The sequence below is a fragment of the Lampetra fluviatilis genome, chromosome 8 (genome assembly GCF_964198595.1).
Source record: "Lampetra fluviatilis chromosome 8, kcLamFluv1.1, whole genome shotgun sequence".
In the NCBI taxonomy this organism is placed as follows: Eukaryota; Metazoa; Chordata; class Hyperoartia; order Petromyzontiformes; family Petromyzontidae; genus Lampetra; species Lampetra fluviatilis.
In genome coordinates, this window is record NC_136282.1 from 12,622,788 (window position 1) to 12,694,876 (window position 72,089).

Sequence of the window (72,089 nt, forward strand, 5' to 3'; positions counted from 1 at the left end):
GGCGCATTATGCCGGGGTGAATGTTCGTGTGAAGCAGCTTCCAGCCTCGTCGCTTCGATAATCCTGCGACGTCGATTGCGGCCTCGGGGCCTCGCGAGGAGGGCGGAGAGAGGAGCAGATCGGATGTTTATTCATTTTGTAAATTGTAAAATAATTGCTGACTGCGTGGTGGTGGTGGTGATGATGATCGTCATCATCATTAGCGTGCATTCATTTCTTTTCTCGCTCTGGTCCGTTACTTTTTTTTTCCAAGATTTCCTTTTCCTTTCGGGGAGGGCGTTGTGGGCGCAGTTTCATTAAACAAATTGAAGCACAATATGTTTAATGGAGGCCTGAAAAGTTAATCTGGGTGAAATGAATTCCTTGCCAAATTAAACACTTTTTTTTAAATCCTTTATATTAAGCTCGCGTGCTTGCTTGCTTGCTTGCGTGCTTGCTTGCTTGCTTAGGACCGTGCAAATCTTTCGGTCGTTTTTTAACCCACTTCCCGTGATCCAATCGAGCTGACATTTTCCACAGACTCGTTGTGCCAGACAATTATTGTTCGTGAAAAAAAATTCCCAAAATTTTACACTTTTTAGGCAAAAAAAAATGATTTTACATATATTCAAATAGAACGCATTCATGGCTTTGGCTGAACGTCAGAGTATAAGAGCCCAGAGCGTAACACCTCCACAGGCTGTAGCGGAGTAGCGCAGTTGGTAGTGCCCTCGCTTCCCATGCCAAAGGTCGTGGGATCGATCCCCGCGTCCTCCACAGGCGAATATATTTTTAAATCCTTTATATTAAGTTCGCTGCCACGCATATAAAGGATTTATAGTGAAAAACTTTGTTTTTACGGGTTATACTTATCTGGATTTATGTTTTACATTTTAAATGTAAAAAAATTAACCCGTAAAAACTAAGTTTTTCACTCTAAATCCTTTATATGCGTGGCGGCTAGAGTCCTCTCGTCCTCTGGCTTGAGATGGCTGCCACCTATGGGTCAGATGATTGTCTGCCAGCATTAAGCAATTGGTAATTAAATATTTTAAAAAATTTCCCTAAACAGTGTACACGAAAATTAATTGTCACGCACAACGAGTCTGTGTGGAAAATGTCAGCTCGATTGGATCACGGGAAGTGGGTTAAAAAACGACCGAAAGATTTGCACGGTCGTAAGCAAGCAAGCAAGCAAACACGCAAGCACGCAAGCAAGCAAGCGAACTAAATATAAAGGATTTAAAAATGGCATCACGTGGTTCACTTCCTGTATTGTTATTATGCTTGAATTTAATCGATCGTCGTCATGACGAGCCCTGGTCGATCCACTGCCGGATGAACACCTTCCCCCAAGGCTTCGCCATCTCACGCGAGCCTGCGATCCAGCAATCCGTGTCCGTGGTCATCGCAACACACGCAACATGTGAGCGATGATTCACCAACCCTCGCTGCTGCCCCCAACACTGCTGGGTTAGAGGTGGTGTTGCCACTTACCCCGGGAGGGGGGGGGGGGCGCCTCTCTCCCCGTCTCTCTCACTCCACTCCTGTGAAGGTTTTTTGGTTGGCGAAGTTAGTATTGTGGTCTGGGATGTGTTGAGACCGATTTGACTCATTTATTTATTTTGATGTTTTTTCACTTACCCCGGGGGGAAAGTCTCTCCCTGTTTCTCTCTCTCTCCACTCCTGTGAATGTGTTCTGGCTGGATTGGTTGGGAAGTTGGTATCGTGGTCTGGGATGTGTTGAGAACGAATGGACTCATTTTTTTTTTTCATAATTTTTCTTATTTTTTGGGGCTTTATTGTTGTGGGTGCCATTTCTTCATTTGTTTATGCATTTTTCGATTTTGCTTCGTAGTAGAAGAGTTTTCATTTGCTTGGTAGCAGTAGAGTTTTCATTTGCTTGGTAGTAGCTTTATATGGCATTCGGTCCTTATATAAATAATTTATATTTTTGGTTCTTTCGGTAAAGTCACGTAAAAAAAACAAGAATATTAATTCCTGCAGTCACAAAAGTTTAAAGTCAAAATACGTCATTAATGTACAGCGTTATGGGACGCTATTAGCATTAATGCCCTATATAAAATCTACGTATTTTTTTTTTATAATTCACGTCTCACTGTTTATCCGCACGTCTGTCCCTCGTTGTATCCCTTCGTGTTGTCTGTGGCTCGTTCTGTCCGTGCGCGCGCGTCTCTCCACTCTCTCCCGCTCGCCTTTCGGAGCGATCTGCCCAGACCCCCCTAACACCAGGGGGCTGCTTGAAGAGCCGGGGTTCAATTGCCACGAGGCACAATTCTCCCCGCCACCCCCCCCCCCCCCCCCCCTTTAACGTTGTATCGCGGAATGGAGGTGACGCATCTGGGTTGATGGTGTCACGGCCCCGATGTTCCGGGGCAGGCTTAAAGAATCCGAATCATAACACGAGCAGCTCCCCCCCCCCCCCCCCCCCCCACTGACTCTACCGACCCCCCCGGGCGACCCCGCCAAGACCCCCTCCACCGACTGTCACCGACCCCCCCCCTCCCCACTAACTCCACCGACCCCCCCTCCCCAACACAAATTCGATCAACCCCCCCCACCGACCCCCCCACCGACCCCCCCCCACTCCCCCCGGGGGCGATTCGTGCGAATTTCACACGGATTCGTTTAATGCGGCCCTGCTGGAAGTTTGCTTGTTCACGTCTCCGCTGGACGTCCTTGAAGTTATGGATCACACCACGTTCACCCCCCCCTTACTCACCCCCCCCCCCCCTTACTCACCCCCCCCCCTCTCACCCACATCCCCCACCTCAATTCTTCTTCTTTCGTACGGCTGCTGCTGCTGATGTAGATGCAGAAACAAACGACGACACTTTCCCGTGCGGGCGGTCAGGCCCAGATAACCGCGCCAGGCGCTGCGGAGTTGTACCGCGACTGCGATGTCTCCTCCTTTGTGTTCGTGGATCAGGGGGCATCGCGTCCGTTAATCGTTGCTGCCGCCTGCTGTGGGTGACCGCCGTCGCAACACTACGACTGGAGAGTTATTTTTCTTGGTTCTTTCGGTGAAGTCACGTAGAAGGGAAGTAATAAAATAATAAAAATAAACATTTTCTTATCTTCTTAGGTTTTTTTTCGGTTTTATTTTATTTTATTTTTATTTTATTTTATTTTCATTCATTTTGATGTTTTACCTACGTGACTTTACCGAAAAAAAACCTAAGAAGATAAGAAAATGTTTATTTTAATTATTTTATTACTTCCCTTCTACGTGACTTTACCGAAAGAACCAAGAAGACGAATCCCTGCAGTCACGAAAGCTTTAAATCGAAATGGAGAGTTGTTATTTTTGTAACATTTGTGCATCAGGCATCCGCCATCTGCTGCCGTGGTTTGTTCAGTGGACGCGCTGTAGGGTGGGTGGACCACGAGTCTCCCTCGCTCACGCGCGTCCTCTCATCACCACGTGCTCCTCCGTCGGCCGCTCGGTGTCATTCCAAGCACGCGCCTCTCCGCGTTTCTTTGCCCCCTCTTCGGCGCGTGTTTCATTTGCTCTCTCAATGTCTGATCCGCGTTTCTGAGCCATTGTATCCGGGTTATCCTTCCGGATAAGCAAGATAAGAGATGCGGTTTAAAAAAAAAAAGGTTAATCCATTACTGGTGGAGGCAGTGAGGGTTTGTGGGTCACGCACAGATGTTGCGAAACTCCCTTCACGTGGGTCTCGAGGAGGTGGTGTGCTCTGGCTCGATGGGAGAAAGCGGTGCAGCAAGTGGACTAATCGCCATCTTCTTCTAGGTTCTTTCGGTAAAGTCACGTAGAAGGGAAGTAATAAATTAATAAAAATAAAACATAACAAAATAATTCTCACGACGTTTCGGCCACAACGCAAGTCGTGATAATAATTTTATTATGTTTTATTATTATTTTTTATTATTATTTTATTACTTCCCTTCTACGTGACTTTACCGAAAGAACCAAGAAGATGAATCTCTGCAGTCACGAAAGCTTTAATTCGAAATTTAATCGCCATCTGTTTCCATCTGTCTGGGGGTAAAGTGTTGCTCCCTCGTGCAAGGCGTGGGTTTTCTCCGCGTACTCCAGTTCACGCCCACACGTAAACACTGATTAATTGAATCTAGATTTGAAGTTTTTTGCGACTGCAGGGTCAAGTCACGTGACTTTACCGAAATAACCAAAGAGTACTGATCAATTGGCTGAAAGCATCTTACCAGATATAGGACCGCAGACCTTGGGCAATTGTTAGGAGCACTGGCACCCACTTGCAAAATAAAGACGTCATCATTCATTGGCTAAAAACATCTTAAAATTATCATTTAAAAACTCGATGCTGGAGAATTCCTGCAAAGAACAGATAAATACGTTAATTTCTTACATTTAAATAATTATGTAGGTAAGGGGTAAAGGCGTAGCCCTGCAATTGCTCGCTCACGCCCCCGCTGGTGGCAGGGGCCACCACTCCAGCGAGCTCTGGAGAGCCGCTCTAGACGATATTTTTGGCCTACTCCTCCACGCTGACCAGACGTTATCGGAAGAGGTGGGAGAGACCCACACATTACCCCACCAAACGCGACCTCTCCAGTCGTCGGACCGCACACGATACTCTACCCATTCATACCGTTGGGCGGGACAGCTAAATACATTCGAAAGCAATCCTATAAATATTAAACTTGTGTCATCAAACAATCTTTTTTGTTTCAAATGTAGATCGTTAGACACACACATATACGCACGAATTATATTATTAAAGAGCCTGGGAAAAATAAACATCAGTCATGGGGGACACTTTTAAATATCCTAAATAGCAGAAAATTAGTTTTTTTAAATTGTGAATCGCGGGGTCCTTTTTGTGGGACCTAAATCAACGCTTGATGAGGATGAGCAACCGCCTTCTTTTATTTTTTATTTTTTACCAGGTGAGGCCCACCCGAGCTACGTAACTCTTTTTCAGAAGCGACCTACCCATCACGGGTGATAGCTCAATGAAGTTCGCTCACCAACGCGTGGCAATGCATAGCAGCCAAATCCTCTAAACGCGTGATGTCGATTCTAAACGTGGAGGGGGGGGGGGTTGAAACCGGAGGACCCGGAGAAACATCCACGCGTCCATGGCGAGAGAGAGACACGCCACCTCCAAATATACAGCAGCAGCAGGCGTCAGGGTCGGGATTAAACCCACGACCTCCTGCACAACAAGCGAGGTAGTCAACATCTCGCCACTGCGGCGCCTTCTTACAGTGGTGAATGGCATCGTGGGAGAACACGTAAATTGGCTCCTAATTTGATCTCAGCCAAGTGACGAGTGACGCGACGCGGGTGGGGATTTTGATTAAAATCTCTTTCGGGTTTTCCTTTTTATTGCGAAAATAAAGCGAACGCTGACGGCAGCCGCGGTCTCAGTGAGCACTTGTGGGGAGAGGGGTTAGCGCAGTCAGATGTGCAACCAAAATAAAGCATTTGACGCGCATCATCATCAGCAGCAGTAGTTTCATCATCAGCAACATCATCATTATCATCAGGTTCATTACACTGGTCAACACACTTTTTCTGGCATAAGGTATTCCAACGGTTGTAAGGTAATTTTGGGGTGCCGATTCCAAATCTGGCATCAGTTTTTGTCTATCAAATCGGGTTTTTGAGATATCAAATATTGCATTTTCAATAAAAACTGCAGAAGAAAAATATTAAATAAATGTGGATATCTACATAAAATGATATTATAAACACACTATCCTAAAAATACAGCACCATATTTTAACATTAAAGCAGTCACTGACTCGCAACAACTTGCAATCATAAGTGACAGAGTTAATTTCGGGTAAAATCAATGAAAATGGGGTATGCCGATAGCATAAAAAACGAGATGTGATAGAGCAAATCTGAGATCAGATTTGGAATCAGCACCCTGAAATAAGTCTAAAACAGCTGCAAAAGTCCAGGCCAGAATTTTTTTTTTGTTGACCAGTGTTATCAGCCATGGTTGAATGTACTGCTGAATTGAAATGGAGGCTTCTCTCAAATCGTCGCCGTCGCCACACCACCGCCAGCACATGAACAGGATGTACCGCCACCACCACCATCATCATCATCAATCAGTGTCATCAGCAGTGTCGTCGCCAGTCAGCCCATCAGCGTGAAGCTATCGTACTCCACGCCGCCACCCTTCATTAGCGGGTTCGTCAATTACCAGCAGCATCAGTCATCATTATCTCGCCATCAGTAGGTGTCAATCATCAATCACCGTTATCTTCACGTGGGTCGTAATTAGTCTGAAGCGATGCACGAAGAGCGCGCGCGCGCAAACGCAAAGACAAAGATCCCCCCCCCCAACGTATAGCCTTAACAGGCTGTTAGGGCAAGTGTTGTTAGAAAGCACCTATGAAGGCCGGCACAGTACGCGAGGGGGTGCTGTGGTCAAATCCACGCCCTGCTGCCTTTGTCTCCCGAGTGTTGATCTTAACACCAGGTACTCCTTTTTTAGGCTGAGTCGACCTAGGGGAGGGCCAGTACCGATTCAGATATTCGTCACGGATGTTGGTGGCCTTGAGCGGAAACCGAACTCCGGCAGCCGGCTCTCGTAGCACCTGAAAGCACAAAGACAAAGATCCCCAGTATAGCCTTTAACAGACTGTTGGGGCAAGTGCTGTTGGCGAGCACCTATGAAGGCCGGCACGGTACGTGAGGGGGTGGGTGGCCAGCACCACGCCCGACCGCCTTTGTCTCCCCAGTAGTGACGTTTACACACCGCACCAGGTACCCATTTGAGACTGAGTCGACCTAGGGGAGGCCCAAGACCCAGATCGGATAATCGTCACCGGTGTTGGCCGTGAGCGGGAATCAAACCCGGCTCAGCGGGTTCGTAACGCAGCGCTAAACGCTACACAAGGGAGAGCACACACACACACACACAACGCACAACGCACACAACGCGCACACACATTCCCCGAGCAACGCCAAGTCAGCCGCTATGCCCTGCCACCGTAAGTACTCTCTCGTGGCAACACAAAAACACGCACGCGCCCACGCGGCGCTGGGTAATTGAAGGCCTTAGGAGCGTCTCCGCTTCCACTAAGCCTCGGCATTAGCTCCGAGACCCGCCTTATAGACTCTGCTAGAAGCCCGTGAGATGTGTTTGCCTTTGTCACGCCAATGCCCTCCTATATTTGCATTTTTCCCCCTTTGCGTTAAAAAGCCCCCCCCCCCCCACCACCGCCGCCGCCCCTCCTTAGCTAACTATGATGTAATAATAGACATCGCACGCGCATGTGTGTGTGTATAGTGTATATGAGATATATTCAGATGACCCGTGTGTTTGGCAGCGGGTTAAGGACCGCGTGGCTGTGTGTGCTTGGGTCTCGTTCTCTGCCTCGTCTCGATGCTATCCCGATCGTGCTGTCGGAGTCATTATCCGCAATATTTTGCAGTCTTTTCTTGGATTTTCTGTTTGCACTCAGTCACATATTCACTTTAAGATGTTTTCTCGTTCATGTTTTTGTTTTTTGTTTGTTGCGGTTGCACCCAATGCAAGAGCCGAATGGCTCACAGGGCTATACCAAATCAATGAACTTGAACTTGAAATCACGAGACGCGGCCACCCCTCGGATCTCATCTCTCGCAGATCAGCGAGAGGGCAGCGGAAGCGGATATCATAGAGCTACTATACGAGATCCCTTCAATTGGCCTTGTTTATATCTAAGCTTTGTGTATATATATAAAGCTCGCATTAGATAAAGTGCTGAACTTGCTTACACCTTCCTGCTACAGAAACACACGCACGCACAAATGTTTTGGCACGGCAGTCAAAACTAAAATCGGTATTTCTCAGAAGTGGAATTTTGCCAAATGAGGTGGAAACCTCGTAATTTAACGTGATGGATTTGTGCGCGCGTGCGTGTGAGTGAGTGCAGTCATCGGTGATCGGGATGAGGCAATTAACTCGCTACACTTGTAGGGACGGTTTAATCGCGGCTGGGTGGCTGAAACTTCGATTTCAACTCAGCTTCTCAACCATCTGGGTGCGCGTATAATGACGTGGCACTCTTTTGCTATCCGTTTGCGTTGTTCCGCCGGTGATTATATTTTCCTATTTCACCTTAATGCTGAACTTGACTCTAAGCGGCCACGAATTTCGATTTAAAGCTTTCGTGACTGCAGGGATTCATCTTCTTGGTTCTTTCGGTAAAGTCTTTCCGACAGCCCTGTTCTTCACCTGAGGACGGCTGCTTGCGTTGTGGCCGAAACGTCGTGAGAATTACAGTATATTTTATTATGTTTTATTTTTATTATTTTATTATTTCCCTTACACGTGACTTTACCGAAACAACCAAGAAGACGGCCACGAATTCTTTTGGCAGTCGGTGGTCTGCGTTCAGAATCTTGACGGGGTGGTGGTGGGGGGGGGGGACGTGAGGGGGAGGGGTGGCGATGGGGGATTCGAGAGGCGAGCCAATAGCCAAAGCGATCTAAGCAGCGTTCAGCCCTTGATTATTGACGCTCACCATACACCAGTGCAGCCAAAATGCATTATTGTTGTACTCTACTATGCTCCACCGTCTAGCCCCCCCCCCCTCCATTTCCACCTCCTCCTCCTGCTGCCCCCCCCCCCCCGTTCCATCCGAATTCCCTCCAACTGCAGAGCTGGCACTGCTGATGGGAACCCATGAAGTCGAAACCAGCCCCAAAGTGTTGTTGTTGTTGTTCTGTTTATAAACGAAATGCCGCACTAACACACGTGTCCAAATAGGGCGACGGACACGTGGTTTTTATTTATTTATTTTCTTATTTTGTAGAGGCTGAGTTGTGGCCGTTGTGTGACCCCACGTGACATGATTCGCCCACGTGGCCCAGCGCCACGTCCGTGATCTTCCCGGTTTGAAAATATAAACGTCGACGCTGCCCCGTTGTTTACTCGTGTGTCAAAGGTCGACGTTTCGAGCAATGGCCCTATCCTCAGAGCAGACCAGGGAACAGCAGGTGGGTTCACCGTCTAAAAAGATCAGCCGAGGATATGTGCTTTTTTATCTCTTCTGTTGAAATGTCGTGATGCGGTGCGTGCAAAGGTGGACATTTTGTCAATCCACTGCTGCATGACGATCTCCCCGAGCTGAAGTCGGTCGTAGGGCTTGTTTGACCATACTTCACCACGTTGGTCAAATGCGGGTTAGCGAGGAGGGGGGGGTCATTCGCGTTAGGGGGATTTATAGCGCAGTGCGCTAACCGCTGCACCGCCGCTCTCACTCACTGTAAGGCAGAATGAATGACAAATGTGGTTCATATATATTTTTTTCTTCTTTAATTTGTGCTTTGTGTCCAACTGCCAACGCAGTTCCTTCTTTATATCCCCCCCCGCCACCCACGTGACAATGAAGTTGCAAGTCAGCTTTAAGATGACAGACGTCGCGTCGGCTAACGAAACGCAAAGAAGAAGCGAGTCGGCTGCAGACGACTACTTGCCTCGCGACTCGCGAAAACAAACTCCGAATCGACGAGGAGCGCCGTGCGCGCCCGTGTCAATCCTCGAATCGCCCCCCCCCCCTCCCAGCACGGGACGCACAAATTGAAAGCGCCGCGCTCCGCACGATCGCACGATCGCGCGATCCGACGACTTTCCGTGAAAAGCGCCCGTCGAGGTTGGTGGTACGGGGGTGTGTGGGGGGATTACGTCTGTCTCGCGATGCCCCTCGCTACGTCTCCTCCATCCCTTGTCGTCTTTAGCGACGGAGCAAGCCGCCTCTTCATCCCCATCCCCCCACCCACCCCCCCGCACGCTTCGCCTGAGCGGCGTTCTTTTGCGGAACGCGTCCACTGCTCTTGCCCCAATAATTGCGGGCGAGGCCGTGGTGGGAGTGTGTGTGGGGGGGGGGTCACGGTGGGGGGGGGGGGGTCACGGTGGGGGGGGCGAACATCTTTACTAATCCACCGCCCACCCCCCAAAAAATAAATACCCCACCCCCTGCCCACTCACCCCGCCCCCACACCCCCACACCGACTCGTGTCTTCCATCCGCCTCGCAGTGCACGCGGTGCACTGCCCGGAGTTTGTTGCGAGCGCGGCAATAAATAAATAAATATTCACAACCCCCCCCCAAACCCCTCCCCCCAACCCCTCCCCCCTGCCCCCCTCTCTCTGTGTGCGCCTCTTCAATGGCACACCCCAGTAGAAGGCAATCAGGGGAAGCCATTCGAGCCGCCGTCTAACCTCTACCCCCCCCCACTGGCTCGGCTTCAGAGGCATCGATGAGTGGCCCCTCTTAGCACCCCCCCCCCCCGGTGTTTGTGCGATGCAGCATCCCACGCAGAGTTGTTGTTGACGATGTTGTTTTGTTGGTCTGCCTCTTGAGTTGCAATCGGGACAACTTGAGGTTGCCTTGTGTGTGTGGGGGGAGGGGTGGGTGCGAATTTGATTGGCTGAGTGTATGTGGGGCTGTGTGTGTGTTTGTGGGTCTGAGTGTGTGCCTGTGTGTGGGTCTGAGTGTGTGTGTGTGGGGCTGAGCGTGTGTGTGTGTGGGTCTGAGTGTGTGTGGGGCTGAGTGTGTGTGTGTGTGGCTGAGTGTGTGTGTGAGTGTCTGATTATGTGTGGGTCTGAGTGTGTGTGTGTGTGTGGGGGTCTGAGTGTGTGTGTGTGTATGTGTCTGAGTGTGTGTGTATGGGCCTGAGTGTGTGTGTGTATGTGTCTGAGTATGTGTGGGTCTGAGTGTGTGTGTTTGTGGGTCTGAGTGTGTGTGTGTATGTGTCTGAGTGTCTGAGTGTGTGTGTATGGGGCTGAGTGTGTGAGGGTCTGAGTGTGTGTGTGTGTGTGTCTGAGTATGTGTGGGTTTAAGTGTGTGTGTGGGTCTTTGTCTTTGTGTGTTGTCGTGACCTCGTTGGCAGCAGCGAGCCTTCCACACTTCACGTGATGGCCTCAAGGTGCACCTATGCTGGCACGAGCGCCGTGGTGACATCACCGCCACTGAGTAACGAATGTCGGTTGTCGAGTTGGTGCTGGTGTGTGTTTGTTGATGTGTATCTGTGCGTGTGTTGTGTATGCATGCGTATGTGTGTGCGTGTATGGATCTGCGTGTGTGTGAATGTGTGTCAGTACGTGTGTGTCTGTGCGTGTCAGTGTGCGTGCCAGTAGACATGTTGGATGGCCGTCTGGAGTAGATATTGCGGGATAAAGCGCACGCGTTGATCCCTCTACTGATATCTGTACATTCGACACGCCGTCCACATGCACAGTTTCATCATCATCACCACCAAAGACAAAGATCCCCCATATAGCCTTGACAGACTGTTGGGGCAAGTGCTGTTAGCGCGTGCCAGCATCTATGCAGGCGGACACGACACACTAGGAGATGGGTGGCCAGCACCACGCCCGACCGCCTTTGTCTCCCCAGTGGCGATGTTTCCACACCGCACCAGGTACTCGCTCGAGGCAGAGTCGACGTACGGGGTGGAGGAGGAGGCGGCCCAGGACCAGTTCAAATAATCGTCACCGGTGTTGGCCGTGAGCGGGAATCGAACTCGGGTCGCCGGGTTTCGTAGGGCAGCGTAGCGCTGACCCGCTCCACCACCATCACCGTCATCACCATCATTGTCGTTGTGGATGTCGTTATTGTTGTTATTGTTGTTGTTGTCAGTAGCGTGGTTGCGATGGGTCCTGGTGCAAAGATTCAAACGGGCCCTCCCCCCCCCCAGTCCAAGCCCCCCACCCCCCGGCGCAATCGCACCGCCTGCACACTCGATAGCTACGCCGCTCGGCTGTTCCTGCTGCTGCTGTTCCGCTGCTGCTGCTGCTGCTGCTGCTCGTCGTGTTTCATTCGCTTCAACTCTTCACCGACTCGGGAAATCACCCACCGAGACTCTCTCTGTGGTTTGCGAGGGTCCCGCGACGGAGACGTTCTGGGGGTCTGGGGGGAAGGGCAAGTCCCTTTAACTGAGTAGTTTTGTTTTTGTGTTTAACGTTGGCGACTGTTTGTTGCGTCGATTTTGCACGGAGGGGGGAGAAGTTGCAGAGTGTCGGGAGGAGGAGGAGGAAGCCCATGCTCACGAGGGGTACAAACAGCCGATGTTAGCCAACGATTACGACGATGTCCAACAACCACGTAGCAGCTGGCGACGCAGTCAGCCGGGGGGGGGGGGGGCGTTGCAGTGATCTCAGTCAGGAGATCGCAGTTGGTGGGTCGAGTCAGCCCATCATCACCATCATCGTCATCATCATCCACCGAGGGTCGATAAAGTGCGGAACCAGTTTGTAGACAGTCGCAGTGAGTGGGTCGAGTCAGCCCATCATCACCTTCATCGTCATCATCGTCCACCGAGGGTCGATAAAGTAAGTAGCCTTGTTTGTAGACAGTCGCAGTGAGTGGGTCGAGTCAGCCCATCATCATCCACCGAGGGTCGATAAAGTGAGTAACCAGTTTGTAGACAGTCGCAGTGGGTGGTCGAGTCAACCCATCATCACCATCCACCGAGGGTCGATAAATTGAGGAACCAGTTTGTAGACAGTCGACAGTGGTGTGGCTCGCCGATGGCCTGGCCCTCGGCATTGGAGCGTGGAATTTCCACCACCGAGTCAGACCCGCCAACGAGTGCGAGCGTCCAACGCTCACCCCAGCGTAGCGACCCTGGGGCCATCACCTCCTTCCTTCTGCCAGTTCCATCTCTATTGTGCAGTCGATACCAGTGGCGAATTAAATTTCGTAAATTAATGATTTTTTTTGTTTGTTTCATGGAACCGCCGTGGCTTCTCCAAGGCGTTGAACACGCGATCAGTAACTCACATCTCTTCTCATTCGGAGGCCCCCTCCTAGTGGCAGCTGCCCCTGTGCGGCACGAATGTGACTCAGCACCTCGCCTGCAAAGCGGGCATTTAGTCTGTGCCAGTAGGGGCATCATCATCACCATCACCACCATAACTATCATCATCATCGCCAGCACCATCATCATCAGCATCATCACCATCGTCATCACCACAATCGTCATCATCGCCATCACTATCATCGTCATCGATAAAGTGAGTAACTATCATCATCACTACCACTTTCAACATCAACACCATCATCATGACCCCACCGTCATCACCATTACCACCACCATCATCACCACCACCACCATCATCATCACCACCACCACCATCATCATCACCACCACCATTATCATCATCATCATCATCACCACCACCATTATCATCATCATCATCACAACCATCATCATCACAACCATCATCATCATCACAACCATCATCATTATCACCACCATCATCATCACCATCACCACTATTATCATCATCACCACCACCACCACCACCATCATTATCAACACCATCATCACCACCACCACCATCATCACAACCACCACCACCATCATTACCATCACCACCACCATCATCATCACCACCACCATTATCATCATCATCATCACCACCACCATTATCATCATCATCATCACAACCATCATCATCATCACAACCATCATCATCATCACAACCATCATCATTATCACCACCATCATCATCACCATCACCACTATTATCATCATCACCACCACCACCACCACCATCATTATCAACACCATCATCACCACCACCACCATCATCACAACCACCACCACCATCATTACCATCACCACCACCATCATCACCACCACCACCACCAATATCTGACTCCTCCGCTTTAACAGCACACGCGGACCATGTCTCTCTCTCGGCTCTCCTCTCTCTCCGGCCCACTCACAGGAAGGGCACGAACGCCCTCTCCTCCACCAGGCTGATGGACAGGTTCCTCAGCTCGTCGGCCGACTCCACGGCCCTGTACCCCAGCTGCGCCAGGGTGTCGTTGCACGCCTCCTGCACGTAGCGGGCGATGTCGTAGCTGAGGCTGAGCCTCCATCCCTCGGCGGCGGCGGCCGAGTCGCGACTCGTCGAGTATTTGTAGCGGCCCAGCTGATTGTCGCCGCGTGTGTTGCTCATCACCCAGCCCGTCACCGCCTTGCCCATGGGGATGCCGGCGAAGCGGTAAATGTCCGCCGCCTTGCCCAGCGGGTCGCGCGCCAGGTCCTCGTATCGGACGAGGAGGTAGCGACCGCGCAGCCAACGCGGCCTCGACATCCCCGTGCGCGCCGAGCGCACGAAGTCGTCGCACGTGGCCGTGATCTGCCCCGCGTCCAGTCGGTAGGGCATGCGGCCCGTGGCGTTCCAGATCTTCCACGCCTTGAAGGTCTCGGTGAAGGTGAGCATGCGCGACGCGAGCACGGCGCGGGGGTCGCGCACGAGGTGGACAATCTTGAGGTCGAGGCGCGGGTCGTCGGCCATGAGGCGCAGGTCGCGCACCTCGGGGATGCGCACCGTCTTGATGGCCACGTGCGGCCGCGCGTGGCAGGCGCGCGTCGCCAGCGTCACGTTGAGCGGCCCGCAGGCGCGCAGACAACGCTGCTCCTCCGGCTCCGAGGACGACGACGACGACGACGACGATGAAGATGACGCGGAGGAGGGCGGCGAGAAGAAGGATGATGATGACGACGACGACGATATTAATGATGATGATGGTAATGATGACACTGCCGCCGATGATGACGACGACGTCGTCGGGGTGTCGCCGCACACGGGCGGGCTGCAGAGCGCGTTGCTCGCTCCCCGCCGGAAGAGGCGCGCCGTCTCGTGGTCCCGCGGCGCGGGCCTGATGTAGTTCTCCAGGAAGTAGAGGTCGCAGTCGAAGAGGTTGCGCAGCAGGTCGCGGTAGGCGCCGAGCAGCGAGCGCCTGTCCACCGCGTGGCGGAAGCGCAGGCCCGTGTCTACGAAGGTGGCCTGCACGTGGTAGAGGGGCTCGAACAGGTAGAACACCTCCGGGTTCTGGTTGAACAGCTGGCCCATGAACGAGGAGCCGCTGCGCGTCGTGGCGAAGATGAGGATGTGCTTGCGCTTCGGAGCCGCCGTCGCGGCCGTCTCCACGACCTTCGCCACCTTCGCCAACTCGGAGGGCCTCGCTCGGGAATCCCCTCCCGTTCCTCCGGCCCCGGCGATGGCACCGCCGGCACCGGCACCGGTGGTCCCTTTAGCTGCCGCGGCCGCCGATGCCGCTGCCTGCGCCGCGCACCCGGAGAGGCGCGGCATCCTGCCGAAGGTGAAGAAGCAGCGGGGAGGCGCGTCGGACACGTCGCACATGTAGAAGCCGTAGGTGCGGATGGTTCTGATGGCCGTGTACTGGATGCCGAGAGAAGCGCACACCACGAAGACGACCACCTTCCACGAGCACGCCATGGCCGGGCTCTGCGCCTGTCCATAGGGGCGAGGCGCCTGCACGCACGCGGACACACACACACGCACACACGCGGACACACACACACACGCGGACACACACACACCGCAGGTACTCATTTCAGGCTGAGTCGACCTAGGGGAGGCCCAGGAAAGGTTCAGATCATCGTCACCGGTGTTGGCCGTGAGCGGGAATCGAACCCGGGTCGCCAGGTTCGTAGCGCAGCGTAGCGCTAACCGCTACACTACCACATGCACACATGCACACAAAGACAAAGATCCCCGCAGAGCCTTAACAGACTTTAGGGGCAAGTGCTTTTAGCGAGCACCTATGAAGGCCCGAACGGTACACGACGAGGGGGTGGGTGACCAGCACCACGCCCGACCGCCTTTGTCTCCCCAGTGGCGATGTTTACACACCGCACCAGGTACTCATTTGAGGCTGAGTTGACCTATCCCCGTACAGATGCAAACGAGTGGCGATACGTCCACTTGCTGTCCTGCCTTCTCTTGGCGAGCCAGGGTATGGCGTCTCCTCCTCGACGCCTACGGGAAGGGAGTTTCACAGCATTCGCGTGGTGACCCAGCAACCCTCGCTGCTGCCTCCACAGCGGTCACGTGGTTAGCCACCAGCGCCCGCTTCGTGAAAAGCAAATTGTACGAGCCATTGGAATAGCCCAGCCTCGATATAGATGAATATATTAATATTCAGGGTGCTTCGAAACAATGTTAACACTCACATGGGCCTCTCGTTTTTCATGTGTAATAACAGCTATAGTGGGTTCACGTGGGGGATTGGCTTGCCGGTCCTGCTTGTAGCCAATAAGGGTCGAGATAGGGAGCGTGGGGCCGGCGTGATCACGGCATGTCATCAGGGGTGATTGGCCCAGCCATTGGGGCCCCAGCTAATGGGGATCCGGATAAGAGGCGTGGTCCCGGGAGTGACAGGGAACCATCGAGAACGGTCGAGATTGCCCATGGAGGATTGGCTGGGGGGACCACGTGACGAAGGGATTAAGAGGGAGGAGAGAGGGATGATCGAGAGGAGACGGGGAACTGAACGGGGTGAGAGCCACGCGCGAACGGGGCTCCGGGTGCCGCGTGCGCGGTGGGAGTTGTGGGAGTCTGCCGCTCTCCGTTGTCTGCCAGCAACGGAGCGTGTGGGAACAAGTGTACCGTGAAGTGAAAATAAAGAAGACCGATTCCGAATCCGTTTCCGGAGAATTATTACACATGGATAAAGGACGGATAATGCACCGTAACGTGATAACAAATTAAATGTTAATAGCTTCAAAAAGTCTGTATCCCACTTGTTCACAATCATTGTCAACGGAATCTTGGAATCTTCTCCAGGTGGTCTCCAGAGCCCGGGGGCACGTTTCTTGTGTTGATTGTTGCGAATTCTCAGAAGTGTTAACATTTCTTTGAAGCACCCTGTATATATCTACCCACAGTGACGAGATGTTAACAACCTCGCCTGGTATGCAGGAGGTCGTGCCTTTGAGTCTGACACTGACGGCTACTGCTGTAGTATATGTGGAGTTTGCGTGTCTCTCTCTCTCTTTCTCTGCGGTCGCGTGGATTTTCTTCTCCCTCCACATTTAGAATCAACATCACGCATTTCAAGTATTTGCGCGCTGTGCATTTCCACGTGGTAAGCCACTTCGTTGAGCTTATCATTAGTGGCCAGGTCGCTTCTGACAAAGAGCTGCATGGCTCAGTGGGGCCTTACCTGCTGAAATTAAAATGTTTTAATTACGAATACATCGACGCAGAACGTCTATCGCACCGCACGCAGCCAACCGCGCTACGCGGAGGTGCCGGGGAAGGACAACAAAATAAAACAACAACAACAACAACAACGAGCAGTTCTGAATAAATTACTTTTCAATCTAGATTTAAAAGTGCACAGCTCCAGTGCCTTCCTTAATATCGGGATTGAACACCCACGCGCACTGGCGCTGTGCAGAAGAAGCGCCTATAAATGTCGCCCGTTGTTGTGCCGTAATAGCACTCGACACGGACCCAGAGTGTGATGAGTTGGCAACCTTTACCGGGCCGCACAGATCGCTCCGGCGTGTGGCGCTGCTGTCAGAACGGGTTGACATTATAGCTTGGCCAAGATACTTCAATTCCACCGTTGAACCTCGGCGTTGGCTCTACCCCCCCTCCCCACTGCCTCCCATCCCCCTCCTCCCTCCCTCCCTCCCTCCACCCACCTAGACTCCCCCCCCCACCACGCTCCCCACCTCGTCCTCCGTAACCCAAAGGGCACGCCAGCTCGATTGTGTCAGAGATTGTGTCAGAGCGGTCCGTGCCGCGTCTCCTCCTCATAAGAACGCAGAGGAATTGAAATCGATGAGTCGGTGACTCTGCGCGTTAGACGACAACTCTCCCGGGTCTCAGGCGCGTGAGATGTATGGAGGGGCGAGGGGGGAGGGGCGGGGGGGGCATGTGAACGCGGTGTTGGAGAATTTGATTCTGGGGGGGGGGGTGTCTGGGAGGTTGTGTTTGTGCGTGTACGTGTGTGTAGTGGAGAGCGGCGGTGCTGCGGTTAGCGCGCTGCGCTACGAACTCGGCGACCTGAGTTCGATTCCCGCACATGATTCCCGCGCACGGCCAACGCCAGTGACGATTATCTGAACTAGGTCGACTCGGCCTCAAATGAGTACCTGGTGCGGTGGTGTGTAGTAAACATCGCCACTGGGGAGACAAAGGTGGTCGGGCGTGGTGCTGGCCACCTACCCCCTCGTGTGCCGTGCCGGCCTTTATAGGTGATCGCTAACAGCGCTTGCCCCAACAGTCCGTTAAGGCTATACGGTGGACCTTTGTATTTGTGACGGGGGTGGGGGCATGTATCCCCCTTTCCTCATTCTCATCATCATCATAATCAAGCCTTCGGGCATCTTTGTTACACAGGCGGCAACTACAACGGTGCAGCGGCAGGCCCACGGAGGTGAAGCAGCCTCGGGGTCGTCCCCCGCGGAGATGGAGCGACGAAATCGGCTCGCGGGCAGCTGCCCAAGCGGACTGTGACAACGCAGAGATCGTGCGAGATGAGGGAAGCGGCCTGGTGGCTGAGCGGTTCAGAGCACCGAAGCCGGCTTTGTCGAGGACCGACGTAAGAATTCGGGTCTCGGCCGCGACTATTGTGATTGACGCGGATTGTCAAAGAGTGGCGACGAGTTGATGCCCTCGTCATTGTCACCGATAACCGCGCGCACGCACACACACACACACGTACCAAAAACAAACAAAAAAATTCGCATTAAATTAGGGGGTTCGTTTTGACTGCCATGCGACGAACGTGGTTTTTTTTCGTATGCCAGGAAAGTGTTATAAAACGTAGCACTCTGTCTATAATGTGTGGATTTCAAATAAGAAAGGGCAAGTGAAGAGACTGCAGAGGTAGCTCTCTAATATACACTTCCACTGACCGTCGTCTAACACGGTGGGGGGGGGGGGTGCGGGATGGGGGGCGATGCTTTGCCCACTAAACACGTGTCAGCCTGTCACAACGTCGAGATTAGGCTGGCTTTAGAGACTTTTACAGACATCGCGTAACATCTCCTTATTGATGATAATGGGGCGTTTATCGTAATCGCACTTTTTTTTGTGAAGCGGGCAGAGATAGAGAGGAGAGAGAGAGGAAACGTGAGAAAGAGAGAGAGAGAGAAAATCAGCAGATTCTGTGCGAATTGTGAACCTATTACTTGCACGAGATGGATTTTACGAATTTCATTGCTGTTTCTGGTCACCGCTTGCGAAGATGTGGCCTCTAATTACACGAGCCATAATCTCATGCGGAAGGGGGCTGTTATCCCTAAATGTTGGCGTATTGCATTTTCTTTTTTTCCAATTACAAAGCAGCGGCAGCAGCAGCAGAGTTGATGACTGCCGCAGTGAACAATTCTTTTTTTAACGGCCAGTAAATCATTTGCTGTGCGGGAGCGGTGGCGCAGCGGTTAGCGCACTGCGCTATTATCGAAACTGCGGCGGGATGAGTTCCTTAATTTGAATCCGACTAACATCGCTTGAGATTAATTTCTGAACAAATCATTGGGTCCACAAATATATATAGTTTCCCTAAATATAGCTGCCTAAATATATATAAAAACGTGCACTTGGGACACCATGGCCGCGAATTGGAGGAGTTACATCCGATTCGTGGGGGATAGGGGGTGATGTGGGGTTATGGGGTAGGGGGTGTGGATGATGGGAAGATGATATGGCAGGGTGGGTGGGGTTAGCGGGTAGAGGGGGTGTACGGATATGGGGGTTAGGGGGTAGGAGGATGTACGGATGGGAGGGGGATAGGAGGTAGGGGAGGTGGGGTTAGGGGGTAGGGGGGTGTGGATGGTGGGAAGATGATAGGGCAGGATGGGTGGGGTTAGTGGGTAGAGGGGGTGTACAGATGTGGGGGATAAGGGGTAGGAAGATGTACGGATGGGAGGGGGATAGAAGGCATGGGGAGGTGGGGTTAGGGGGTAGGGGATGTGGATGGGGGGGTCAGGGTAGTCTACGACGCGCTCGCAGTCTGTTCACGCGATGGATGTCATCGTAATAAGATTAATAGACGCCTTTGGTCCCTCGAGCGAGGGCTCAATGCATTTAAGAGTCAATTAATTAAGGCGGCCTGGACCCCCAGGGTGGGGGTGGGGTGCGGGGAGTCGGGGTGGGGGTTTAAATGTGTGAGTGGGGTGGGGGTGGCATGTATGCATGTTGAACTTCATATTCTTGGTTCTTTCGGTAAAGTCACGTAGAAGGGAAATAATAAAGTAATCAAAATAAAACATAATAAGAACAGCGAAGGGAGGACATAAACTGTTTCCGGGAAGACCCGGAGCTTCGTATGGAGCAAAAGGCCAGGTAGCTTCCACAAAGCGTTACGCAGCCGATGATGATCGTTGTGCGTGTGTGTGCGCTTATGACACACACACACACACACCAATCCAAATACACACACAGTTAGGTGTGTTAACAGAGTTGGGGAGATTTAAACATTTTCTCCGTTGTAAATGAAGTGGACTTCCTTCGCACCGTACGTAGCCAACCATTGTTACGAACTGCCGCGCCGCATGGAGATGGAATCGAACCTGGGACATCTGGACGGCAAGCCCAACGCGCTCTTCCATCCCACCACCACTCTGGAATCTCCTTTCAATTCTCAGTAAAATACAAATACGTGCCGCAAATTGGTAACCGTTTTTTAAATCCTTCATATTAAGTTCGCTTGCTTGCTTAGGACCGTGCAAATCTTTCGGTCGTTTTTTAACCCACTTCCCGTGATCCAATCGAGCTGACATTTTGCACACAGACTCGTTGTGCGTGACAATGCATTTTCGTGAAAAAAATATTTCCAAGATTTTACACTTTTTAGGGAAAATTTTTAAATATTTAATTACCAATTGTTTAATGCTGCCAGACAATCATCTGACCCATAGGTGGCAGCCATCTCAAGCCAGAGGAAGAGAGGACTCTAGCCGCCCCGATTCCACGCATATAAAGGATTTATAGTGAAAAACTTTGTTTTTACGGGTTAATTTTTTTTGTCCAAAGTTTCCATGCGGCAAACACACCAATTCACCCTCCCTCCATCCAACTCTCACACTTTCACTCTCGCTCCCTCCCACTTACTAAATCTCAACAGCACTGCGCACGTGAGCTCCACTAATTGGTTAATTGCTATGCGCTGGCTCAGTGTAATGGGACCGATGAACCCCCCCCCCAACCTGACTCCACCCCAGGGCAATTAGAGCCGACTCGACCACCCACCAAATCGAGACACAGCCCCATGGAAACTCTGTCATCGCGTTCCAATGGATCGATACGCGCCTGCTGCATCGCATTAACCGCGCCACCTGCGTGACTGAAGCGAGCGGTGGGGGGGGGGTCAGGGGGAGATGAGACGCGTTAGGGTTTTGGCTGCCTGGTGATAGAGGCGAGACAGAGACAAAGATCGCCCGTGCAGCCTTTAACGAACTGTTCGGGGCAAGTGCCGTTAGCGAGTAGCAGCACCTACGAAGGCCGGCACGGCACACGAGGGGGGTGTGTGGCTAGCACCACGCCCGACCGCCTTTGTCTCCCCAGTGGCGATGTTTACACACCGCACCGGGTACTCGTTTCAGGCTGAGTCGACCAAAGGGAGGTGAAAGAGACACACACTATTACATATTCATCAAAGAAAGATCCCCCGTGTAGCCTGTACATGCTGTTGGGGGTACACAATGGGTTTGGGTGGTCAGCACCACGCCCGGCCGCGTTTGTCTTCCCAGTGGCATGCATACTCTCTCATAGCTCAGTGGGGCCTTATCTTGTAAGTAAAATAAAAGATGGCGCGAAAATAAAATAGTGTAGTTTGCAAGGGGCAACGAGCTACCCGTCGGAGGCCGTCGGACTGCAGAAGGGCTGCGTGCAGAACGAGAGAGAGCGAGAGAGTGAGAGAGAGGGTGAGAGAGAGTGACCGAGAGAGTGAGCGAGCGAGTGAGCGAGCGAGTGAGCGAGCGAGTGAGCGAGAGGTGGGGGTTTTACATAAAGCTAAGTTTAAAAATGTAAATTAAAAAAATTACGAAATGATGAACGAAGCAAAGTGCCGAATACACCGAGCATCTTCTTGTTTCCACTGATCGTAAAAAAAAAAGACCTGATCGTATAATACCTGGCTCGTAAGAGTTGGAGCAACGGGAGGAGCGCGGGGGGGGGAGAGAAGGAGGTTGTTTTGTATCTGAGCCGAGTGTAAACACTGCCTCTCTGTGTTTAATGACTTCGCTTTGTAGTCACATCAGCAGCGCGCTGAACGTGCTCGGAATTAGGATGGTACAGCGAGGAGGAGGAGGAAGGAGGTGGGGGGGGGGTATTTATTTTAACAAACAATCAACGTTATTATTATTATTATCGTTAGGCTAACCCAAGGGTCGGCAAGCAAAATAACAAGAAGATACATTTGTTTAGAATGCGGTATATGTCTCTACATTATATATATAACAAACAAAAAACCTTCAATATTTCAAGAGCCACTATGCATGCGAGTGAGAATATGAGACGGTGGGTCCTTCATAAACAACGAGGCAGCGTCAGTGCGCGTGTTAGTGTTGTGGGGAGCGGTGGCGTAGCGGTTAGCGTGCTGCGCTATGAACCTGGCGACCCGGGTTCGATTCCTGCTCACGGTCAACACCCAGTGACGATTATCTGAACCGGTTCTGGGCCTCCTCTAGGTCGACTCAGCCTCAAATGAGTACTTGGTGCGGAAGGGATGTGTGGAGAATGAGGGTCAGAGTGCACAGCGAATCGAGGTGGATGCCCCGGGCCCCGCGCTTTGGGGAGCCCCGCGCTTCGAGGTGACGGCGTCAGATGTAATTCTTCCGTTTTAGTTTTAATGCGGGGGGGGGGGGCGAACACCGTGCTATTTGCCCCGGGGATCCCGCAAGCCCTCTCACGTAATTGAAAGCGCTTGTCCTCCCCCCCCCCCCTCCCGTTCATTATTTCAAATGCCGCGGGATAAGTCAAAGGGGATGTCTGTGACAGACGTTTGTTTTTCTGAGTCTCACTGCTCAGAACGCACACAGTGTCCCCATCCAACTCCCTCCTCCTCCTCCTCGTCGCCAGTTCGTGTTCACGCGCCGCGAGTTATTCGATTGCGAGGTGACCTTAGTGGTCACGGATCAGCGTTAATTGCGCGCTAATCAATTCTGCCGTTGAGGAAGAAGAAGAAAGCGCGAGAGGGAACAGAGGCGCGCGCACGGCGAGAGAGAGAGAGAGGGAGAGAGAGCGAACGAGAGAACGCAGCGATAAACAACGGGGAGCGGATCTCCGTTGCACCGAGAGACATGAAGGTGGTGGTGGTGGGGGGGATAGGCAGGAGCGAACACGTGGACGAGAGAGCACGGCGTAGGTCACAGAGACATCATATTGACCGTTAAGGAGAACGCACCGGGGCTGGGGCAAGGCACGGGATCCCTAGACAGGCGTGGGAGGGCCTCTCTCTCTCTCCCCCCTGGGTAGAGGCTAACGGCGGAACGGCAGCCGAAGGCCAGGGAAGGATCGCGCCCCGATCACAAGTCCAAGGAGAGGGCACGTGTGACGTCGCCACGTCTACGCCTCTGTTTAAGGAACGAAGCGGGTGGACTTCTACGCAAATCTGGCTGTCGCCTGATGAAGCTGGTTGTAATCACTGGCGAAACGTAGTGATCGGATGGTAAATGTTGTGGCTTGGCTCTCCAACACACCCGTGTAGTGCTGTACTGGTGACGAATTGGCACGTTCTGTTCACGTGACAAACCTTACTAGTTGGCTGTGTCGGGTGGTGGTGGGTTTGACGACACATGTATATATTTACGCGATGACACCCAAAAAAAAAACTGTATTATGGCACACACATGCGTGTGTTCAACATACACACACATGTGTGTGTATGTTGAACTTCTTTCGCACCGTACGTAGCCGACACGGCAAGGACTTCGTGCGTGCCCATCATCCCGTCGTGGAGTCACGATGTGTGCGTCTGTGAGCCCGTGGCGGAGCGGTGAGCGCACTGCGCTACGAACCGAACGACCCACCCGGGCTCGATTCCCGACCACCACGGCTAACTAATGCGTGATATCTGAACTCGTCCCCACATCTTCTCCTAGGTTGTCTCGGCTTCAAACGAGTACCTGGCGCGGCGTTGTCAAAATCTGAAGCAAAGGCGTTCGCGCTTGGCGTTTCTCGAACATCGCTTGCACAACCGTCTCCGTCGGCTACACGGGCGATCTTCGTCCCGTATGCGTAATGCGTCGTGCGAGTGAGCGTGTTTTACACGAGCCTATATCAATGTCTCCCTGGCGAAAGGGATCCGCTTGTCAGTGCGTGCTCGCATGCTCGTCAATTCCCCGCGGAGCCTGGCACACACCTTGAGGACAGCGTGGAAGCAGGGGGCAGAGATCCGCGCAGCGAACCCGGCGACCCCGAGGTCCGATTCCCGCTCACGCTTTCGACTTGTATTCGAACCGTTGCCCGGGCCTCCCCTAGGTCGACTCGGCCTGAAAGCGAGTGCCCGGTGCGGCGTGTAAAGATTGTGACACTGGGGAGACAAAGGCGGCCGGGAGTGGTGCTGGTCACGCTATTCCCTCGTGCACCTCGCCGACCTTAATAGGTGCTCACTAACAGTGCTGGCTCCCGGCAGCCGTGTTACGTATAACGGTCATCAGCATCATTGCGGTGGTACTGATGGTGGTGATGATGATGGTGGTGGTAATTGTGATGGTGATGGTGGTGATGATGGTTGTAATTGTGATGGTGGTGGTGATAGTGGTGATGGTGATAATGGTGGTGATTCTGATGGTGATGGCGTTACGTTCCCACGCCGTCACTGATTGGCCCATACATCAAACTCGACACCACAGGCTCGGCTCCCATGTGCTTGATGCGTGTCCAGGTTTGAAGTCTTAAATGTACTTTAAATTAGCTGTTCTGATCTATAATGTATTTCACGTTAAGAAATTTGTGAAATGACGGGCGGACTTCCAATATCTCGCGGCTGCCTGGGTCTCTAACACCCACACACATGTTGTGAGACAAAGACAAATGTCCCCCGTATAGCCTTCAACAGACTGTTGGGGCAAGTGCTGTTAGCGAGCACCTATGAAGGCCGGCACGGCCCGCGAGGGGGCGGGTGGCCAACACCACGCCCGGCCGCCTTTGTCTTCCTCGTGGAGATGTGTACACACATCGCACCAGGTACTCGAGGCTGAGTCGACCTAGTGGATGCCCAGATAATCGTCACTGGTATTGGCCGTGAGCGGGCATCGAACTCGGTTCGCCGCGTTCGTAGCGCGGCGCGTTAGCCTCTAGGCGTCCGCACACACACAGACACACACAGACACACACGCACACACACAGTCGAACACACCGAACGCACGCACAAGCACTCACACGTGAAAACGCTCGCATGCTCAGGGGACACCGTTAAATTGTTAGGTCAAGGGGCTCCTAAGCGAGCACCTATTAAGACCAAATTGGCGCTAAGGGGTCGCATCTGGGTTAAGGGTTGGTGGCAGCAGTCTCACCAGAGTGCCGCGCTCACCATCACGATTATTACCATCATCATCAGCCGTCGTGAGCATCATCATAGACCATCACCACGCCAACTCCGCTCATCCTCGTAGCAGCAGCAGCGGCTTTTAGCTCGGCCATCGAAACATAGACGGCGGTCACCGCGTCGCGCGGCGCTTTCGGGAGCTCTTCTGCGGCCGTCTGGAACGCTCTTCCTTCCGATATGAGGAAGCGACTGGAGCTACGCACTTCTAAATCGTCTCGGTGCAAACTAAATTCAACATACATACATACATGCGTACAACTCCTGGCAGGGCCTGGCAGACGTGAGGAAGCGATGGGCGCGATGACCTCTTCAACTTGACCTTTGGCGCTTTCCGCAGCAGGTGAGCTGCAGCCGAAACGTTGGGCCTTGATGTCAGCGAGCACCCCTTGAGCTACGGCACGTCTGTGCCTCCCACAGCGCGCGACGGGCACCACCGCAGGAGCCAAAGGCGGGGAGAGCGAGACGGAGCGGCCTCGATGAGGGATGACGGTGGCGGTGGTGGCGGTGGTGGAGGTGGTGGAGGTGGTGGCGGTGGTGGCGGTGGTGGAGGTGGTGGAGGTGGTGGCGGTGGTGGAGGTGGTGGAGGTGGTGGATGGTGGTGGCGGTGGCTGCGATTGGGTCGGCGGGGAGCGACCGGTAGCCGGGTAACTGAGGGGGGTGAGGGGTGGAGGGGACGGGGGGGTGGAGGGGGAGGGGGGTGAGGGGTGGAGGGGGGTGAGGGGTGGAGGGGGAGGGGGGTGAGGGGTGGAGGAGGGTGGTGAGGGGTGGAGGGGGATGGGGGTGAGGGGTGGAGGGGGTTGAGGGGTGGAGGGGGGTGAGCGGTGGAGGGGGGTGAGGGGTGGAGGGGGGTGAGCGTTGGAAGGGTGGAGGGGGAGGGGGTGAGGGGTGGAGGGGGGTGAGGGGTGAAGGGGGGGGGAACGGGTTGAGGGGTGGAGGGGGAGGGGTGGGGGGGGAGGGACACGCGCCTGTTAACCACGTTCACTTTGATGCGCCTGTGAATTATGGAGGAGACGTGGCCGCGGGCTATCGCTGTGTTTCCTCCGAACCGCGTTGCGCTCGTTTAATCCGAACGTGTCGTGATGCCGCTGCCGCTGCTGCTGCTGGCGCTGCGTTGGCGGTGCCGGTGCACAAGCACAGCCCAACAGGACTCAACTCGCTTGTCAGCGACGGCCACGCGGACGCCGCACGTGACCTCTGCCTGGAACTCAGCACTGTGGTGTGGGGGCAGCAGCGAGGGGTTAGTGGATCACACACAGACGCTGTCGCGGAACTCCCGTGACCCCCTGGCTCGCCACGAGAAGGCGGTACCGCAAGTGGACTAATCGCCATCTGTCTCCGTCTGTACGGGGATAGAGCGTTGTCCCTCTCGCGCAAGGCGTGGGGTTTATACGGGCGCTCCGGTTTCCTGCCACGTGTCTTATAATAATAATCATCAGCAAAACTCATGATTTACATAAAAACATTGTGACGTTTTAAAACAAAAACCCCAATGAAGCGGCAGGAGCCTCCTGATAAAGAGTCCTGTGGCTCTGCTGGATGAATCGGTAAACACGTCAATAAGTAAATAGGTAAAACAACACTGCGTGAGCTTGAAATAAAACATCCACTAATTTAAATATTCTTTGAGTCTTTCGGTAAAGTCACGTAGATAGGTTCAAAGAAAATAACAAAAAACTACGACATTTCGATCGCAACACAAGCGGTCGTCATCAGGAAGACTTTACCGAAAGACCCAAATAATATAAATTCCTGTAGTCACGAAAGCTTTAAGTCAAGATTTAACTAATTTATATATTTTTTCTTCTAAGGCCACGCAGCGTTACTGGTATTTGTTATATTGTGACGCACGTGCCTGCCACGTGTCTTTCGAAAGAAAGCAAAGTTGCCACTCGTGAGTTTCAGTTTATTTTTATATGTTACACGGATGCTGATGATGATAATGACGGTCCCGTTTCGCCAGTTACCCGGTTATTTTACACGTCTGATCCGTGGTACTGCGTGAGCAACAACAGCAGTGGCAACAACAACAAAATAAAAAAAACATCAGTGCGAAATGGAAAAAAAAAACTGCTTCAGCTAAAAACAACAATAATAATTCGCAGAAATGTGATGGCACGTCACAGAGCCGTCCCTAGGGTAACAAGGCGAATCGGGTCGACCGCCCCGGGCCCCGTGCTTGGGGGGGGGGGCGGGGGGGGGGGCAATGCTCTTCGACGTCACGGCATCATTTGTAATACTTCGCTGGTTTAGTTTGAAGGCTCTCGGGGGACCCACGGTGGGCTGATTTGCCCCGGTGCCCCGCAAACCCCATTTGAACGGCTCTGTCTCCACATAGCACTTCAAAGTTGTTGTTGTTGTTGTTTTACGAATGTAATGACAGTAGAGTCAACCTACGGTGTGAGTGGACTAATGGCCACTGGCAGTAATGACAGGGGAGTCAGTCTGCAGTGCGAGTGGACTGGTGGCCACGGGAGGTAATGACAGTGGAGTCAGCCTGCAGTGCGAGTTGACTGGTGGCCACGGGAGGTAATGACAGGGGAATCAGCCTGCAGTACGAGTGGACTGGTGGCTAAGGGGGAGAAATAACAGGGGAGTCAGCCTGCAGTGCGAATGGACTAGTGGCCACGGGAGGTAATGATAGGGGAGTCAGTCTGCAGTGCGAGTGGACTGGTGGCCACGGGAGGTAATGACAGGGGAGTCAGCCTGCAGTGTGAGTGGACAAGTGGCCATGGGAGGTAATGACAGGGGAGTCTGCTAAGGGACTGGTGGCTACGGGAATAATCGAGAATAGGAGCGTGGCCAGGTGACGTAAGAGGACGGTGGAGTCAGCTGGTAGAGCGAGCAGTCTAGAACCTGCGAGAAGGTTCGGGAATGGGGGCGTGGCCTCGGACCGTATAAAAGGGAGATGCGCGGGAGACTCGGGGCTGTTGCAGTGGGGGTCTCCGCCTGTCCGAGTGTGAGCACGCGACTCCTTGAATAAAGAAAACCTTTCCAGGAAAAGTGCGTCGGAGTCGTCTTAGCACAAATAACCCTTTGTACAGCCGCAATCGCCATCAATGCCCATCATAATCGATCTCGCCTCGTGGTGGTGGTGGTGTGTGGTCCCCACATGTAACCCAAGTATCACAACGCGGGTGTCTGGACAACTTTCGGGAGTAGTCGGTGCACCCTGTCGCTATTTCACCTGCCTGCTCATTTGTGCGATGATTTGTTAAACACATCCGTGTATATATATATACCATGCAGGTGTATATTCGTCTCTATATCTAATCAATTGTGATATCCTAATGTCCGCATACCTGTCCATTGTATGTGCATTAATACATGTACGTATTTATTTACAGTAATTCATTTACAATACATATTTATTTTCCATTATATTAAGCATTCTATCTATCGTGACTTTCATTATCCGTCTGTATCGACCTACCCTTCATGTATCGATATGCGTCTGTGTCAAACCCATTTATATAACCCGGCGTTCCCGTATCTTAATGAACGGGTGCTGTGAAGAAGGATCATCGCCCGAAACGTCGCCTATTATATACTGCGTGTATATATATACTTTTTCCCTTTTAGGGCCAAAGTATTAATGACGAACCTCCCGGAGCGGCAACTGAAACAATTGAGCAACTTTCTTAAGTTCGACCCCTGCACCCCCTCCACCCCCTGCACCCCCTGTCCATTCAGCAGTATAAAGGCTCAGCAGGTCGTGTGTGGTGGGGTAGAGAAGTGGGTAGTTCCACCTCGTTCCCAAGACGTCCGGCGAGCATGGAAGAGTAGCCCAAAACACCACCGCAGAGTGATTCTTATAGAGAGAGAGAGAGAGAGGGCTCCTTGCAGCAGTGCAGTGAACGAGCAATTGCAGGGCTGCGCCTTCGTGTTGAGAGATTAATCATTATCGCGTGGGCGATTCACTCTTTTTTTTTTGTCCCGGCCAGAGGCGATTGACGCGGACGAACGCCGGAAGAGGAGGAGTGACTTCGCTCCACTTAGTCCTCAATTAGGATGCAGGAGACGGAGCCGAGCTGAAAGAGGCCAAACGCACCAAAGGCAAAGGTCCCCCGTATAGCCTTCGCAGACCGTCGGGGCAAGTGCTGTTAGTTAGCGAGTGGCACGTACGAAAGCCGGCAGGCACGGCACACGAGCGGGGTGTGTGCGTAGCCAACGCGTGGCCCGGCCGCTTTTGTCTCCCCAGTGGTGATGTCTACACACCGCGCCAGGTACTTCCCAGTGTGTGTTCACGTGCGTTCATGCGAGCTTGCGTGTGTGTGTTCATGCGAGTGACAGCATGCTCGTGTATGTGCCTTATACATCCATGTGTGTAAGGCGTCCCGGGCGTGGTGTGGGCCGTGCCGGCCTTCATAGGTCCTCGTGAACGGCACTTAACACCAACAGTCTGTTAAGGCTACATGGGGGATCTTTGTCTTTGCGAGCGGTGGCGCCGTGGTTAGCGCACTGCGCTACGAACCCAGCGACCCGAGTTCGATTCCTGCTCACGGCCAACACCAGTGCCGATTATCTGAATCGGTTCTAGGCCTCCCCTAGGTAGACTCGGCCTCAAATGAAAACCTGCCACGTTGTGTAATCATCGCCAAAGGCGGCCGGGCGTGATATTGACCAAACCACTCCCTCGTGTGCCGTGCTGGCCCTCATAGGTGCTACTCGCTAACAGCACTTGCCCCAACAGTGTGCTAAGGCTATACGGGGTGGGGGGGGGCTTTGTATTTGTTATCTCTGTAGGTCGCTATCAGTATCCCCATTATGAGGCGGTTGGAAACGCCACTGGTTATCTTGACGAATCGCCAGGGATAGCGAGACACGCACAGACAGACAGACACACACACACGCACACGCGCGCACGTCACCTCTCGATTGTCCATTACCCCCGGCGAGCGATGCCTGAGAAAATGAGGCGGCCGGGAGATAAAATATAAAGGCACGACAACAACAAGAAGACAAAGATGCCCCGTGTAGCCTTCAACAGACTTGCGGACAAGGGAGGCTGTTTGTTAGCGAGCACCGGCTATGAAGGCCGCGGTGTGGCCAAATCCACACCTGGCCGCCTTTGTCTCCCCGGTTCAGATATCCGCCACTGATGTTAGCGGTGGCCGTAAATCGTACTCAGGTCTTGCCATAGGAATGTGGAATTGCACACCAGTGGCTCAGCGCTGTTAAGAGGGGATTAACACACCCGGCTCTTTCGCTCCATTGGCTACTCTAAGACCCTGCCATAACAATGTGGAATTTCCACCACTGGCTCAGGGCTGTTAGCAAGGGAATGAACTCACCCGGCTCTTTTGCTCCACTGCCCGGCTCGCTCTGTCGATTGCAGATGGGGCGGTGTTGTGGTTCACTGGGGACCCATTCCCGAACACGACCAGGTTGATACGGAGGGGTGTGGGAAGAGGCGAAGGGGAGACGTGTAGGGGGGAGAGGAGGGAGGGAGCTCTATGGTGAGAGTGTTTGAGATGACAGTGTTTAAGAGGCGATCTGTAATAAGCCTGACTCTGCTGACCGTGAGACCCATGTGCATTGCATCATAGGAGGAGAGTATTGGTTATATGAATGCGCGTGTGTGGGTGAGTACAGGGACGCGTGTCTGTATTGGTGTGCGAGCACTGTATAAGGCGCTCGCAAACAGCACGCGACCCAATGGTCCGTTCATGCGATACGGGGGGTATTTTGTTTTTGTGTCGGAGTGTGAGTGAGGAGTGGGAAGTGCAGTGGCGATCGCGCTGCGCTAAGAATCCGGCGAACCGAATTCAATTCCAGCCGACGGCAAACATCGGTGAACTGGTCTATGGGCCTCCACCCCCCCACCCCAGGTCGACTCAGCCTCAAATGAGCACCCTGTGCGGTGTGTAAATAAACATCGCCACTGGGAGAGACAAGGGGCGTGGTGGTGGCCTCGCGTGCCGTGTCGGCCTTCATCGGTGCTGCTCGCTAACGGCGCTTGCCTCTCCCTCCCCGCAGTCTGTTGAGGCCATTCGTGAGCTGTGTCTCTTCGTCTTCGTGTCGTGCTCGCGAGTACGGCGACGTGCGGACGTGTCGCTGCCGTGGTGCGGTGGAGTGAGTTGTTCGGGGTCCGACGAGACGAGTTATGGGTTCACGCTTTCCGAAATTAATCCTTTGACTGGGCGAGTTCAGAGGCAATTGCCTCGGTCGGGGCCTGTGGCCGCGTAACAAACCTGAATTATTTACTTCGCCAATATCCTTTATTTATACACCGCTACAGCCCACTGCACTTAATTATCTCTCGCAAATGGAGAAAGGAAGAAAAACACCCCGCAACATACATCACGTAATTGCTGAGCACAACGTTAACATTTTAATATTGGCCATTCCATTTTGCTTTACGACGCAAAACAAAAAATCGCTACCAGGAGCTCGTCTCGCGTGCGTCTTTAACGTCCGCCCTGCAGCGCGCATCGTCAACGTATCCCCCCCCCCCATCGGTACCCTCTCGTGCCTCACTCCACTGCTGGATGAGACATCTGGCCAGAGTTCAACCCACGCTGGTCAGCGCGGGCTCGGTGCTCGCACGCGTGATGCACAGACGTGGGGGGCGCATGTCGGTTCAGTACAACTGTGGATTTATTGACACTGCCCTCTGCTGCTCAGTTCTGCAGCTGCTCTGCGAACCGGGTGAGTGGGCGGAATGGAACGAGTGCGGTGTTTGTGTCCCGTGAAGCCCGGGAAAGCCTCCGGAGAGCCATCATTCCCTTTGCTGGGGCTAGGAATGTAACGTATCCGAACGGTCCGGCTAATTTAGCCACTGCGAAATGCAGCACAGATTGCGCTCTCCTGCATTCTTACGATAATTGCGCATCCTCCCCCACCCAGCCCCTTCCCCACCCACTCACCCCTCGACATATCAAAACACACGTTGGGGAAGAGATGGGTCATCCGGTAGGTGTGCGTGTGCACCTAGCCTGGCACAAGCGCCGTGGCGACGGTACAGCCACTTAGTAGCGAACGGCGGTTGTTGTTGTTGTTGTTCGACCAGATTTTTTTAGACCAGATTATTGGCACTGTGCACGTTTTGCGTTGGTGTCGTACTCTCCCGAGTCTCTTTGAATCCGGAGAATACGGTAACTGTGGCCACCGATTAAAATGTAGGTTTGGGTGAGAGGGTGGCCGCGTGAGTCAAGAGGGGGTGGAGACACCGCGCCAACACTGCTGAGAAAGCCTGGGTTCAGGTCCGGGGTTCAGGTCACTTCTCTACTGCGATTACACCGGGTTTCTCAAAGTGTAGCGAGTTGATATTCTAAGCCCATTCACCAATGACTGCACACACACACACAAAAGCCCCCCGTCACATTAAATATAGGTTTTCAATTAATTTGGCTAAACTCCAGCTTAGATGATTAATTGGTAACGGTTTGACTGCCATGCGACAATAATTAGCGCGGTTAGTTGCGCAACGGTGCAAAAGAAGTTCAACATACATACACGCAAGGCGCGTGGGAGAGTTTAGCATCCTCGAATGCGTGGCTATAAAAAAAATCCACAGCAAGTTATCTCAGGAGTAGTTCTTTGATATATGCTTTCGCAGGCCGTTTCTCTAACACACGGAGTGACCGACTGCTCTGAGAGATTTCCAAACGGCCGTTAATGCTAAAGCGACTGAGATACGTAGAGTGAATATTTATATTCACCTAGCACCGGCGTATTTCTGATCGGTGACCTTAACAGCTCTGGCTAAATGTGTGACTTGTGCACTCTCTGTCCCCGTAACTCAGAGCGGACGAGAGTTTTTTTTTATCACGCTACGAAACCGTGAGTGTGTGTCTTTTGGAGAGTTTCAAAAACGTGATAAGCCACATTATTTGTTCAAATAAATACCTTTCCATATTTCAGAGCACACTCTGAAATCCTATTGACAGTCCAATCTTTTGAAAATGTTTTATTCTGGGCAGTTCCACAACTTAGGCCAACCAACTCAGTCAAGATGTCAAAACCATCCTAAGAATATACTGCAGTGTTACGCGTGGTCTGACCTCATCTGTGTGGATATCAAAGCTGGACAATGACGAGAACTGTGCAGAGCAAACGAGAAGCAACAGAACGTGGTTTTTAAAAAGGAAGTTAAACATTTGATGGGCAGACACAAGATGAGTGATATAAAAAAAAAATACAGGAATGGAATTTAGTTTTTTAATGATAAAGGTAAAGTTAGATTTCTTGGACATGTAATGAGAAAACAAGATACCGAATGTGGTTTTGACTGGGAACATTCCAGGAAGACTGCGAATCGAGTTACACCACAAGCCATTTTACCCACTGGATGCAACTGGGAGGAGTGTCCGATGCAACGTTCTTGAGTAAACATCACGCGCAGAGATGAATGGGAGGAAGGCCGTGATTTCCGACGTTTTTGAAAAAGCACAGAGAGAAAGAGAGGCGTCATTTTGATGGTAATGATATCTCCAGCTTAAACAAGTAAACCCGTAAAAACAAAGTTGTTCACTATAAATCCTTTATATGCGTGGCGGCTAGAGTCTTCTCGTCCTCTGGCTTGAGATGGCTGCCACCTATGGGTCAGATGATTGTCTGCCAGTATTAAGCAATTGGTAATTAAATATTTAATTTGTTTTCCCTAAACAGTGTAAAATTTTGGGAATTTTTTTTCACGAATATTAATTGTCTCGCACAACGAGTCTGTGTGGAAAATGTCAGCTCGATTGGATCACGGGAAGTGGGTTAAAAAAACGACCGAAAGATTTGCACGGTCGTAAGCAAGCAAGCACGCAAGCAAGCAAGCACGCAAGCAAGCAAGCAAGCGAACTTAATATAAAGGATTTAAAAAGTGGCTTTTTTATGGCATAAGTCAGTTTTTGTGGGTGTTACACGTCCACAAGCAATGAATGCACCATCACCATCCCAGCAAAGGATGCAAATATCAGTTTGTCTCGAGCACATCCGACACCACCGTGATATTTTAAAAGCGTTTCTCGATGAATAAAAGAAGGGTGGACAGCGGCTGTGTTTTAATCTGCAATTCAGTTGTAATTCACAGTCGTATACTGGATGTGGTGGGCCGGATGCAGACATAGATTGTTTTTTTCTGAATCACCGACCCTGATAGAACCCAGCTGAATGACTTCCCCGTGCGTGTGTGCGTGTGTAAGAACGAGCGGTGGTGCAGCGGTTAGCACGCTGCGCGACGAACCCGGCCACCCGAGTTCGAATCCCGCTCACGGCAACCAACTTGAGTAACGATTATCTGAAACCAGTCCTGGGCTTCCCCTAGGTGGACTCGGCCTCGAATGAGTACCTGGCACGATGTGTAAACATGGCCCTCTGGGCAGACAGAGCCGGCCGGTGCGAGGTTTCCGGCCACGCAGTTCCTCGTGTGCCGTGCCGGTCTTCATTCGGTGCTGCTCGCAAACCGCCCTTGCCCCAACAGTCTGTAGAGGCTACACGGAGGGGATTGTTGTCTTTGTAGCCGTACGTCACTACCGCAGTGGCACACTTACAAAAAAAATGACCCCGTAAATAAATTGCGTTCATGCATAAATAATAGCGAGTGCGGAGGAGGAGGAGGAAGCGGCTCCATTTCTCAAGGTTCTCCGAGTGTGGGAGAGCTCATGAATGCTAAATCACATTCATGGGCTATCACCTGGTTAAATGCACGAGCTTTCCGTTTAATTGTTAATCGTCTTCATAATCACAACAAAGATTCCACCAACCCTCCCCTCCCCTCCCCCCCGTATAGCCTCAACAGACCGTTAGCGAGCACCTATTAAAGGCCTCGCACGGCAAACAGAAGGGTTGGTGTGGCCGAGCGGGTTTTCACCCGAGGACTCCTGCTTATAATTTAAAGAGTGTGGATGATGATATCATTCACTCGCCCCGTGTTCCATAATCCACGTGTCCTCCCAGTGTGGTTCTCAACATAGTCCCCCACCCTCCCCCACCCTCCCCCCTCGTCCCCCAAAAAGTTATCTCGGCACGCTAGAATTCACAACGCGCATGCAAATGAGCCTATTACTGGATGAGCGCATCTGTTGATTGGTAATGTATGCATTTAAATTATGTTAATGCCGCCCGTGCGAAGACGGTGTTGTACGTATTAATTGCGGCGCGGAACTGTGGCGCAGCGGTTAGCGCACTTGCGCGGTTATGGCCACATGACCACCCAACCAACCCATCCGAGTTCAACTCCAGGCCACGGCTAACATCAGCAGGCCACTCGCTTCTTTACCAACAAATACTAACAAGCGTGGTGAAGTATGGTCAACTATAAAAAAAAAATTAAACACGAAGGCACACATGGCCCTGGGAATGAATGCCAGGTGTTGCAGTATTGAGTTGCGAAATAGCTACAGCAATGGGTTATTGAATCTATCTGTGCGGATGTTTCAGTTTTAACTCCCCTTGCACGCATGGGTATGATAACACCCCCCACACCCCCCACACCCCCCACGTCGTGTCCGTCGCGGGAGTTGTTTGACCATACTTCACCGGTCTGGTCCGAACATCACTCGCCACTGATGTTAGCCGTGAGGCCGGGGACTCTAACTTCCGTCTCCCAGAGTCACATCGCACGGTGCGCCGATTACTGCGCCACCGCTCCCCACAGCCTTGCTGGATGAGGGCATCCCCCACCACGCTGGTCAGTGCGGGTTGGAGGACGGGGAGCGTTCGACGTGGTGGCATCGTAGAAGTACAGTACAACGATAGAATGTGCTGCACTGCCCTCTGGCGTCTACTACGTAGCCACCACAGCGGCCTGCTGCTTGTGCCTGCTGGTAGCCCATCCGGACACAAGCCAGGCTCAACATATCTGCTTAGCTTCTGAGATCTGGCGAGACCGGGCGCGTTTCGGCTCGTTTGGCTCTTAGGCACCGAGCATGGGGGGGAACTGAATCTATTTGAGCAATTCTTCAGCTTAATTAAACACAGCGTGATTCCGTGAAACAAAACCAAAATCCCCCAGCACACTCACTCCCGTCGTTGGACGCGTCTTCAAAACAAAACAAAAATCACGGGCGAAATTTGAATGACAATTGCTCAGCATCATTATGAATATGGGAGCTTCTGTCAAGCCGCTGCTGCTGCCGGTGGTGGTGTTGGTGGTGGTGGTGCGGATTCTGTTGGGTGCAGTCGGAAGATGCCGCCGTGCAGAGCTGCGAAGTCGCTCGCGTCAGACGCGGGCGCGACAGTTTTCTCACTAATTGCGGTGGTGATCTGGGAGACAGACGGAGGGAGAGAGAGAGAGAGAGCGAGATGGGAGGTAGAGGAAGCGATAGAAATAAATACAGAGACTTGGAGATAGGTAAAAATAGATATTATTTATATGATGAAATAGAGACGGAGAGAAAAAGAAGGGCATACACGTGGACAGAGACAGACGGAGGGGGAGAGAGAGAGAGAGAGCGAGATGGGAGGTAGAGGAAGCGATAGAAATAAATACAGAGACTTGGAGATAGGTAAAAATAGATATTATTTATATGATGAAATAGAGACGGAGAGAAAAAGAAGGGCATACACGTGGACAGAGACAGGCGGAGGGATGTGTAGCGACTGAACGAGAGGAGCAAGTTGGCAGGGAGAGTCAGAGATCGACCGATTTATAGACGGTGCGAGGTCGATGGAAGAGGTGGACAAAGAGATACACAAGCGAGACAGTGGTTGACATAGAGACGGAGCAAAGGTAGATACAGACGGAGCGATATACGGAGGTAGACAGAGTACAAGGGACAAATGATAACACTGCCAAAATGCTTCCGAAATCAATGTAGTGCAACTTCACTAATTCTGGTTCACTGAGAATGAAAATGACGGTTAAAATTGTTGATTGGCTCGAGTTTTCAAGATATGCTTCCTGGGTCAGTATCTACGACCCTTGACTTGGGAATGGCGGAGGATTCGTGAGTTATAAAGGCAAAGGGATCTCAATTTAAACCAGAGATGACTACAATACATCTTTGACTGGACCCATGAATAAATCTACGACTGGGGTTGGACAGTACTTGCTTTTTGAGCAAAACAATGAACGATGCGATCTGAACCTGGCATTGCGTCATACATTATATAATCGAATCGTTAATGTGATGCAACATTACCCTGTGAGAACGTGACGGACTGTTTTTGGGGCAAATGGTGTTCGTGAGCACCTATTAAGGTGATCGACGGCGCAGAAAAGGGGTTGTGTGGTCAGCGTCACGCTCTCCACAGGCGCTCATATTTACGCACAGGTTTAAAAATTCGTTTCAGGCTGAGTGGACCTAGGGGGAGGCACAGCCTAGGCACGGATCGGGACTTCAACCGCAATTAAATATCGCGCCTTGGAAACGCAGCGCGTTAACCAATTCGTAATCTCTCCACACACGCGGTCATACTTATACACAAAGATAAAGATCCCCCGTATAGCCTGTAACAGACCGTCGGGGCAAGTGCAGTTAGCGAGCACCTATGAAGGCCGGGATGGCATACGAGCTGGTAGATTTTCAGCACCACACCCGGCCGCCTTTGTCTCCCCAGTGGCGATGTTTACACACCGCACCAGGTACTCATTTGAGGCTGAGTCGACCTGGGGGAGGTCCAGGACCGGGTCAGATAATCGTCACTGGTATTGATAGCCACATACAAGCACAGAGACATGACCACTCAAAGACAAAGTCCCCCCGTGTAGCCTTAACAGACTGTTGGGGCAAGTGCTGTTAGCGAGCACCTATGAAGGCCGACACGGCACACAAGGAGGTGGGTGGCCAGCACCACGCCCGGCCGCCTTTGTCTCCCCAGTGGCGATGTTTACACACCGCACCAGGTACTCATTTGAGGCTGAGCCGACCTAGGCGAGGCCCAGGACCGGTTCAGATAATCGTCGCCGGTGTTGACCGTGAGCGGGAATCGAACCCGGGTCGCCAGATTCGTAGCGCAGCGCGCTAACCGCTACACCACCGCTCCCCACATCATTACACAGAGATCTACAGACATCCTCGAAAAACACACTCATGCAGCGTTCGCACGCTCGCCGATGCACACACGTTCACACAAAGACAAAGATCCCCCGTATAGCCTAACAGACCGTTGGGGAAAGTCCTGTTAGCGAGCACCTAATAAAGCACACGAGGTGGGAGGGGGGGGCAACATAGTCCCACTCATTCATAATCATACGAACACAGATAAAGATCCCCCGTATAGCCTTTATAAGGTTGTTGGGGCAAGTGCCGTTTAAGGTTGAACCAGGTTGCTCATTTGAGGCTGAGTCGACCCTAGGGACGTCAATGGACAGGATCAATATCACTCTGATGTTCGCCGTGTTGCCGGGAATGAGCGCCACGTTCATAGTGCAGTGCGCTAACCACTGCACCACCGCTCCCCGTACCCACTCAGACAACACCCGCATATACAGATGCAAACGCACACATGCAGACAGAGACAAAGATCCCCCGGCCGCCTTTGTCTCCCCAATCATGTTGACGCTGCACAAAGCTCATTCGTGGCTGAGTCGACCTAGAGGACGGCTCGAGTTCAAATTTTCGTCACTGGTCGTGAGGGTTTTTGCAGCGTAGTGAACTAACCACTACGCCGCCGGGTCTCCCCACACTTACCGTCTGCCAGTAAACATGTAATCTCTCGCAACAACAACAAAATATATCCCGTAGAGCCTGAACAGACTTCCAATGGCCGGGTGCGTAGTTGCAGTGCGCTAACCATCACAAGTTAAAGATCCCCCGGCCGCCTTTGTCTCCCCAATGATGTTGATGCTGCAACAGACTGTTCGGGCGAGCGCTGTTAGTGAGCACCTACGAAGGCCGGCATGGCACACGAGGGGGGTGGGTGGCCAACACCACGCCCGGCCGCCTTTGTCTCTCCCCAGTGCTGATATTTACACATCGCACCGGCTACTCATTTGAGGCTGAGTCGACCTAAGGGAGGTGAAAGAGACACACACATACCTATACACACACACACTCTCATACGCGCACGTACAGACACCGCACACACACACACACGTATACTCAAATGCATACACTCAACACTCAGTTTACCTAGGGGAGGGCCAGGAGCCCGCTCAGATATTCTCCGCCACTGATGTTGGCCGTGAGCGGGATTCGAACTCGGGTAGCCACGGTTCGTACGCTAACCGCTGCGCCACCGCTCTCATTACACGTTCAAAGATCTCTCGCGCTGTAGCCTTCACACGCAGCCTGTTGGGGTGCAAGTGCTGTTAGCGAGGAGCACCTATGAAGGCCGGCACGGCACGGCACGCAAGGGGGGGGGGGGGTGGTCAGCATCACAACCCGACCGCCTTTGTCTCCCCGATGTTTACTACATACCACCGCACCAGGCGCTCGTTTGAGGCTGAGTCGACCTAGGCGGATGAGGCTGGTGGAGCAGCAGCGGTTTAGATATTCGCTGTCACCAATGTTGACGGTCAGCCGGAATCGACCTACACACAAGACAAAGACCCCCCGTATAGCCTTTAACAGGCTGTTGGGGCAAGTGCTGTTAAGCGAGCACCTATGAAGGCCGGCACGGCGCACGAGGGGGTGGGTGGCCAGCTCCTCGCCCGGCCGCCTTTGTCTCCCCAGTAGCGATGTTTACACACCGCACCAGGTACTCATTTGAGGGGAGGCATTTGACCTAGGGGAGGCCCAGGACCGGCAAAGATCAATATAATCGTCACCGGTGTTGGCCGTGAGCAGGAATCGAACTCGTGTCGTCGGGTTTGTAGCGCAGTGCGATAACCGCTACACTACCGCTCCCCACAACACACCTACACACACCATCCCTACACACACACAACCATACACACACCCCTACACAATCACACCCCTGCACACACTATCCCTACAAACACACACCCCTACACACACTCCGACACACACACTCCTACACACATTCCTACACACGCACACACACCCGCCGCTGCTGTCTGTGTGTGTGTGTCTATATGTGTGTGTGTCTGTGTGTGTGTGTTCCCTCCTCCGCCGCTCTCCGCTCACTCGGGTTCGCATCCCCGCCCCGGCACGCGGCGCCGGAATCGGCGTGGCGGCTGGTCCGTGTGGGGGGGCTGGCTGGGTCGTGTGGGGGGCTGGCTGGGTCGTGTGGGGGGCTGTCTGGTCCGTGTGGGGGGCTGTCTGGTTCGTGTGGGGGGCTGGCTGGTCCGTGTGGGGGGCTGGCTGGGTCGTGTGGGGGGCTGGCTGGTCCGTGTGGGGGGCTGGCTGGGTCGTGTGGGGGGCTGTCTGGTCCGTGTGGGGGGCTGACTGGTCCGTGTGGGGGGTTGGCTGGTCCGTGTGGGGGGCTGACTGGTCCGTGTGGGGGGCTGGCTGGGTCGTGTGGGGGGCTGACTGGTCCGTGTCGGGGGGCTGGCTGGGTCGTGTGGGGGGCTGGTCCGTGTGGGGGGCTGGCTGGGTCGTGTGGGGGGCTGTCTGGTCCGTGTGGGGGGCTGACTGGTCCGTGTGGGGGGCTGGCTGGTCCGTGTGGGGGGCTGACTGGTCCGTGTGGGGGGGCTGGCTGGGTCGTGTGGGGGGCTGGCTGGTCCGTGTGGGGGGCTGGCTGGGTCGTGTGGGGGGCTGACTGGTTCGTGTGGGGGGGCTGGCTGGGTCGTGTGGGGGGCTGGCTGGTCCGTTTGGGGGGCTGGCTGGGTCGTGTGGGGGGCTGTCTGGTCCGTGTGGGGGGCTGGCTGGTCCGTGTGGGGGGCTGGCTGGTCCGTGTGGGGGGCTGTCTGGTCCGTGTGGGGGGCTGTCTGGTTCGTGTGGGGGGATGGCTGGTCCGTGTGGGGGGCTGGCTGGGTCGTGTGGGGGGCTGACTGGTCCGTGTGGGGGGCTGGCTGGGTCGTGTGGGGGGCTGTCTGGTTCGTGTGGGGGGCTGGCTGGTCCGTGTGGGGGGCTGGCTGGGTTGTGTGGGGGGCTGTCTGGTCCGTGTGGGGGGCTGTCTGGTTCGTGTGGGGGGCTGGCTGGTCCGTGTGGGGGGCTGTCTGGTTCGTGTGGGGGGCTGGCTGGTTCGTGTGGGGGGCTGGCTGGTTCGTGTGGGGGGCTGGCTGGTCCGTGTGGGGGGCTGGCTGGTCCGTGTGGGGGGCTGGCTGGTCCGTGTGGGGGGCTGGCTGGTCCGTGTGGGGGGCTGGCTGGGTCGTGTGGGGGGCTGGCTGGGTCGTGTGGGGGGCTGGCTGGTCCGTGTGGGGGGCTGGCTGGTCCGTGTGGGGGGCTGGCTGGTTCGTGTGGGGGGCTGGCTGGTCCGTGTGGGGGGCTGGCTGGTCCGTGTGGGGGGCTGGCTGGGTCGTGTGGGGGGCTGGCTGGTCCGTGTGGGGGGCTGGCTGGTCCGTGTGGGGGGCTGGCTGGTCCGTGTGGGGGGCTGTCTGGTTCGTGTGGGGGGCTGGCTGGTCCGTGTGGGGGGCTGGCTGGTCCGTGTGGGGGGCTGGCTGGGTCGTGTGGGGGGCTGGCTGGTCCGTGTGGGGGGCTGGCTGGGTCGTGTGGGGGGCTGGCTGGTCCGTGTGGTGGGCTGGCTGGTCCGTGTGGGGGGCTGGCTGGTCCGTGTGGGGGGCTGGCTGGTCCGTGTGGGGGGCTGCGTGAACCGCACTCACCTCTCCTATGCGGCCGCGCGTGAGGATGAGTAGGACCGCATCATCCCCGCCGCCGTGTGTGGGGTGGTGTGTGTGGTGTGTGTGTGGTGTGTGTGGTGTGTGTGGTGTGGTGTGTGTGTGTGGTCTGTGTGTGGTGTGTGTGTGGTGTGTGTGTGGTGTGTGTGTGGTGTGTGTGTGTGTTTGGTGTGTGTGTGGTGTGTGTGGTGTGTGTGTGGTCTGTGTGTGGTGTGTGTGTGTGTGGTGTGTGTGTGTGGTGTGTGTGTGGTGTGTGTGTGTGGTGTGTGTGTGTGTGGTGTGTGCGTGGTGTGTGTGGTGATGTGTGTGTGGTGTATGTTTGTGTGTGTGTGTGTGCGCGCGCAGAGCAGAGAGCAGAGAGAGACGGCGGCGAGAGACGGGACAGCAGCGAGCGAGCGAGTGGCGACGGAGGATTCTGCGTTTATCGCCGAGTCTGAGCTCGCCTTGTCCAACCACGCACTCACTCCACCATCCCTCCTCCCACTCCTCCTCCTCCTCCCTCCCTCCTCCTCCAACCACCACCCCCCTCCCTCCTCTCTCTCTCTCTCCCAGATTCTCTACCCCCCCCCAAACTAAACTCTCGCTCGCTCCCCTCCGACCGCTCCGACATTTCTTCTCATTACAAGCAGGACCACGATCGTCGATACCATCGTCATCATCATCAGCAGCAGCAGCATCGTCCATGGCACACGATAGAAATAGCACCTGCTTCATCCACATCTTCATCCATCCGCATCGTTCCCTCCCTACATCGCCTCCTCTTCCTCATCATCATCATTGCAATCATCGTCAACCAAAGTACGACTGACACAACACGTGCCGCTCCCAATCCTCCTCATCTCTCGTCTCATCCTCCACATGGTCATCATCATCAGCAACATCCACAGGGCGACTTGTACACTTACCTCCACCTGTTACTCCCATCACCTCCTCATATCCCTTCGCCACACCTCCTCATATCTCCCCTCCCCCACCACCACTTCCTCATCCCCATCACACATCACATCCCATCACACATCACATCCCATCGCATCACATCCCAAAATGTACACCCCCCCCTCCTCCTCTCGCATCGCAGGCGATTTAAGCTCTGGCGCTGCCAGAGGCCCCGGGGAGAGCGAGCGGCGATGTTGGCGTGCTTGAGAGCGCGAAGAGAAAGAGTGAGTGAGCGTATGTGAGTGAGTGTGTGTGAGTGAGTGTGAGTGAGTGTGTGTGAGTGTGTGTGAGTGAGTGTGTGTGAGTGAGTGTGAGCGTATGTGAGTGAGTGTGTGTGAGTGTGAGTGAGTGTGTGGCTGGGTCATGTAGCCCGCGGTAGTGTAGCGGTTAGCGCGCTGCACTACGAACTTGGCGATCTGGGTTCGATTCCCGCTCACAGCAAACACCAGTGCCTCCCCTAGGTCGACTCAGCCTCAAATGAGTACCTGGTGCGGTGTGTAAACATCGCCGCTAGGGAGACAAAGGCGGTCGGGCGTGGTGCTGGCCACCCACCCCCTCGTGTACCGTTCCGGCCTTCATAGGTGCTCGCTAACAGCACTTGCCGCAACAGTCTGTTAAGGCTATACGGGGGATCTTTGTCTTTGTGTATCAGTGTGAGCCTGTGCGTGCAGAACCAACGCGCTGGTTAACGCGCTGAGCTTACGAGGCGCGACATTTAATTGGGGTCGAATTCCCGATTCCGTACCGATGCAGCGCTTCCCCTAGGTCCGCTCAACCTCAAGCGACCATCTAAACGCGTGCAAGAAGAAGAAGCAAATACACATTTTTTAACTAAATATATAAATAAAACTCCTGAGAGCTGCGAAGACAAAACACGCGGACCCAGCCCCGGCCGCAACCTTTTCCGCGAATTCTACAACTCGTGTGGGAGGGAGGGAGGGTGGGGTTAGCCTCATCGATCCACGACCTCTCCTCGAGCCTCTCGATGATGAATCTTCATGAGACTTTCGCTACCAAACACCGCACCCCGTTGGGGGTGGATTGGCTGGCGGAGACACTCCCTCAGTGCCGTAGCAACGGTGGGGTCGGAGTGGTGGCGGCCGCAGCGGTGTGTCCCTCCTGAAATGTGGGGCGGAGGTTGGGGGGGGGATTAGGGGGAGTCGGTGGCTCCTATCGTACTTAGTGGCAGCGTGCCACTCATTGACTCATTGACATGCTAATTTATCTAACCCCTCCCTCTCTCTCCGCCCCCTCTCTCTATTTAAGGCCTCGACACAGAGGCGTGGTTTCTCTGTGTGCCTATGTACGTGTCTCTCTCTATGTATCTCTGTGGTATCTGTCTCTACTTATATGTCTGTCTATATGTCTCTGGTTCTGTATTTTATCTCTCTCTCAAATTTAGCATTCTCAGGAAGAACGTAATCAACCAGGTAGGGTGTTGACTGTTATGTTATCCGACTCTCTGTTGTATTACATTACATTTCTAAGTATACTAGATTTGTGTTTCTATTTAATTTATACCTGATGATGATTGCTTGTGTTGCAATCGAAACGTTGTATGCTAGTATTTAATTTATTATTTTCTCTTTATATGTGACTTTACCGAAATAACCAAAGAGTGGCTCCTATCGTGTTGCGCGGTGTTTCAGACTGGGGGGAGGAAGGCGGCGAGGGTGCCACTTTCACCGATAAGACATCTTCAGCGTGGAGGGCCCAGCCGCACAATTCGAAACCATTGTTGGGTTTGACAGCAGCACGATGATGATGGAGGCGGGGGGGGTGTTTTCACTCTTTGTGTGTTGCGGGGAGGCCACACGTCGTCGTCAGGGGCAGCACTAAGTAGGCACGAGGGGCCGTCCGTGACCCCACGGGACTTGAAATGCAGAACACCGCGGCGTGGTCGGGTTTGCCGGACAAACAACAACCGAAGGCAAGCAGCTGGGTTGTTTTCAAGGTTTCAAAAGTGTTTGATGGGGCGGTGCCGACGCCGCACCAGATGAGGCCGGAGCGGGTGGGGGGAGGGCTTGAGGGTGGCACCTTGCCACGGGGCGCCAGCAATGCTCAGCCACGACTCTGACAGAATGTGTCACGGTAACAAAATGTAACTTTTCCCTTAGCTTAGATCGCGTCAATGTAAATGTATCGTTAACCCACACCACATCCCCCCACCCCCCGGCGCAGGGAATTTCGACAGGTTTGTCACGTAAATAAGTAATGTTTAAAAAAACTTTTTTTTAAAAACACGCTTTTATGAAATGTACTAGTAATGGAAGAATCCACGACTCCAGGAAGTGGCCCCGAAGCTTGCACATAACGTGAGGTGCCGTGGCCAATTACAGCCAACGTCAGTTGAGCGTGGACAATTAGACCCAAGCCGAAACATAAAATATAAAAAAGAATGTTTTAAAAATATTTTAATTTTATGTTTTATGATAGTATCATCAGTATGACATAAGTATACCAAGTTTGCAGTCGATACCACATTGGGAAGTGGGTTAAAATTGAGTTACAAGATTTGAGGATACAACAACAAAAACGACAACAACAACAACAGACAGAGTGAGTTAAATGAACGCGTGTGATAACAGAACGTGCCCATTAGATACTACTTCAGCACCCCGCAGTGTCGGAGAGCAAAACACACGAACACTTACAATTTGTTGAGCGCCGCGACGTTTCGCCGGAGATTACAAACGGCGTCATCAGGCGACACTTTCCTAGAATGGCGTTAACGGAGTCGCATTGACGGAGCAGCCCGCGATGTGACGCGTGCGAGAGAGGACGTCAGAATCGAGGAGATGGAGCGATGGATTCGGCTCCACGTGCGCGGGCTACGGGTGAAGACGGTTACATCGCAGGGTCTTAGGAGAAATTGCGACTGCTTGGGGAGGCCTTTCGTCCAGCAATGGATTGATCATGGCTCATGATGATGACGTGTCGCATTGTTCGTTATCTAACCAAGGTCATCAGGTGTGAGAATTTTTATTATTTTATTATTTCCCTTCTACGTGACTTTACCGAAAGAACCAAGAATACGAATCCCTGCAGTCACGAAAGCTTTAAATCAAAATGATATGTATTCACATACCATCTAGTTCAGTGGGTTTTAACCTGGGGTGCACAATGGGGGTGCGAGATGCCCTCGCTGAAAGGTTAAGAACCACTGATCTCGTTGCTTCACGTATTTAAACAAATAATAATGAATAGCAAGTTGTGGCCGCGAGTCAGTTTGTCGAGCTCGTAGATTACGACAAATCCCTGTGCACCGAGCTAGTATTGGCAGCTCGATTTGAGTAGCTGCTGCACCGTCGCCGCTGGTTTGGCCGCGTGTTCGTTTGCCAGTCCACCCAGGAGCAGAGGTCGCAAACGGGTTTTGATTTCTTACCCGTACCCGTACCCGGCCGCACCAGGGTCGCAAATGGGTACCCGTACTCGGCCGGGTACGGGTACCCATTCCCTACCCGTACCCTACCCGAAATGAGCGACAAACGGCTACTCACCAGTGACTCACGGCCTACCCGTATCCGTACCCGGCCGCACCAGGGTCGCAAACGGCTACCCGTACCCGGCCGGGTACGGGTAGCCGGGTATCGGGTAGGGTACGGGTATCGGGTACCCGGTTGCGACCTATGACCAGGAGACCCACACACCCCTGAAACTCGCGTGGGTGCAGAAACAAACGGCACCCCCCCCCCGCTCGCTCGCCCCCCTCGTGGCTCTCTGTAGCAGACGCGTGACCTTTATGTAATCTTCAAGGCGAAGCAAACTCGTGTTTTGCTCGAGGCTGGGAGGGACGGAGAGAGAGAAAGAGAGCGCGCGGTGGGATGAGTGAGTGATCGAACGAACGAGCGAGGCGGGATTTGTGGTGCGGTTTTATTCGCTGCGCGCAGACAGACGGGGGACGGACGCACGGACGCGGCTGATGGGATGGGCACAGCAAAGGGTCTCCCAAACGCACTCCGGATAGCGCGCAGTGCGGGGCCTGTAGCATATGTTATAAATGGGCCCTAAAAAATCACGTGAAAACACGAAATTTTAACTTGCAAAGTAAAGTAATTGTATTTTCTTCATTTGCTATACAGCCAGATAATACCACAAATCGCTAACCTTAAACACTCAGTCGTTCATAAAAGTTGAAGGCAGTATAGTGCTATTGTAATCGAGCAAGTGCAGATTCACTGAACCGGAATTGATAGCTTGAAAGCATTTAGCGCGGTTGCCTTTGAAAGTGCGGGGCCCGTAGCTACTACATATGTAGCTACTTTTGCTACTGGGATAATCCAGCACGGATAGTGCGTCGTCGTTGCCAGAGGCTTCAACAACGCCTCTCTCAAAATTTGATTGAAAGTTTTCGTGATTGCAGGGATTCATATTCTTGGTTCTTTCGGTAAAGTCACGTAGAAGAGAAATAATAAAATTATATAAATATAAAACAAGAAAAAAATTATCACGACGTTTCGACTGCAACACAAACAATCATCATCAGGTGTGAAATCCACAGCCAGAACATTTGAAAAAACATTTTTGCTGTGAATTTCACACCTGATGATGATTGCTTGTGTTGCAGTCGAAACGTCGTGATAATTTTTTATTGTTTAATATTTAAATTATTTTATTATTTCCCTTCTACGTGACTTTACCGAAAGAACCAAGAACATGAACGCCTCTCTCGCTCCGTCTCTCTTTCCGCACGCGCAGATCAAACACAAACAAAAACTGCCGGCCGGTGGCGCCGCCTTTTTAATCCAGCGCCGTGGTGGTAGCAGCCCAGGTTTGTGGACTCAACGATGCGTTTGTTGTTGTTCAACTCCCTTCGCGTGCCTGGGCGGGGCGGAGGACGTGTGCCTACGTACGGTGCGAAAGAAGTGTCGTAAGATGCGTGCCGTGCCCTGGCTTGCATGCGTGAACTCCACCTGTTCCATCTGTATGGGATAGAGTGCTGCACCCTCGCACGCGTCGTTTTTTTTGTCCTTCCCTCGGATGCTTTCTCCCACACGTAATCACTCATCAATTGGCAGAAAACACCTCAATATATAGAGGACCGCAGACCTCGTGTGGGGTGATTTGACGCCGGCTCACCGCGTGGTTGCTGCTGCTGCTGACTGACCGCTCGTCTGTTGTGGTTCTTCCTCGCGTCTTTTGAGCCGTTCTCTCTCTCCAAGATTGAGTGAATCCTCGCCGCGTAGCAAGTTGAAAATATTTTTTTTTTGTAATTTATTATCTGGAGCCCACGCCACGGAGTACCGCAGAATTCAAAGACAGCTGTTGGTAGGAGGGTGCTTACGAGTCCGTGTTTCAAGGAGAGTTTACTCTCACTCGGAGCTGTTCCTGGCTGAGCTCCACAAACAAACACGCTGTTGGTGGGCCTCGGTGAACTCGCATGCAACACGTGTACACAAGGATAAAGATCCCCCGTGTAGCCTTACACACACTGTTGGGGCAAGTGCTATCAGCGAGTAGCACCTATGGAGGCTGGCACGGCACACGAGGGGGTGGGGTGGTCAGCACCACGCCCGGCCGCCTTTGTCTCCCCAATGGCAATGTTCGCACATCGCAACAGGTACTCAAACACAAAGACAAAGATTCCCCGTATAGCCTTAACAGGCTGTTGGGGCAAGTGCTGTTCGCGAGCAGCTATGAGGCTGGCACGGCACACGGGCGGGCGGGTGAGGTGGTCATCACCACGCTCGGCCGCCTTTGTCTCCCCAGTGGCGATGGGGAGCGGTAGTGTAGCGGTTAGCGCTGACGGCCACCAACAGTGACGATTCATCTGAACCAGTCATGGGCCTCCCCTAGGTCGACTCAGCGATGTGTCAACATCACCACACGACAAATATCCCCTGTTATAGCCTTAACAGAGTGTTGGGGCAAGTGCTGTTAGCGAGCACATGAGAAGGCTGTAATCGTTATTTAGCTATATAATGTCATAATATTATTGGGGGGGAACTATTTTTTTATAGCATTGGACTCATGCTGCACACACACACGGGATCCACACACATACCCTCACACACAGACTCTCTCTCAACACATGGAATCACACACACAAACACACACATACGGATTCACACACACACACGGTATCACACACAGACACACACGGACTCACACACACAAACTCTCTCGGCCTTAAGATTTGCATTGAACTGCCCATATAGGACCCACCACTGCGATCTCTACATTGGGTCAAACTTAACATCTCTTAATGATCGACGACTTGTGCATCAGATCTTATTTATTCACGATGTACTTACAAAAAAATCAGCAGACTACCTGCTGGATATCCTCACTGTTTCGAAGAACAAATGTGACCTAAGGTCTCCGCTCATTTCCCAGCTTCACATTCCCTATTGCCGTACAAATACTGGAGGAAGGGCTTTTGCTATTGATGCCCCCAGGGTCTGAAATGCTATCGCCAATAAACTGCAACATGGATCACTACCTGTGAGATCTTCACTCAAAACTGCTCTAGAGGAGTTGTACACCCCTAGCTGCCACTGCTATTCAGTGGCCTGAAATCAAATGCATCGCTCCGGATGACCGCCGCAAAGTATGATGTTGAGTTTCGATTCTAGTGTGCTGATCTTTAAAGGTGCATTGACAATTTTTGATACTCCTACTGATACTCATGCTGTTATGGAGTGACTCATGCTGCCAGCTATGGCTGCAAAGTTTGGTCGTACATGTTATGTGTATATCGTTAATTGTTACATTTGAATCACAGTTCCTACGATCACTGTTACATTGTTTTGATAGCTTTATTTTGGTGATTTCGAAAACGTTTCGGTTTAGACATATTTGTTTGTTGTAGTACAAAGATAGACTGATAATTTTAATCGAAATTGTCTTATGGTTGTTATTGTTTGACTTGCATCCCAATTGATATTCGGTGCTTTTTCTGGAAGACTTTGCTGTTTTTTCCTATATTTTTCTGTTGCGCGTAGTCACTTTACGATGTTTCTTGTTCATGTTTTTGTTTGTTGCGGTTGTACCCGATTCAAGAGCCGAATGGCTCACAGGGCTATACCTAATAGATGAACTGAACTCTCTCACACACACGGAATCACACAGAGACACACACACACACAGAATCACACACACACGGAAATACGCACACACAAACTTTTGCTCTCACACACGGAATCACAGAAACACGGACTCACACACACACTGACAGACACACACGCACACAGACACACGCACACAGACACACGCACACAGACACACGCACACAGACACACGCACACAGACACACGCACACAGACACACGCACACAGACACACGCACACAGACACACGCACACAGACACACGCACACAGACACACGCACACAGACACACGCACACAGACACACGCACACAGACACACGCACACAGACACACGCACACAGACACACGCACACAGACACACGCACACAGACACACGCACACAGACACACGCACACAGACACACGCACACAGACACACGCACACAGACACACGCACACAGACACACGCACACAGACACACGCACACAGACACACGCACACAGACACACGCACACAGACACACGCACACAGACACACGCACACAGACACACGCACACAGACACACGCACACAGACACACGCACACAGACACACGCACACAGACACACGCACACAGACACACGCACACAGACACACGCACACAGACACACGCACACAGACACACGCACACAGACACACGCACACAGACACACGCACACAGACACACGCACACAGACACACGCACACAGACACACGCACACAGACACACGCACACAGACACACGCACACAGACACACGCACACAGACACACGCACACAGACACACGCACACAGACACACGCACACAGACACACGCACACAGACACACGCACACAGACACACGCACACAGACACACGCACACAGACACACGCACACAGACACACGCACACAGACACACGCACACAGACACACGCACACAGACACACGCACACAGACACACGCACACAGACACACGCACACAGACACACGCACACAGACACACGCACACAGACACACGCACACAGACACACGCACACAGACACACGCACACAGACACACGCACACAGACACACGCACACAGACACACGCACACAGACACACGCACACAGACACACGCACACAGACACACGCACACAGACACACGCACACAGACACACGCACACAGACACACGCACACAGACACACGCACACAGACACACGCACACAGACACACGCACACAGACACACGCACACAGACACACGCACACAGACACACGCACACAGACACACGCACACAGACACACGCACACAGACACACGCACACAGACACACGCACACAGACACACGCACACAGACACACGCACACAGACACACGCACACAGACACACGCACACAGACACACGCACACAGACACACGCACACAGACACACGCACACAGACACACGCACACAGACACACGCACACAGACACACGCACACAGACACACGCACACAGACACACGCACACAGACACACGCACACAGACACACGCACACAGACACACGCACACAGACACACGCACACAGACACACGCACACAGACACACGCACACAGACACACGCACACAGACACACGCACACAGACACACGCACACAGACACACGCACACAGACACACGCACACAGACACACGCACACAGACACACGCACACAGACACACGCACACAGACACACGCACACAGACACACGCACACAGACACACGCACACAGACACACGCACACAGACACACGCACACAGACACACGCACACAGACACACGCACACAGACACACGCACACAGACACACGCACACAGACACACGCACACAGACACACGCACACAGACACACGCACACAGACACACGCACACAGACACACGCACACAGACACACGCACACAGACACACGCACACAGACACACGCACACAGACACACGCACACAGACACACGCACACGCACACACGCACACGCACACACGCACACGCACACACGCACACAGACACACGCACACAGACACACGCACACAGACACACGCACACAGACACACGCACACAGACACACGCACACAGACACACGCACACAGACACACGCACACAGACACACGCACACAGACACACGCACACAGACACACGCACACAGACACACGCACACAGACACACGCACACTGACACACGCACACTGACACACGCACACAGACACACGCACACAGACACACGCACACAGACACACGCACACAGACACACGCACACTGACACACGCACACTGACACACGCACATTGACACACGCACATTGACACACGCACATTGACACACGCACATTGACACACGCACATTGACACACGCACATTGACACACGCACATTGACACACGCACATTGACACACGCACATTGACACACGCACATTGACACACGCACATTGACACACGCACATTGACACACGCACATTGACACACGCACATTGACACACGCACATTGACACACACACACTGACACACGCACACTGACACAGTGACACACAGAGACACACACACACACAGAGACACACACACTGACACACACACAAACACACACACAAACACTGACACACACACAGTCACACACACTGACACACACACACTGACACACACACACTGACACACACACAAACACTGACACACACACACACTGACACACACACACAGAGACTGACACAGTGACACACACAGACAGGGGGTGGGTGGCCAGAGAGTCTGTGTACAAGGTACAGTGCGCACGTGTGTGAGTGTCACTGTGTGTGCGTCAGTGTGTGTGTGTCCGTCTGTGTGTCAGTGTGTGTGTCCATGTGTCTGTGTGTGTGTCAGTGTGTGTGACCGTTTGTGTGTGTGTCTGTGTGTGTGTGACCGTGTGTGTGTGTGTGACCGTGTGTGTCTGTGTGTGACCGTGTGTGTGTCCATGTGTGTGTGACCGAGTGTGTGTCTGTGTGCGTGTGTGTCCATGTGTGTGTGTCTGTGTGTGTCCGTCAGTGTGTGTGTGTGTCAGTGTGTGTGTGTCCGTGTGCGTGTGTCCGTGTGTGTACGTGTGTGTGTGTGACCGTGTGTGTCTGTGTGTCCGTGTGTGTGACCGTGCGTGTGTGTCCGTGTGTGTGTGTGGGTAGCGGTAGTGTAGCGGTTAGCGCGCTGCGCTATGAACCCGGCGACCGGGGTTCGATTCCTGCTCACGGCCAACACCAGTGACGATTATCTGAACCGGTCCTGGGCCTCCCCTAGGTCGACTCAGCCTCAAATGAGTACCTGGTGCGGTGTGTAAACATCGCCACTGGGGATACGTGGTGTTGGCCACCCACCCCCTCGTGTGCCGTGCCGGCCTTCGTAGGTGCTCGCTAACAACACTTGCCCCAACAGTCTGCTAAGGCTACACGGGGTATCTTTGTGTGTGTGTCCGTCTGAGACCAGGAAAGGCACCGGGCAGAGATGATCTCCCAAGCGAAATGCTCAGGGAGGGTGACGTTTGTGCACAGACTGCCCTATATGACATCATAACAACAGTCTGGACCACTGGACGGGTTCCGCAGGATTGGAAGGATGCCCTGGTGGTGATGTGGAGGCATGGATGGAGTCGTGGTAGGGGATGGTGTGGTGGTAGGGATGCTTTGGTTTCAAGGATGGTGTGGTTGTAAAATTGCTGTGCTGTAAATGTAATGTAGTGTTGGTGGTAGGCCTGGTGTGGTATAAGTTTGGTGTGTTGGTCGGCTTGGTGTTCCGCCAAAGCATTGTCATAGATGGGTGTTGTGGCAGACTTAGTCGGCAAGCCCGTTATGCGGCCAGTGACACAATTCTGGCCACACAACCACAGGTCCACTTCACTGGCCTTGCCTCTCCTGACTTCTTCTCTGTAGCAGCACTTAGATACGTTGGGGTCACATGTCTGGCGTATAATGCACGGGGTATGTATGCAGGCTCACACCCACGCAGTGCAGAGCTGCGCGGAATCATAACCACATTTTCTCACATTGATTTATAGATTGATATCCTTTAATATGCAGTAGTGCAGGCAACGGTGTAAAACCGGTTAACACACGGCACTGAACCCGGCGACCTGAATCATTTTCCCGGGCCACGGCCAACATCAGTGGCGAGTGATGGCTCAGCTGGTCTCGAGTACGTACCGTTCCCCTTCAACCCGTGCACTGACCAGCGTGGTGAAGTATGGCTATCGTTCCATGTAAGAGGCATTCACTCAGCGGTGGGTTGACAAAAAAAGGCCGTGAATTGTCCACGTTATTTGATCCTCATGGGGTAACCAAATAATACAAAATATCCGAGGCAATTAAATATTTTATTTCAGGGACACTGTTTTTTTTCTAGGGGTGTACTTCACTCCGCGACTGAGGTACCAATCAATCCGCAATCGGTGCCACACTCCGCGATGTCGAAACGCAGCGAGGACGATTGCGCCGAAACCCTGAACGCTCTCGGTACGCACCGTGGCGGTGCATCGTGAGTACAGCTCGTCGAGATGAGTCGATTGCCGCATCGCCGACCATCAACAGAGACTCAAAACGACTGCACCACGGACATTGTGCGAGAGCCGGGGTTCTACGGTACCCCGGGGTACCGCCATGAGGTTCATTTATTCGGTTATTGCGTGTTGCAAAATGTTCAGGAGCCGAATGCATATATAACGGGCGTATGTGACGCAGGAGAAGTTGATGGAGACAACTCGTATTTATTACAATTAAATTCAATACAGCAGAGTAACGACTCTAACACCCCAAGAGGTATCGGCCTCTTCACCCGGTCTATTAGAGGAAGTGTTCCCCAGCTAACTCCCTACTTCTCTCTATGTACGCTAGCTAACCTGGCCCAACTTCGGCGCAGGTTCCGACCCTCAGCCACACGAGTCTGGCCCTTACAAGGACATCAGAGACCTCGCTTGCTCTGAGGTCGCACCACTGGCTTGCCCTGCTCGGCCCTTACAAGGACAGCGAGTCAGGGTAGTTCCAGGTCTAGCTAGCTGGCCTTCAGTCTTCACTGGCTCTTCATCTTGACCTGTACCCGACAACTGCCTCGAGCTCTCTCGCTCTCCACCTTATATACCAACTTGCCACCGAGGGGCGGGGCTGTGCGGGATCACAGCATCCCCCCACACAGGGTGGTAACCGTTTGCGGACGTGGATGTAGACACCCCCGTGTAACTGCCCGTTTTTCCCCGTTACGTAACACCTCTACACATATGTCGAGGTCTGGTGGTCACGAGACGGCTTCAGGAGAGAGTTCGTGGAGTTTCGCTGTTCCTCCTCCTCCATTGAAGCAGCGTAGGTGACGGTCGCTCTTCTCTGTGGCCCATGGTTTGAGTTGCATGGCCACAAGCGCATGACTGTGGCTTGTCTTTAATCTATGCCTTCATATCCGCCTGCCTGCCGTACCTTTCTTCAATATTGACAACTTGCAGCGCAGCATATGGCAGATGCCTGCGCAGCGCGACTCACGACCTCCTCTTGATACCAAGATCCAGGATGGTCACCGTGTCTATGCGCCGCTTCTCGGTGGCAGCCCCAACAGTCTGGAACGATATCCCTCTGCACATTCGCAGCATCACCTCAATCGCCTCCTTCAAGAGACACTTAAAAACTCACCTCTATAACCATGCTTTCGAGCGACTCTAAGCTCGGCTCCGCACCTCTGAGTTGCGGCCATTACGTCCGCAAATTTGCGCGCGTTATAAATTTAACTATTATTATTATACCCATGGGTCTCTATGTGTCACACTGGATCTCTGCGTATCACGACGGGTCTCTGTCTATACTCTTTGGTTCTTTCGGTAAAGTCACGTAGGAATAAAATAAATTAAATCAATTGTTTCTTGCTGTGGTTGCTCCACCTGATGACGGACGCTTGTGTTGCGCCCGAAGCGTCGTGATTTAATTTTTACCGAAAGAACCAAAGAGTATAGATCCCTGCAGTCACGAAAACTTCAAATCTAGATTGGGTCTCTGTCTCTATGTGTCACTCTGACTCTATGTGAATCACGACAGGTCTCTGAGTCTCTTAAGTTTAGTTTGCATGGCCACAATCGCACCACCGTGGCTTGCCTTGCCTTGAAACTTACATTCATGGAGACGTGTGTATCGGCCTGTTGTCATTCTGGAATGGTCGATGGTAAATATATCTTCTTCTTCCACGCGTTTGTCGCACTCACGTGGGGTCTTCCGTTGTCCTTGCCAACCTTCCCCACGCTAATAATCCATAATAATAGAGGTTGTTTTGGGTTAGACCGCGTAAATAGATAAAAGTGTCGTTAAAACCCGCCACCACCCGACACAGCCAATTTAGTAAGGGTTGTCACGTAAGCAGAACGTGGCCAATTCGTCACTAGTACAGCAACACCGGTGTGTTGGAGAGCCAAGCCACAACATTTACAATCCGAGCACGACGTTTCGCCAGTAATTACAACCAGCTTCATCAGGCGACAGCCAGATTTGTGGAGAAGTCCACCTGTTTCGTTGCTTATATAGAGGCGTAGATGTGGTGACCACGCTTCTGTGCTCTTGCGCAAAGCGGGGAGGGGGGGGGATTAATGAGTCAACGTACATCATGCTGCCATGTCCTGCGCCTTCTCTCTTTCTGCTCCTCGGGCCACCATGTCTGATGGTAAATATCTATATTTATCCTTAATTATTGATTTAATTACCTTTTTCTTGCGAGGGTTCTCAAAGAACGACACGAACGTATGCACGTTTTGCGTGCAACGATGTGGCCACGCATCGCAAATACACTGGTTGTGCAAAAAAACGATTGAAAACTAAATTTAAAATAATTATCATTTCTGATTAAAACGTCAAGTTAAAGTTAACATTGGCTTGGCAATGTGCACGGCACTTAATCAATAGCGCAAATGACTTGCGCTGTGACTAACAAACCAATCCGACATTGTGTTAAGCGGCGATGACGAGACAAGTCAGAATCGTTATTTATACTGGAGGAATCCGAAAAGCTTAAAGCTCTTTTTCACAGATGTCCCGTAGGGGCGGATTAGAACATTACGACAACAAACAGTGCAAACACACGATCGGAGTGCAAAGTATAGAAAAGGTAAACAAAAACCCAAGGTAAAGCCCACTTAGCTGTTAGCTTCTTGTTCAGAAGTGGCATGGCCACAAATGATAGCTGAACGAAGTGGCTTATCACGTGGCAATTTATCGCAGCCAAATAATCTCAATAACGAGTCACCATCAGCAGCAGCAGCAGCCACGATTGATCTGCTGCTGGATGACGGCCTCCCCCCCCCTACCCATCCGCCATCTCTCAAGCAACCAGTGAGAAGAATAAGAATACATTTCGATACATATCATTTTTAATTAAGTCGTTCGCTTATTAAAATAACAACAAAGGTAATGATGATAATTTGAATATAAATTAGGTATTGCGGCGTTTTTTGTTCTTGTAATAAACACGTCTGACTAACGACGGAAGACGGTGGCGGTGGTGGTGGCGGTGTTGTCCTGCCGTGACGCGGGTTATTCATTCCTCCGCGACTTCCCGTGACCCCCGCGCTTCGCCACGGAGAAAAGGGAAAAAAGAGGTGGCCGAGGGGAAGAGAAATGCACGCGCGCCAAACCTCATCGTTGAGAATTTCATTAAACGTCATCGCCGCACGTATAAATTACATATTAGCGAAATACGTTACGAGAACGTCGTCTTTGTCCCAAGAATAACCGTGGCGCGTGCGCGCTATTTCCTCGTTTGTTTTATTTAATAAAATATATTTTCAATGTTTTTAACTTAATCGCCAGCTCTAATGATGGATCGTTTTAATAAGGCAAGCCCTGTCAGCAGGCCGACACGGCTGACTCCTGCGGCTGGGCGGTGACGGAGTCTTGAGTCGGTTGTAACGCGTTTGCCGCTTATGCTGCGGAGGTTCGCGGTTGGAGCCCAGTGGCCGCCCTGGTTAATACTGTGGCTGTCTCAGCCACAGTCGACGTTTTAACGGCCCGCGGGATTGTTCGTAAAAAGAGCATGCCATCATTGTGCCGCCGCAAGTTACCCAATTGGGTAAAACTACGCACAGCAAACTATTACAGACTACACTCGTGTGTGAGACGTAGAGCCTTTGTGATAGCCTTGTGCTGTAAGAATGGAAGCGATGAAAAAAAACAAATGTACGTGGGATTTGATTTGATTTATTGGCTTCTGCCCACGCTGCAGGCTGTGCTGCCCTCTCCTATGCCCTGCCCTTTAGCCTGCCCTTTCCTGCTCTTTCCTGCCCACGAGCAATCGATGAGCATCGCCGATGAATGGCGAGGGAGGGGCGGTGGCGTGCGGGGATGTGAGTGAGACGTGGGGTGCTGCCGCGGGTGATTGAGCAGCGCCTAAATTAAAAGCCCTCTCGAAGGCTGGGGCTGGCGGATTGGGCGACCGAGCCACCTCCACCTTTAACTCGCTCGGCCCGGCACGAACCGCATCGCTGTTACACCAACACTGACCCCTACACCAACATTGACCCCTACACCAATCATGCCCCCTGTGAGACTTACCCCCCATCACTAACCCTTAACAGGCTCGGCCCAGCACCAATCACATCGCTGTTATACGAACACTAACCCCTTACACCAACGCTAACCCCTACACCAATCATGTCCCGATTACACTAGCCCCCATAACTAACCCTAATACCAATCAAAGTCCTAACCCGAGTAGCCTCTATAATACTAACCATAAATACAGTCATAACCCAATGACACTGAAACACTAATACAAACCAAACAATGAAACGCATGCCTTGCAAACCGCATACCACTAGAGGTGTGGACTTGTGATATCTGGGGTGGGTGTGGGGGTGGTGGAGGGGGGTAATGCAGAGACCAGCCTTGACTTGGGGGCGCATTCCAAAATATGTTAAGAATCACCGCGTTAACACTTAGCCTTGACACCACCGCTAATTCGTTACCCTTTCACCCTGGCCCTAGCTCCCATTCATCGGGGATGGGAGGGCAGGCGAACGGGGGTGAGGGCGTGAGCGTGGGAGTGGGGGGCTCCCGCTCTGTAAGCCCTTCACGTAGCGCACGCTCGCTCTGGCGAGCCGCGTGCGTTTACCGCTTAAAGATGAATTAAACAACCACGGCGTGAAAATATAACAAAAAAAAGTGTGACTCACCTCCTTTATTCGGCGAGGGCTGCACTGTAGAGCATAGCACGTTGATAATTGAGCGCCTTTGTGGGCATAGCAAATCTGAGATTTGAAAAAAAACGTAATTTTATGCTATATTTTGTCGTTGAATAAAATTCCAAACCGTGCAGTTAAAATTTATTTTATATTCTTTTCTGTTTTTTTATGATTTCTATCTCACAGTTGTACCGCGATGGACGCGATGGGCGCTCTCTCCCTGCCGCTCGAGTGAACCGCCCTGTGTAAGAGAGAATGGCTCCAGTTTTGCAGAGACCGACTTCTGAAGGCCCTTCTAACACGCGGGTCTTTCGCGACCAACATTATTACGCTTCATCCATGGCCTGGGACCACGTTATTGAACTCAAGTAATTTCCAGTTATAAGGCGATGGATCTGGCCACAGGCAAACAAGGCTTGCTCAGATTCAAAAATTTGAATGATCGGTTGTGTCGAGTGGAGGAGGGTGTACAACACATGTTTTACTCACGTGATCTGACCCAAACGTCAATTATGAAGTGTAATATGTAGGCTTCCACGAGCAATATTATCCATAATAGAGGTGTTCTTGGGTTAGATCGCGGTAAATATGAATGTGTCGTTAAACCCGCCACCACCCGACACAGCCAATCGGTAAGCCTTGTCGCGTGAACAGAACGTGCCAATTCGTTACTAGTTCAGCACACCGGTGTGTTGCAGAGTAAACCCACAACATTTACATTTCAACGTTTCGCCAGTAAATAACAAGCAGCCTCATCGGGCGACAGAGGTGACAGCCTGATGAGGCTGGCTGTAATTACGACACATTCATATTTATGCGATATAACCCAAAAAAACCCTCTTATGGATAGTATTGGTCGCGGGAGCATATCTTCATAATTGACGTTTGGGTCGGATCACGTGAGTAAAACATGTGTTGTACACCCTCCTCCACTCGACACAACCGATCATTCAAATTTTTGAATCTGAGCAAGCCTTGTTTGCCTGTGGCCAGATCCATCGCCTCATAACTGGAAATGACTTGAGTTGAATACCTGGTCCCAGGCCAGCTTAGCACATCATCATCATTTCGTGGAAAGTCAGCTGTGGTTGATCTACGTTTAAGCTGGTTCCTGCCATCATCATCATCATCATCAATATCAGCCATGGTCGATCCACTGCTGGATGAAAGCCTCCCCAAGTCGTCGGCATTTCTCACGATCGTGTGACGTTTCGATCCACCCAGCACCGCCGCTCGATCCGATCTCGTCGCTCCACATTTCGGCTGCCACTGCTACAATGAATCCTATGGCTCCTGTCATAGTCGCGTGGAATTTCCACCGCTTGCTAGGGACTGCCAGTCGAGACGAGGGGGCGACGCTCGCTTTGCTCCGGCGGGGAAGACTCTGGGCGTCGATGCGTGCGCTTTTATTGTTTATTTAATTGTTCATCTTAGAGTGGGTTCCGTGCCCAACGTGAGGCAGCTGTCTGTCGCCTCATTACGAAAGAGATTACCGCGGGAGTAGTAATAACAGCAACAACAACGCGGCCTCCGTAATGAAAGCTGGCGGCGGAGGAAAAGAAGAAAAATGTAATCGTAAGAAAATATCCATTTATAACAAAAAAAGAAAATAGACCACTTGGGCACAGTCCTTAATTTGAGCTCCTTTTGATTATCGCGAAGCGGATTGAAAATCGCTCGCTCGCACACACATTTTAAAAAAAATCACGCGACCGTGGACGTTTTGGACGCGCGGCGCCCCCGTCACTGATCGCCGCTCGACTCGGCAGCGACGCGGCCCCCTCGAGGCGGGGAGATGGAGCCGGCCTTCTTGGCCATCTGCTCGGCTCCCCCCCCCCCCCCCCCGTGGGTCGCTGGCTGGCTGGCAGACTTTTCGTGGAAATCGGAGTCTCTTCAGAGTCAGATTATTTACACTGGAAGAATCCGACGAGCTGTAAAGCTCTTGTTTTTTAAACGGATGTCCACTTCAGGGCGGGTACCAACGTTACAATGACAAACGATACAAAGAACACGACCGTGCAAAGTATAGGAAAGGTAAAACAACAAAAAATACTTTTAAAAAAATATACAAATAAAATGTAACACATTTTTATTTTTACTTAAAACTTTCTGGACTGCAGGAATTCATATTATTTGGTTCTTTCGGTAAAGTCACGTAGATAAAAAAAAAAGTTAAAAAAAATAAATTATTACGACGTTTCGATCACAACACAAGCAATCGTCATCAGGAGGAAACGAAAAAAATGATGACGATCGCTTGTGTTGTCATCGAAACGTCGTAGTTTTTATTTTATTTACTTTTAGTATAATTTTTTCTATCTACGTGACTTCACCGAAAGAACCAAATAACCGAGTTAACTTCTCTTTCAAGACGTGACCCGGCCACAATTGGTAGCTCAACAAAGTGGCTACGATCCTGTGCTAGCGTAGAGCAGCGCAAAACTCGTGCTGCACGCGCTCTGCCTAACGGAACGAGAGTAGCGGGGAAGAGAGAGTTCTGTTGGCTCTAATCCGCACGCGCACGCGTCGGTGTCGTTGCCGTCCCTGCCCTCGTTAAACGATTTAGATTTTCAAGCACTTTTCGTTATTACAATTCTCACGGAGGAAGCGCTTTCACGGGGAGTGAGCGCGGCGTTCTTGGCGAACAGCGCCGTGAGCCCAGGTGCCGCCGGGGTTCGATTCCCAGCCATGGGCTAACGAAAGTGGCAAGCGAGTGATATCTGAATGAGCCCTGGGCCTTGGTGTCTGAAGCGTCTTTTCACGAGACGCCTCTCTGCCGTGAAGCTTGCTAACAAAACCACAGCAAGCAAGATAATGCGAACACAACATTGAGTGGGAATAAATTATTGTTGTGCTTTGTTCCCACAACGTGCGTGTTTTTACTTTGGATTAATACTTTTATTTTTGAGCATTGGGCTGAAATTATAATTGCGGTTCGGATTGCAGATTGTAGCATGGAGGTGATGCCAGAGGCGGGGGAGTGGTAGCATAGAGGTCAGTGCACAGGCGCTGTGTGAGTCCAACGACCTGAGTTTGATTCATGGCCTTGGCTAACCGTCGTTTGCAGGGCGGTGACACGGCCTTGCGGTTGCGCGTTCGCCCCTTGTTGCAGAGGTTCACGGTTCGAATCCAGCGGCCGCCCTGGTAAATTTCCACGACAGTGTAATAACCTCACGCCGCCGCCTGCTTCAGAGCGGACGTTAAAAGATTCCGTGACGTCGTTTGCTAGAATAGGCCGATGTGCGATGGGCTTCATGGTCTAAACTGACCAAATTTTAAAACTGCAATCGCAAATTACTCATTTGGGTTTGTGCAGCGCAACCTTGGCAGGACCCTCCTAGAAAAGAGTCTTAAGACTCAGGCTTTCTTAAAACAGTCCAGGGCATCTCAGCTTCACCAACTGTGTTCAAGTATGGGTCAATCATGCCCCTCATGACCGACACAACGTAGAAACACATTCATCCAGCAGTGGATCAGTAGACGATTACAAATTGTCTTCTATAAATAAACTAGAATTCGTGTTCATGATGGTGCCAGACATCGCACAGGACCGTGGTATCGAATGGTGTTGTTTTATTTTCAGCTGCGTGTCACATTAAATTCCTTTCCGGGGAAAGGAAAAAAAAATTATCTTTTCGTAAATGCCACCTGCGTATTTCATCGCGCGTGGGGATATCCGTGGACGCGCGACGGACGCGGCGCTCGTTGCCTCGGATGCGTCGACCGTCCACGCTTCCCGTCGCTGTTGTAAGATTGCGTTGCGGGTTTTCTTTTTTTTTCGCTGCCGGGTGCTTGGTAGGATTTGCATTTTCTTTTTTCAATCCACCGACGGTAGAAGTGACATTTTCTTTCCGAGACCCGTTTCAACTCCACGTTTTTACGGAGATCTTTTTATTTTCCCGCACGTGAATAATTATATTATATTTATATATAAAACCCTAAACCCCCCCCCCCCCCCCCCCGTTGCTCTTTGCGGTCAGGGAGAGAACGAAATCACCTCCGTCGCTACGGACGAGACGCGCACGCCGCGACATTTAGATAAAACGGTCTCGTGTGCGGCTTCATTTTCTCCTCGTTCGCCAAGGAGACTGAAGCTCGGCGCCACGCGATCAGTTGCCGCCCGCGGCCAAGGCAAGATGAGATATACTTGATGTGGTGTGCCGGTTACGGAATTTTTTTTTTTCTCGTCACCGACCCAGGCAGATCCCGGTTGACATGGAGCCCTGCCCATGCGTGCGTGCATGCGAGAGAGAGTGAGAGATAACTGCCTCTGTTTTCCCGTTTATTTCGAACGAATAACGGGCATGTATCTATCTAGCTATCTAAAAAGTCTCAGTGGGGCTTATGGAAGGCTGTATTGATCAGCATTGACACACACACACACACAACGGTGGCGCACACACAATGGTGTTGCTGCCCATTCGTTACCCCCCCAAAAAAAAAAGCCCTCTCCGCCCCGCCCACATCCCCGCTCTCCAGAAGAAGAAACCCCCCCCCCCCAAAACCTTTGCAGCGAGCGCGGTCGTTAATTTTCGCGATCGCAGATGCTCGCGCTCCCACTTTTCGTGCCTATCAGTGTAAATCCTCGCTGGCTCGCACGTTAATTTTCGCTTACGCAGATGTTAATTTTCACAAGCCCGCACCCTCCACCGTTAATGTTTTATGGCCCTATTAAGAGTCGGCCGCCACCATGGAAGTGTTTTTCTCTTCACGCCCCCCTCGGCACGGGGAAAAAAAACAGCGCGTTTTCGGGGGCCTTTTTTTGCGAGCCGCTTCATTCCTCTTCCAAGCCCGACGACTCTGCTGATGCGACCCGGAAGGTCGAACCCGCTACGGAATATTTCTTGATTTGACACGTCGGCTTTTTGCTCGCTTGAACGGCCTGCGAGTTCAGATTCTGGTTGGGGGGGCTGACTAGGCCCATCATCCCCCCGGGGTCTGTAAAATAAGCAGCACTCTGTGGGGAAGTCAACAGGGGTTGTCCCTATGGATAGACTCGCCCTCGTCATAGGATTGTGGAATTGTCACCACTGGCTCAGTCCTGTAAATGGGAGCTAAGCACTGCCTCAGAGTGCGTTTGAGTAATAAATTACTTCGACTTTGATAATTGGCCTGGAAAACCTACAAATACTCCGATGAGCTCAACGAATATACTTTTTTTTTTATACGTGGAGACAGAACGGAGGTCTGCTTGTATAAATACGGTACAACATCACTCATTTGTATTCCGCTCGCCTTGCCGGAGAGGTCATTTGCGAGCGACTTTGTGTTAAAAGGCGTTTGATATTTATACACCTCGCTCGCCGGATATTCCGACAGCCGCAAATTCCCTCCAGCAAGGATTTGTCGTCGTGGCCGGGCCCCCGACGGCGCGGACGTTGATGCGATGCGGCGCGTGGCACGCGTGGCGCTCATCGTGTAAGCGAGCGAGCGAGAAGAGGTGCGGGGATGCGCAGTGCGGGGGGGATCCTCTTCCCCCTCCTCCTCCTCAAAGGGGCAGAGGTCAAGACGCGTGGAGACTCAGAGGCTGGTGATGCTTTTGCCGCTGCTGCCACTGCTGCCGACTCGGTCTAAAGCGGAGGCTGAAAAGGCTGCTCATGCTGCTGCTACTGCTGCTACTGCTGCTGCTATTTCCTCTGCCACGTTTGCTGCTGCTGTTGCAGCTACTGCTGGGCCTAATACTGCTGCTGCTGCGATAGATGATGACACTGTGGCTGCCACTGCTGCCTCTCCTGCTGCAACCACTGATACCATTGCTAAACGCTACCACGAATGTTTCCGCAACAGCTGCTCACACGACTACCTCTACCGCTGCAACCAATTCCGCCGCTATTGCCACTGCCGCTGCCACCGCCGCTGCCACCACCGCCGCTGCCATCACTGTGCTGTGCGGCAGGACCCTGCCGTTTAAAGCCGGGACTCCAAGGGGTCTGGACGGTCATTAGCTCTGACGCGTCAATCTGCTCGCGGGTGCCGTCAGTGCAAAATGCCAGCGCTGCCGAAAAAAAAAAAAAAGAGCGGGTCGCGTGCGTGCGCGCGTGCGTGCACAAGCGGACGAGCGAGGCGAGCGAAGCTTGACATTTTCGTGGGGGGGCGCGTACGCGGCCAGTCACAACTCATTCCACACAATGGGTGAGATTTCATTAACCTTTCCGGCTGCGAAATTGGTGGCGAGCTTCTCGGGGTAATGGCCGAGCTGAGCCGCGACCTCGACTGAGCGGCGTGTCGCGTTAACGCGAGCGCCGAGCGTCAGCCGGGCCCCCCTCGCGCGACGGGGGGGGGGGGGGGCTGGGGCCTTTGCTGGTCGACAGCAAGCGGGCCGTGCGAGGCCACGCGGCGCAGCGCACAGCTCTAGACGTGCGAGATCTCCTACGTGATATCTCGCGATCTCTCCCTGGTGATCTCTCGCGATCTCTCTCTCGTGATCTCTCACGCTCGCTCGTGATCTCGTACCCTGTCGAGGGTGCTTTGGCCTACTCCCCCACGCTGGTCGGAGGCCTTGAAATCGGTGCGAGTATCCACGCTTTACCGCTCCACACGTGACCTGCCGATTGACTAGCTTGGGTGCCGCTGGCTGGACGGACGGCGTGCGAAGGGCGGCGGGGAGGGGAGGATTTTAGAAACTCGCAACGTCGTTTCGAGCGCCGTGCCGGGAGATTGAATCGAATCGGCGACATCGCCGCCAAGAATCCCACTTGCAGCGGGAGCAGCAGCAGCAGCGTCGCCCTTCATTGCCGGAGTAACGATGTAAAATTACCTGTTACTTCGAGGCGTATCCTTTGTGTTGGGGTCGGATGTGATTGGTGTGAGCCTCCGTGCGCGCGTGTGTTCTGTACCGCGCCTTGTGACCTCCGGGTTGAAGGCGCTTCAGAAGTGTAAATGATTGCGCATTACAGATGCTATGGAAGCGCGCATTTCCATCGCGTGTAATTTAGATTCTCCCCATCTCTGAAAAGGGGGGGGGGGGGCAGTTGCTTGCCCCCCCCTCCATCCAACCCCTCCCACCAACAAAAAAATTGACATAAGCCGCCGTATATTGTAGAGCCTTTTGTCAGATTTTAATTTTTTCACGAAACGTGAAATTAGAAATAACGCGAATAAGTGAGGATTTCAGATACATTTGACGTTTCGCACAATTAGCACCTAATTTTAAATGCGATGAATGCTAAATGTCTGTGTCCCGTGAATGAAAATCGCGCGACACGATTGTGCCGGGAACCGAGCAGGACGTTTGTGACGAGCTTCGCGGTTTTGCCGAAACGCTTATTTATTTCAAACGTGTCGCCAGTAGCCTCGCGCGTGGCCTCGCGCTTGATTTCTTTTTTCCTTTTTGTTTCCCTTGCCCGTTGCTCGTTCCGTCGAGGAAAATAAGTTGCGTCGTCCTCCGATCCCCGTCAAAAAGAAAAGAGAAATCTCCTGGCACGTGGACGCGGCGGAAATAGTTCCAAGGCAAAAGCAACGATTGCGAGTTTTGTTTGGCAGCGGAGTTCGCCGGTTTTTTTTTTCATTTTGTTTCTTTTTATTTTCGTCGTGGCGCTTTCCGTCTCGCGTTAATTACCTCCCGCGCGTCGATACGCGTGGGCGCCGTGCGATGGGCGAGACATTTTTTTCTTATCGTAAATTCGAGGGGAGCGGTAATGGGATCGTTAAGTTAAATGATGACGTTGACGTTCCAGCGGGAGGGGGGAAAAAAAGGCGTGATGAAACTTATTCATTAGTTTCAAACTTTTTTGGTTTTATATACACCGGGAAACTCGTGGATATACGCACGAGTAAGAAGGGAACTGAAAGCTGAAGTGGCGTCTACAATTCCCCGTGATGGCACCGGTGATTTAATATTAAAATAGCGGCTGGAGCAACGGTGTTTTAAAGAGACAACCGTATCGGTTAATTTGGGATTTTCGCCCCATCCCCCCCCCCCCCCGAACATTTTGAAGCGTATGCCGTTAAGCCCAAGGGTTATTTTCTTATAATAGGTTTTTCTCCGCGCGGATATTGCTTAAGTTATCTTAGATTGCCATCGCCGTGTCGGCGACGTGGGAATCAATGAGTGCGACGACAGGAGAGTTGCCGGCACGTGTGGCAAACCTCGAGGGAAATGAGCCAAGTTTTTTTTTCTTCTTCAATTCCTTTTTGCACATTTTTACTTTTAATATATATACGTATTTTAATTATATTCCACTCATGCAATTTGCTGCCCCGTCCGTGCGGCACTGAAGTTTTCCATTCGAGCAGAGAGCAGTGCCACTACCCCCTGCGTCGGAGAACGGCGGCGAGGAAAGAGAACGTGGCGGAACACCTTCTGAGGTCGGCTCGCGACCACACTCGCGGCGGCTCTGTGCCCTGCCCCAGAGCGTTTGCCTCGTGTCAATAGAAACCACAATCTTTAGTTCTCGAATCTGCGACCTTGCTGAATTCAACGAAGAGACAAATGCATTTCTCACCGTGACCTCTGCTCCCAGTCGTGCTGTGAGCATCACGGCGTGAGGCTGGCCACCCACAGCAGCTGTATCAGAGAACGGCCCGTGGAAGTAAATAACACAGAACTACTTCTGAGTTCCCTTGATCAAGTGGCCTCCTGTACCCGTGGCTAGCACTGTCCGAGCCACCCCGCTACGGAGGAACGAATGGGAGGAGACGTATCGTCCGCTTATCTATTCTTTTCTGCGGAGAAATGTTCTTTGCGTGACAGTCAACCCGAACTGTTTAATTCTCAGAGCTCTTGCTCCTACAGGCTATAGAGGCTACACACTAGGAGATCATTAGCTATACGAGTATGGTTTTGTAAATAGGAACTCGCTGACCAGACTTTGTCCATCCGTCTATTTGGATCGATGAAGGATGTTTTTGTCCGTGTTCGCGTGTGCGTTTGTGTCCGCGTAGCCGCGTAGCGCGCCGCGCTACGAACCTGACTACCCGAGTTCGATTCCCGCTCACAACCAACAACTGATGGATATATGGACCGGTCCTGGGCCTCCCCAGGATCGACTCGGCCTCAAATGAGTGCCCGGTGTAGTGCGTAAACATCCCCACTGGGGAGACAAAGGCGGCCGGGCGTGGTGTTGGCCACCCACCCACCCACCCCTTCGGCCTTTCATAGGTGCTCGCGAAAAGCACTTGCCCCATCAATCTGGGCACGTAGTGCTGGCCAACCACGTCGGGCTTTCATAGGCGAACAGCAATTGCCTTCCCTCCCGCAGTCTGTAATCGTCTCTGTGGGGGGAAGTCGTTTTTTTATTGTACTTACAAAGGCCAACAATTTACTGACTGGCATATCCCCTTCACATTGCCATGCAAAATCGCCCATTATTGACATCTCTTAATGCGGCGGTGCCATTTGAATCGGGCGACGCGGGGGCGGAGAGGAACCCCCCTGTGCTCTCGTTCCGGCAATATTCTATTTAAAATCGCAGCCGCGAGAAAACTCGATTTCCCACGAGCGTTTCCCTCGCATTTGCATGAACGCGTACCAAAAAAATGAAATAATAATCGAGTGCCGCCAAAAGTCAGGAATATTTTCACCGCCTATCTCTTCCGTCTTGTCCCGGGGTCAAGCGTTTCTCATCACTCACCCCAGCCGTGCCAGGGTTGCCACCTGTCCCAAGTTTTTTCCTCTTTATTTTTGAGGCAGCCATCCTGGTGAAACGGGTTAGGTTTTTAAGACCTCCGTAATCCACGCCTGGTGATATTTGCGCAGTATCTTTTGCGTGCGGAATATTTTAAAAAAATGTTAATTCGTATTTTACCACAGGATGCCAATCACATGATCAAAGATGGCATCACCCTTGCATAGCTGTACATTAGAAGAGCAGTCAGCAGTTGTTTATCTATGCTTCGTCTGTTGGTATAATGTACGGTTGCCACCGATTCTGGTTTTCCCAACATCGGCCGTTCTCTTATTGAGGTGGCTGGTTGTCCTAGTGAGTTGAGTCGCAAGCCTTCCCAGGACACGAGTCCATGTGTTCTTTTCTGCTTCCGTTGCGTAGTAGTAATAGTAATACACCTCTCAAGACAAGGCATTCTCACGGAGTGATCCCCTTCTCTGGTAACGTGACACATTCTTTGTCTCGCCCACGATATGTCCCGGTTTTTTTTGTATCTCGGTGGTCAGAGAAGAGTGGCTCGCAGTCGGAAGCTTGCAAGTTACATTTTTTATTTGGATGTAGGACTCAGCCCATCGTCCCTCCGGGATTGGTACAATCGACGGTGGTTGTCCCCGATGGATTGACTGCCATCGCCATGGGAATGCGGAACTACCACCGCTGACGTGGGGCTGTCGACGGGGGACGAGCACCTCGGAGGTGGCAACCCCAGGTGGAGCCCAGGCCTGGCAGCGCAGGCGGCCCAAGGGGACGCGGCACTTCCTGGCATGGACGCACAGACGCGTGGACGTGCAGACACACAGATGCACGGACACATGGACGCACGGAGACACAAACGACACACTTAGGAGAGCGGAGCGGCTCCGTGTCGTATTGGTGGAGCCTAACGATCAGGCGGGATAACCCTCGGCTTCCCCCCCCCCACCACCCCGCCCCCAACGTGGCCCCGATGGCGATGCACGCGTTGTGAAACTTGGACGGTCAATACAGCGGATCGGAAAAAGATCGCAGCTCGGGAGCGGTCACGCATCAAAGTGACGTTGCGAGCATCGGTTCTGATCTCCCGTTTACAGCCCCTGCGCCAGTGGTAGGGAAATTCGACGTTCCCATGGTGGGGGTGAGTAGATCAATGGGACGGAGCACTGTTGGCTTCCTCACTTAAGTGGTGGCCCTGGGATTGCGAGCCGCTCTCCGTGCCGCTCTCCGTGCCACTCGCCGTGCCGCTGAGCCACCGGGCCGGTTCGAGCTGTGGTGCAGTGGAAGACGAGTGCCGTGTACCCGGTATAAGGGCGAGGGCCCTACACTGTGCCGGAGAGACCGAAGCGCTTGGGGGAATGCCTGGAGAAACTGTTGGCAGTTGATCAAGTGGCCGAAAAAATTGAGTAAAGAGGGTAGGTTTTGCCAGCGTGATTGTGAATGTAACAGGGGGTTGACGGTGTTGCTTTTATCGCAAAATCCTGAAGTCGCAGCGAGCGGAGGAGCGTTATCGGTGGGGTCACAGACGCCCCGGCGATGAGCGTGACGGCTCGCGGCAGCTCGGCGCGTCGTTGCCGTTGTCGTACACCTGGGGTGGGGGTGGAGCCCTTTCCATACCGAGGGGGTGACACAAGGACCAGGTCTAATATACCCCCCCCCTCTCCCCCACCCCCCAGCAGCCTATTAGTGCGGCTAAAATACTCGGCAGTTTTGGATAAAATGCGTTTGTTTCAAGCCGGTAGGCCTTGCGTGGCCATGGGCCATGTGCAACGGAGCAGCGGGCCACGTGCGGTCCACGAGCCGTAGGCCACGTTCCGCTGCCGTGCTCGGAAGAGCTCGGGGTGGTGGTGGTGGTGGTTACCCCCTTCGCTGGTCCCGCGTTTCGGGTCGTCCGCTCCGCTCATCGCGCGCGAACGAGCGGCCTCGCAGGGCTGGTCAATGCCGATCGATACGAGTTATAGAGATAGCCGTGCTACGTAATTATTCGGCGGATATATCGCGGCAAGACCTTCATTCAGTTGCTGGTTGATGCGCCGCTGGGTGGTTCAGTCGTGTGCAGCAGCTACCACCGCGTCAATCCTCACACCGTCGCCTTTGTCGATTGTTTCTGCCACAGATTGCCGCCGTCGCAGAGCGCCGTGAGATGACGATGACGGCGACCGCGATAAAGAGGATGGCGATCATGATGGTGGCGGCAATGTCACGCCCTCGCCGCCCGCTGCCGCCGACTGCGTCAATTGTTCGTCGCTTGTCCACTACCACCTCCACAAGATCCATCTCCTCTCCGAACGAGCCTACCACCAACAGCACCAGCACCACCACCAGCACCAACACCGTGCCAGACGTTCAAACCACCAACAGCACCGCCCCTTCTACCATCACGCCTTTGGCGGATGCCACTGCCACAAACACCACCACCCACGCCTCCTCCATCTCCTTTCCGGACACTGCCACCGACAACAGCGCCACCTCCTCCATCCCTTCGCCCGACAATCCAACCGCCGCCGCCGACACCACGGCGCCGGCGGCGGACGAGAACGCGGACACGGTGCGTGCGCTGCGCGAGCTGGGCGTGCGCGTGACGCGCGTGCGCAAGCTGCACGGCTGGGTCCTGCGGGAGCGGCGCGCGCACGTGCGGGACACGGCGGAGCTGCTCGTCTCCCTGGGCGTGGCTCCCGGCGGCGCCGTCGCCGCGCTGCTGGAGCGCTGCCCGGCCGCGGTGCTGTGCCCGCCCGCAGACGCCCAAGCCCAGCGCCGGCTGTGGCTCTCGCTGTGCGACCGCCGCGACGAGCCGGCCGCGGGCCCCGAAGTGGCCGACGGCGGCGGTGGCGGTGGTGGTCGCGGTGGCGCTGGTGGTGGTGGCGAGCTGGCAAATGTGGTGCAGCGCTTCCCCGAAACCTTTTTTCTCACCGCGTCGCCGGAGCAGCGGGCAAATCAGCAGGTACAGCGGCATGGCCGGAATGTTCATCAGTGGCAACAACAGCAGCATATAAGTTTCATCATCATCAGCGACATTGTCAATGTGGACATGGTAAACGTGAACACGGTCAACATGAATGGTTCACATGAACATGGTTCGCACAAAAATGATTCACGTGAACGCGGTAAAAACTGAACACGGTCAACATGACCAAAATGCATGTGCGCGGGGTCAGGCGCATTGGAGACGCTGTGTTCCTGACGCTGGACGCAACTAGCGGGCGACGATGCGTGTGCGCTAATTCCCCACGGCAATCAATTTGCACCGTTTGACCAAAAACGCCAAACGCACGGTCACTGCGAGCTCCAGCCCAGGGCGGTGAAAACCCTTTTTACAAATCGCTTTCTAAAACGGGCCTCGACCGAAACATTTGGCCGTCGAGCTTAAGAAACCTTCGTGCCTGCGATTGTTCGCTGCTGTGTCATTGCTCGGGGTGGAGTGGCGATGCAGCGGTTGGCACACTCCGCCCAAATGAAACTGGCGACCTCTTGAGTTTGATTTCCAGCCACCGCTAACATCGTCGTCCGGGCGACAGTTCAATTAAATCTCCTTCACACCAAAGACAAAGATCCCCAGTATGGGCTTAATGGACTTTTAGGGCA

General features: G+C 52.8%; 2 protein-coding genes across 2 annotated transcripts in view; one reads left to right on the forward strand and one right to left on the reverse strand.

Annotated features, from left to right (window-relative positions):
- Positions 1-13,581: 13,581 nt before the first annotated feature.
- On the reverse strand, positions 13,582-41,980 carry CHST1 (carbohydrate sulfotransferase 1). Its single transcript, XM_078859188.1, has 2 exons — positions 41,824-41,980; positions 13,582-15,247 (listed from the first exon to the last, which is right to left on the reverse strand). The coding sequence occupies exon 2, from the start codon at positions 15,209-15,211 to the stop codon at positions 13,685-13,687; it is 1,527 nt and encodes a 508-aa protein (XP_078715314.1). The 5' UTR covers positions 15,212-15,247; positions 41,824-41,980; the 3' UTR covers positions 13,582-13,684.
- A 28,847-nt stretch (positions 41,981-70,827) lies between these two features.
- Positions 70,828-72,089, forward strand: part of MTERF2 (mitochondrial transcription termination factor 2) — a gene marked incomplete at its 5' end in the record, with an annotated part of 7,452 nt that continues 6,190 nt past the window's right edge. The window contains one exon of the mRNA XM_078859384.1: positions 70,828-71,448. Within this exon, the coding sequence (XP_078715510.1) occupies positions 70,828-71,448 (621 nt within the window). The remainder of the gene's footprint in view (positions 71,449-72,089) is intronic.

What these genes read in the sequence shown, in the direction of transcription:
- CHST1 (XM_078859188.1), bottom strand. Translation starts at nt 15,211, where the DNA reads ATGGCGTGCTCGTGGAAGGTGGTCGTCTTCGTGGTGTGCGCTTCTCTC.